This window comes from Anastrepha ludens, chromosome 5 (genome assembly GCF_028408465.1).
Source record: "Anastrepha ludens isolate Willacy chromosome 5, idAnaLude1.1, whole genome shotgun sequence".
Lineage (NCBI taxonomy): Eukaryota > Metazoa > Arthropoda > Insecta > Diptera > Tephritidae > Anastrepha > Anastrepha ludens.
This window is the reverse complement of record NC_071501.1, coordinates 109,803,644-109,875,732: the sequence shown is the minus strand read 5'-3', so window position 1 is coordinate 109,875,732 and position 72,089 is coordinate 109,803,644. Positions and strand designations below refer to the sequence as shown.

General features: G+C 37.7%; 2 protein-coding genes across 4 annotated transcripts; both read right to left on the bottom strand.

Annotated features, from left to right (window-relative positions):
• Positions 1-27,869: 27,869 nt before the first annotated feature.
• On the bottom strand, positions 27,870-28,891 carry LOC128864342 (uncharacterized). Its single transcript, XM_054103956.1, has 2 exons — positions 28,262-28,891; positions 27,870-28,198 (listed from the first exon to the last, which is right to left on the bottom strand). The coding sequence occupies exons 1-2, from the start codon at positions 28,677-28,679 to the stop codon at positions 27,933-27,935; spliced, it is 684 nt and encodes a 227-aa protein (XP_053959931.1). The 5' UTR covers positions 28,680-28,891; the 3' UTR covers positions 27,870-27,932.
• A 16,493-nt stretch (positions 28,892-45,384) lies between these two features.
• Positions 45,385-62,430, bottom strand: LOC128864403 (lipase 1). 3 transcript variants are annotated; one of them, XM_054104039.1, is made up of 7 exons: positions 62,207-62,430; positions 61,864-62,137; positions 56,260-56,437; positions 51,170-51,381; positions 50,941-51,084; positions 49,806-49,943; positions 45,385-46,036 (listed from the first exon to the last, which is right to left on the bottom strand). In XM_054104039.1, the coding sequence occupies exons 2-7, from the start codon at positions 62,065-62,067 to the stop codon at positions 45,578-45,580; spliced, it is 1,335 nt and encodes a 444-aa protein (XP_053960014.1). In that variant the 5' UTR covers positions 62,068-62,137; positions 62,207-62,430; the 3' UTR covers positions 45,385-45,577. The 3 variants fall into 3 exon arrangements, with proteins under 3 accessions (XP_053960014.1, XP_053960015.1, XP_053960013.1); XM_054104040.1 differs by having other exon boundaries at positions 61,864-62,129; XM_054104038.1 differs by having other exon boundaries at positions 61,864-62,430.
• Between the last annotated feature and the right edge of the window lie 9,659 nt (positions 62,431-72,089).

The window sequence follows — 72,089 nt, the reverse complement described above, 5'->3', positions numbered from 1 at the left end:
TGGTTTTGGTTTCGGATAATTTCCGACCGAGATACAGTGATCACTGCAAAAAGTTTTTTTTTCAAGACGTTCCGGGCCATGGTCTATCACCGGCTTATTTTTAAGTATTTCCCCATGAAAAAATTACAGAATATAGTTAAAGGCATGTTTAATAATGTACAAAAGGTTTTAATCAATTTGCTCAATCCGTATTTCAGAAAAAAAATTCCAAAAATAGTGTTTTTTTCCGCTGAAACCCTTACCCCCTCTCAAGCACGATCAGTTCTTGTTAAAAAGGGAATAGATGTGAGTATCAACACCATCGAACGTCGACTGACGGATACGAACATATCCTACCGTCCCATATTGTCACAACCGTTGATCTTTGAAGAACACATTGAGAAATAAATTAACAAGAATAAGGCGTCACAGTAAAGGACTTGCCTTTCCAGTCCCCAGACGCCAACCCCATTGAAAATGTGTGGGCAATTATGAAAACGCATCTTGCCAGAAAGCCATTCCACGATTTAAACCAACTCGTGCGTCAAGTTCGCAAAATCTAGTCCTCTTTGTCGACGGGCTACGCAGAAAAGCTGGTTCAAAGCATGCCGAGAAGATGCCAGGCTATACTCGACAACGATAGAGGTTACACGGTTCATTGAGCAATTGCGACTCGAAGTTTTGTACATATAGGGTTGTTCAATGGTGCGCTTCAACTTTTTGCCGATAGGTAGGGCGAACGACGCAATATTTTTTATTTTTCGCTTGTCATTTGTAAACTTCATTAGTATACATTTCATCATGGAGCGCTACACACTTGAGCAACGATTGCAAATCGTGCAAATTTTTTATGAAAATAATCGTGCAATTTTTTTATGAAAATTTATAAATTTTCCAAGAAATCATCTTCAGTGATGAAGCTCACTTTTGGCTCAATGGCTTTGTCAACAAGCAAAATATGCGTTACTGGGCAAAAAGCAATCCACACGTGATTCATGAGGCACCGTTGCATCCCGAAGAAATCACTGTTTGGTGCGGTTTACATGCCGGCGGCGTAATTGGCCCATATTTTTTCGTTGACGAGAACGATCGCCACGTTACTGTGAATGGAAATCGATATCGCGACATGATAAACGATTATTTTTGGCCGCAATTGAATGGTATGGACTTAGACGACATGTGGTTTCAACAGGACGGGGCCACAAGCCACACAGCACACGCTACAATTGATTTGTTGAAGAGTAAGTTCGATGAGCGCATTATTTCCAGAAATGGACCGGTCGAATGGCCGCCGCGCTCGTGTGATTTGACACCTTTAGACTATTTTCTTTGGGGTTATGTGAAGTCATTGGTCTACAGTAACAAGCCGGCGACGATTTGTGAGCTCAGAGCCAATATTGAACGCGAAATTTCTGGAATTTCGGCCGATTTATGCAAAAGAGTGGTCGAAAATTGGGTTCAACGATTGGATTTCGTAAAACGTGCACGCGGTGGGCATGCAAAAGAAATCGAATTTCATACTTAAATGTATATGTTCAAGCTCGATAATAAAAAAAAAATTAGTTAAAAAAGTCAAACCGTTTGTGTTTTATTCAAAAAAGTTTAAAAGTTGAAGCGCTCTTACTGAAAAACCCTATACTTTCATGTAAAAAATTTTTAAATATATATCTTTTATACTTCATGAATAATCGCGGTTCCTTTTTTCTGACACAGACTGTATAAAGCTTCATACTCATAATCCTAAACGCTCTAAATTTTCAGTAAAACTTATTAACTTTATATAAAATTAGAACTGTTGCAATACAACAGAAAAAGCCCTACCTTAGAAACCAGTTAAACTTTAATGAATGAAACTCTTGCATCAAACTATAGAAAAAGGCACTCATATGTCTCACTTCGTCAGAAGTCATAGTACCGAATCCGTAAGAAGACCACCACTTCGGCATCAGGGTGGCGTACTATAAATTAAGCTACATTTATTCACATTTCTGCAGCGTTGTCTGCTCACAGTTCGCGCGATTCCATTCCAAATTCCCACTTGAGCGATGATGGCAACGAAAAAAAAAATGCACAGCACGTACACTTTTGTACGCGTCTGATGAATTTTGCATGACATCCAAAGCCAACTCGAACATACGCACACAAACACATACAGCGCGCATGGCAGCGGCTTAACACAAATGCATGCACACTAATAGACACAAAAAAAGGAGGATTCTGGAATAAGGTTTCATGTACCTCGGTTGCATTTAAAATGCAATGCCTTGCAAGGAACTGCAACAACTGATACTTCTTCCTGGGGCAAGTGACAAAATAATTTAAAATTTAAGTGAGAATTTTTTTTTTTTTAATTTCAATAGAAATAATGTGCGGCGGATCGATTCACGCAATACAGCTGGTATTCTGTAATAAAAGTAGAAATTGCATGCGTGAAGCGGGATTGATTTGTATGTGTATGTGAATAAGCTTCCTCTGTTTATCTATATTTCCATTAAAATCAATTAATCAATCAAAAACTTCGCTCGTAACCCAAACTAATGCCGATATTCAGGCAGCAGCTAACAACGAAGGGCACAAATAACGCGGTGCTACAAAATAAAAAAAATCGAAAGAACTCTTGAAGTGAAAGAGTGCACGTCTTGGGTCAAGACCAGTACAACACAAAACTGTGTTTAGAAAATTTAAAACACCCTCAAATTTTCTATTTATTGTTAAAAACCGATTTATGGTGCTTTTGATGAAGTAAAAATACATAACTAACCCATTTTTCAGCTAATTTTTTATTTCAATATGGTCTTGGGAAGGGGAGTGTATGTGCGTTATGAATAATTCTAAGGTTGAACAATTCACGTTCAAAAGAAATTTTCAATAACAAGCTCTGATTTGTGCAATTTTTCCACGTTTTTTTCAATGTGATACAATTTTTGGCCACTATTCTCCAACGGGCACCACAAATACCAGGTCAGTCCATAAGTTCGTGCGTTTTTGAAAGGTGGTTTTAAAATTAACAATAAAAGATGTTTAAAGTATTTATTAATCAATAATATATTTTCCTTCATTCTTTACAATGTCTTCCCAACGTTGACGCAAATTTTTAATTCCCTCCTCAAAAAATTGTTTGTCCTTGGAGCCAAAATATGCTTCGATATGCCGTTTTATAGCTTCTTTTGAGGAGTAGTTCTTGTTACTCATAAGGGATTGAAGTCCACGGAAATGGTGATAATCACAAGGTGCAATATCCGGAGAGTATGATGGATGCGGCATTAGCTCCCATCCAAACTCGTTCGGCTTGCCTAATGTTTGCCCTGCGGTATGAGGTCTTGCGTTGTCGTGGTGAAACAAAACTTTGCGTCTATTCACTAAAGACGGTCGATTTTTGTTAAGTGCCTCCTTCAGGTTTGATAGCTGATGGGAATAATAATCAGCGGTTATTGTGTGGTTTGGTTCCAGAAGTTCATAATAAACAATAGTGGCCATATCCCACCAAACAGGCAGGAGAATCTTCTTGGGGTGACGGCCATCTCTAGGCGTCGGTTCTGGTGTTTCATCTTTATCTAACCATTGGCGTTTGCGAATAGGATTATTGTAAAGGACCCATTTTTCATCACCAGTAACGACACGGTTCAAAAAACTTTCATTTTCAAGCCATAGCAGCAGCTCAGAACACACATTGACTCTCTGCTGAAGGTTGGCGACGGAAAGTCTATGCGGAACCTATTTTCCCAGCTTTGAAACCTTTCCCAACTGAACCAGCTGCCTGTGAACTGTTCCATGCGATGAATTTAACCTCTGAGCTATCATATCGACTGTCAAATTTGGCTCAGCTTCCACGAGTTCAAGCAAGGCGTCGGAGTTAAAGACTTCAGGACGACCAGCGCGCGGGGCATCCTCCACGTCGCAGTTACCATTTTGGAATTTTGAAAACCAATTTTGCGCAGTCCTTACACTCACGGTATCCTCTCCGTGAATAGGTGAAATTATGGGTAAAATACGCACGAACTTATGAACTGAGCTGATATATACATATTTTTAAAGTCAAATAAAATGTGTTCGAAATAAGCTAATTTTAATCTTCATACATTGAAAACTGTAAAAGTAACGATTTTTTTTTTAAGTTTTTTCCACATTTTTAAAAATCCAGCTGAACTGAGACTGCAAGAGAACACCGCATGACCGATAATGGCTAAAAAGACAGCAATAAGTTTACATAACTATGAATACATCTAACATATGAAAACTCATTATAACCCAAGCTTACCTAATCCAAACTGACCAACGGAAGCTTGCATGACACAACAGAACCGTTTGCAATTTGCTGGTGAGCATACACAATTTCATGAGTGTGAAAAATCATCACTCTTGAATGATCAAGACCTATTAAAACTTAGCATAAGTGCATCTAACCTACCCTAACCTAACCTTATTTAAATGAAGCTAATATACACACAAACGTAAGACAATGAAATTAAGTGTGTTTCAGTGCCGAGCGAAAATGTGTAAATAAATTCACAGAGCTTGTAAATCTAGCCTATAGAAACCAAACAAAAGATAACCTAACCTAACCTATCCTAACCTAATAGAGCCTTACCCTGGCAACGGCTTCCCGAAGGCTGAGCGTTCGGCAAGCATTCGGAATGCATTTGGGGAGCATTCGGGCCGTTCGCAGAGATTTCTCAGATACACCCATACGAGCACGGCGGGTTACGTCGGTAAGGTCGGCACTTATTCACCTACGTTGATAAGTGCGATCAAATTCTTGGCTAGATCTACATTGCTCATCATGTCACTTTTAAAGTTCTGATTCACTGTAGCACCGTGTAGGAGAACGTAACTTCATCTGGCCGATTTTGCCAAATTTAAACTTAAGTAAAAACGATTTCAAGATACATCTAATTATCTTTAATTTTCAGCAAAAATTATTATTTTTAATCAAGCAAGTGAATATGCGTCTACTTTTTCTTCAATAAGGTGAAAAGATGACTGGAAATATTAATTGTGCTTTTGGTGCCGTTTCTATGATTTGAAAGCCAAAAATGCGCTATTCTCTGAAAGGCTCACAGTCAACAATTTCAATAAAAGTAAAGAAAAATCTTCAAGTCCGGCCCCGGCCATCATTAAAGCATTTTTTCAATTGTCCTAAAAAGTTGCATATAAGGCTATTTGAAACCATTTTGAAAAGGATACATACAGAAAAGAGTTCGATTTATGGGTTCCACACGAGTTAACGCAAAAAATCTTCATTGACCGAATTTCTATCTGCGAATTACAGTAAAATCTGCCCACTTCAGAGTTGTGATGAAAAGTAGATCACTTACGGCGACGCGGAGCAAACGGTAGCCAAGGCAGGATTTTTCCAATACGTATTTGAAAATGACACTTGCAGAGATTACTGAGTATATCTAGCCTCAGCTTTTGAGGAACAAAATAAGGAAAAAATCTGCGAAGGGGTATATCTAAAAAAAATACAAACAAAATTTTCAACAAAACATAAGAAAAGAATCTGAGAAGGACTATATTTAAAATCTTAAAAAAAAAAAATCGCGCGCAAATTTTCAACACAAAAATATAAATCTTTTCTTTAAAATTTGTTTTAATTGTATTTAGCATAGGAAAAGTAAAAATAAAAAAATTGTAAAAACGTAAAAATCAAACGTTGCCGTTTCACTTCAAACAATTTTGCACTACAATTTTCAACGTTGAATAAATTTCAAAATTATTACATTAAAAAAATATTCAGTTTATTTCTTACGTTTTTTAAATTTTTAGAAGAATTTATGTTATGTCCATACTGGAATTACTTTACAAGGCATCGCTCACCAGCATCTTGAGCGAATTCAGCAATAAAACGTTCTACGTGCAATAACAAAACAACGACAACAATAACGAAAAAAATTACAATATCAAAATTAAGTAGAATTTTTTGATTATGCTATACTTTCTATTCCTACTAATTGAATTTGTACGAGGGTCGTTTGAAAAGTCCGTGCTGAAATAAAAACTACATAGTTGCTTGGGATAAACCTTTTGTTTTTAATATTCGACGTAGTCTACTTTTAAGCTCATACCGTACATTTCGTCCAACGACGCTCTAGTCTGTTGATTCCTTTCAAGTTCAAGTCTTTTTCAAGTTTGTTCAAATTTGAGAAATAGCCATTCGTTTCGGCTATCACCTCCTAGTTTGAATAAAATCTTTTTTCCGCCAGCCGATTCTTCAAATTGGGGAACAAATGAGCCGCTCAGTGCACACAACGATTAACTCCATAAAACGAAAAGTTGAGAAACGCGATGATATAATGTATATTGTTTTTAAAAATTCCTCTGATAATATGAATTCAAATATATGATGTGGAATGCATAATTGCAGATATAGCTTTCATCTAACGGTACATAAAATTGATAAGAAAGAATAGCGAACAAACAATCGTCAGTAATGTTGCAGTTTTTATGTGACTGATGGAGTTAATCGATTAGGCAACTAAAAAAAGTACAATAATAAAGTTAAATTTAGTCTTTTCATTTTTAAGTTTTTGTTGCAGAAAAAGTTAGTTATTATACATTTTGATCACAACTTTTCCATAAAAATGAATGTTGGAAGTTCTGCTATAAAATAATTCTCCTAATTAATTTATAGCAGCTTTATGTTAGCGCACAGTGGGCCAGGAGACCCTTATAAGTGGCCAAAATTCATAATCCCAAAACACCAACAATTTATAACTTTTAATACCGCTATGTACAGGTTTTGGGGTCTCTGATTTCGAATATGAAGTCAGATTTCAACAATTCAAAATGGCGGATCCAATATGGCGGACATGAAATTTAAAAAATTGGATTTTTTTCCCCAAATTTGGTATTTAGGGGTTTTGATGGTCTCTGATTACGAATATGAAGTCAGATTTCAACAATTCAAAATGGCGGATCCAATAAGGTGGACATGAAATTTAAAAAATTGGATTTTTTTCACCAAATTTGGTATTTAGGGGTTTTGATGGTCTCTGATTACGAATATGAAGTCAGATTTCAACAATTCAAAATGGCGGATCCAATATGGCGGACATGAAATTTAAAAAATTGGATTTTTTTTCACCAAATTTGGTATTTAGGGGTTTTGATGGTCTCTGATTACGAATATGAAGTCAGATTTCAACAATTCAAAATGGCGGATCCAATATGGCGGACATACATTTTTTAAAATTAATTATTTTTTACCAAACTTTGTATTTAGGGGTTTTTGGGGGCGCTGATTACGAATCTGCTGCCAGATTTTAGAAATTAAAAATGTCGAATCCCTTATGCGGACCTTTTTTTTAAATTTTATCTGATTAATTTGAAATTTGTTACTCGGGCTTTTTTGTATCGCTGTTGACAAATCTGCAATTAGATTTAAACAATTGAAAATGGTGGATCCAATATGTCAGATAAAGCGACACGCCTGCAGTTAGCCTACATAATAAGTTGTAGTTTCCGGAATCTACCACGAGGAGGTTACAGTGCGACTTCAGACTCCTTCTTTTTTTTTTAATTTTTTGTTGTTTTAAATTTTTTTTAAGTTTTTAAATATTATTTTATTGGTTTTTATTTTTTTTATACATTTTTTTAAAAATAGGTAAATACTAATATAATTGCTTGCTCTACGAGGTCAAATATCGTCATTTACATCAGATTGTGAGTCTTCTTCCTCGGATAATTCTATGTCATCTAAATATAAGATTTTTTCTGTAAAATGAATTTCCTCAATTTCATATTCGTCTAGTTCTTCACTTACCTGTACGTAATTGGTACTTCCTGATTGATTAGAATCTACTTCAACCTCTTTCAATAAAAGTTGCACTTCTTTAGGAAGAGATAATTGAACTTTTTGTTGAAGGCGTTCTTTTAAACGTAAACTCGATAAAAGAGGATCAGAGGTGTCCATAGCTCTACAAAACAAGTCTTTTAAATTTGCCATCCTACTATGCTTTCTACTATGCTGGAGTCTAAATTTTTTGTAGTCCTTATTTCTCGCTTCAGATGCTTCTTCTTCGAGCATACCTACCGGTAAGATGCTGTTTTTTATTATTTCTCCGCTATGAATAAGAATTTTGTGAACCGTTTGAGACATTGGGTACCACGAATAGAGCGAGACATACAGTTTTGCAGTAGAGGTGCAAAATTCTTCAAATCGACTTGAATCGAGAGGAAGATGACAAGAGAGGCTAAATAAAATTACCTTAAAACGTTGAAGCAATTCGTGATTAAGACCAAGGCAATCAGACAAAAGTTTACTATCTTTAAATGCCCTGCGAGCTGTGTTTCCATCATTGCTGGTAAAACTTCCTCCAGGCTTTGGTTTATCCACTCTGAGTCCCATTTTTTCCCACAGAATTGATTGCACCTCTTGTTTTCTTAATGCTACCTGTTCTTTATTCTTAGCGCCTCTGTCATCCCATCTTTTGATAACCAATTTATAAGAAACATGTAAGCAAAATTCGAAAATTCTTATCCAGGCATGCAAAGGGCTGATTCCATGTAACAGTGACTCCTCATGAGGCATAAATTTCACACTCTTTATATTAGATAGATCGTTAAATTGTTTAGGAACAGCATGACAGATAGCACAAGTTTTCATTGATGGCGTGTTGGTGATCGTATTTAATACCTTACCGTCAATTAAAGTCATTAATAATGTCTATTGTACTTTAAGACGACAGCCTTCAATCAAAATTTCAAAGGCTTGTAATTTCAGAATTTGTTCTTCGATGGCCTTCTTTTGGGCAAGAATTACTTCTATTGATTCCTTTGCGTATCGAATTTGAATAGGGCGACAAAATCTTGGAGATGGAGATGTAACATTATTCCACAAAATTACATCCACTTCACTTGATAACCTTAAGGGGATAAGTGTAGTAACGAACAGATTTTCATCTGTAGGAGTCTGTTTCTCATTGACACTATCATAACCTTGTTTGTAAGGCGAATGCCCACTACTCCCATCACATCCCCAAGAACACATCAGAACAGTTTTGAGCTCAGTAATTTTATTTTTTTGAATAAGACAGTGTAAAACTTCTCTTTGTAGTTCTATTATTCTATTCACCGTGTGGTTTAAAAGTTCTTGAAGTGATACTTCAGCTAACGTTTCAGAAATTTTAATTGACTCTTTCGACGGTCTTAACTTTTCTTTGGCTTCTCTAATCGCATTATACGCAGGCCAAATGTCTGCTCCACTAGATTTGGTCGCTAATCGCATATTCTGATAGACTTGTTTAGACATAGAATTATCGAAAAGAAATGCTAAAGCCACTTCTGGGCTTTTCTTTTCTATTGTAGGAAAAGGTGTTGTCATTATTTTTCTAATTTTCTTAGCCTGTTCCTCGCTTTTTGAAAGTTCGTTAAGTACCGATCGCAAATCTGCTTCCCCTGAAACTCGTGCCGCATGACTAGTAGCCATTAATAGTTTCTGACGATCATTATCATGCTCTTCACTGATTTTAGACACTTCTCGTCTTTTCGATCTAGTAGATTTTTCTGCAAAATCGAGCGATGGACGACCTCTTTCAAGTATTTCAGTCTGACTTATTTTAGCTGTGAGGTCTAAGTCAGGAATAGTAAATTCAGAATCTAACCACTCTGAATTTTATGACTCAAAGACAGCTATTTTCCTACTGCAATGCTGATATTTTGCATTTCTTTTTGACTTTAAACTATTTAAAGCATTTTTCAAGCGTTCCAATCCTTTACAACCTACATCTGATTTATTAATACCAATTTTAGTTAGAATTGAATCAACGGTTATATTCATGTCATTATTACCTAACATAATTTGAAGAACCTCTTTTTTCTTCAATGAAGTCATTATGAATTAAATAAGTTAAAATTGTGTGACTCTTAATACTTGGTTAACTTTTTACACCCTATTGGCAAATGATTGATATACAGTCAACTCGCGCATAGATCAGTAAAACTTCATTTTTTTTTAAAAGAAAATGAAAAACCGCAGCAAACCGCACCTTTAGCTTGTTACACATGAACTACTGAAGACGTTAATGTAAAGAAATTGTTAATAGCTTCTGGAGTTTATCTTTTCAGCTATTGACTATTTTCACATACTACATGATTGCAACTAATGAGAAAATGCAATATAATTAATGACAAATACTACATTTCAGTAAAACAGTGACAGTTTAGAACAATAGCTATATGGTGATCATTTAAGCCTTACACTTATATTAACTTATTATACAAGCTTAAATATTTCATTAAAACTTATAACATTTACAAAATAACTACTTTCACTTATCTATATGATGATACTATATTGCATTTTGAAAAATCTTTCAATGACTTTTGGCCAAATTTTTTGGTCTTCTGGCCCACAGTGTAGCGGTATTATTCTTTGAGATGATTCAGCAATATTATAAATAATTTCTTCTTCATCAGCTGTATGCGAGGATTCGCTATTTCGATTTATTGACAAGTTCTTATAGTAATCGTGTTTAACAGGAGGAATGAATTTTAGTAGCTCCACCATGTCTCTCCATTTTTCCTTTATCACAGTTCTACCTTCAGGATATAATAAAGGCTTATCTATATTTTTCAAACTTTGGGGTCTACTTACTAAAGATTTTCTTTCTTCATTATAGTCACATTTGAATTGTATGAGATAGGGTTTGGACCTTTCTAACTTTATCCAGCGTATTTTAAGCCCATTTACGGGAAGCCCTGTGACGGTTACTTTTCTGTTTTAAAGGTTTTGTTGAAAAAAAAATCTTGGTGAGTCATTTGGATTAGATGAAACGGCGCTTTCTTTTTACATGCTTTGGTTATATGGTACCAATCATATGGTGAAAAAGTTTATGCTTTTGCAAATTTCCTATCCATTTAACAGGAGTACGACTTCTTTTTCTCCCAATCAATGTGTTTGTTGGGTTTGTACTATTGCAATCCGATGAATCCGAGGAAAACGATAAACGACTTCTTAGCCCAGAATTTCTGTTGATAAATCGTATTGAAGAATCATCACTGCTTTCCTGAGTCACATTATTAGTTTCACTCATCCTGATTACAACGGTATAATATTTATTTCTCAAAAAAAAAAAAATCTGGGAGTAATGTTGAAAATACTAAGAAGCACACAGTAACATTCAGCGTGCGATATCACTGCTATACTAACTACCGCTTGCATTGTTCTTCTTTTTTTCTGTTTACCGATGCGGTTTTGTTTCGAATATTATTGAGAGGGGGAGAGCATCTTCGGCCCTTTAAAAACAAATAAGCGTCGATGCACGGCCAGAACAGATACGGCGTTACTGTAACGATTTATATTACAGTATGGAGTTAATCGCAATGGCTTCTGAAATAAATTACTTATTGTTCAGTTGCCAAAAAAATATGCCTCTTAACGGTGCTAATATTTATTATTCAGGAAAGTTATTATAAATATAAAAAATTATGACTATAATGGCTTTGACACTTAAACTTAAGATTTTTCTAAAAGTGGAGTTAATCGATGTGTGCATTGAGTGGCTCAAATAGTAGTCCGATGGATTCGAGGGAGCCAAGCCTGGATAATGGATGTGTAGTGAAACGAGTGGGGATCTTATTTTCATAAATTTTGTGACCACAACTGCTGAGGAGTGAGCTGGTACATTGCCGTGATGGAGAAGGAAAATCACTCGACTTCCTCAATTCAAACGAATGCCAAATACAAAAAAATTGAGCGATCTGGCTGAAATTTGGTGTGTGATCTTCCAGGCGATGCTACTAACTAAATATAAACTGAATGACCGCCAGTAGTGCCATCTCCCTGACTTCGTAGGGATTGGATAAACGACGCTTGTATTTCACAGTAGCCTTTTGTGATATTGGAAGCTCATTGAACTATGCCAGAGTATTTCATTAGTCATCGGTTATAATTTGGCACTGCAAGCACCAACTTTCGTGTTAAGATTTGTTTAATTTTTTATTTAATTTTTTAATGCTTTTCCTGCAGAAATTTTAAAAAAATTCCTTTTTCTTATAACTGAGTTGTAATGCCATATTTATATAAATAAGTACTACATATTTTTTATTTCATCCTAAACGTAACCACCAGTCGTCGCCACCTTAACTGCTCAATTATTTCATAATTTTGCACTAAACAGCAATTATGCATAGAGGCGCACTAACTTCATATCCCTTGCATGACTCTGCAACATACAAAATACCCGCACTTTCCTGCCTTTAGACACTTCACCACACTACATACATACATACAGCCGTACATATAAACCAACCACAAAAAGCAATTAATCATTGCCAATTAATGAACAGAACCAATGAATTTTGCAAACATGAAAAGGCACAGCGTACAACAGAAACATAATTCATTTCAGTATGAAGCGAGAAGGCATTTATAGACACAATACAGACACATACATAAATACATTGCACTACTTTATGGCGTACACCCACCCATGCGCACACCCACATCGGCATATCAGTGTAAATCATCGGTATGAAGCATGAAATCGATAGGTTTGTCTTATCGTCCATTGCCTGTGTCTGAGCTAATCCATTGCATGGTTGGAGTTGTGGTTATTTATCTTGTTGTTGTTATTCGTACTGTTGTTCCTGCTGGTTGCATGCAAATGTTACAAAGTTAATTGCCGTTAGCGAAACGCGTGACGCGAAATGATCAACCCAACACAACACAGGCAGAAGCTAAACATAATAAACAGATATTCACTTCAAAAAGGACGAAGTATGGGCCAAGTCAAAGGCAAACGCAGACACACGCACTTATGTATGCAGGCGTACATATTTGTTTATGTGCATTGCATGAGCCTTTGTCAAAGAGGTGGAGTAAGCGTACATATGCTTATCTGGTTGTATTTACACCTTGCTTGTAGGTGTGGACCCACAAACTGCTGCGCGTTTAATCCAAAAGCAGTTAACGCTGGTCATTTCATTAGTAATCGAACGTTTTACATGGTCCTTTCAGTGAATGCTCCTCTCCCTCTCTTGCATACTCTTTGGCGCAGACCTCGTCGTTGGTTGTTAATGAACTTTGAGAGGTCAGCTTTTGTGTTTGCCTTTGGTGAAGAGGCGCTTTCATACATTTTGTTACACAGTGTATCGTTTGCTGATAGTCTATTGAGATGGAGTGGATAGAAAGCGGGAAGATTCGGGTGTTTGGTTGAAACCAAACGGAATTCGATTTCAAAGCATTTTTTTTCTTTCCTGCATGCGCATGTAAGTGTGTGTGTAAGTGCATGGATGTTGATTTAAAAATGATTGCCAGAGATGTCGAGATTAAAGCATCTGGTATTAGAATAGGAATAGCGGTGGAAAAGGGAGTAGGGTAGAAATGGGATAAGGAAGGAAAAAGGATTAAAATAGGAAAAGGAACAGAAGAAGGAAAAGGAGTAGAAATAATGATTGGAATAAGAGTAGAAAAAGGAATATGAATAAAAATAAGAGTAGAAAGAGAATTGCGAATAGGAATACAAATAGGAATAAGAATAGAAATAAGAATAGGAATAGGAACAACAATAGGAGTAGAAGCAGAAAAGAGGTCCGAATAAGAATAGGAATATAAATTGGAATAGGAATAAGAATAGAAATATTAGTAGAAATAGTATTGGGAATAGGAGTTGGAATATGAAGAGGGAAATGAATAGAAGGAAAAATAGGAGCAGAAGTAGTGATCAGAATAAGAAAAGGAATAGGAGTAGGGAGAGGAAGAGGAGTAGAAATAGAAAAAGTAATAAGAATATGAATAGGAAAAAGAATACGAGTAGCAATAGGAATAGGAGTAGAAATAGGAGTAGAAGGAGAAGTAGGGCTAGGAAAAAATGGGATTGGAAATAGGAATATGAATAGGAAAAGGAGTTGAAGTAGGAGTAAGAGTAAGAAAGGGAATGGGAGTAGGAAAAGTAGTAGAAATAGGGCCCGGAATAAGAATAGGACTATGAATTGGGATAAAAATAGGAATAGGAGTAAGAAAAGGAATAGGAGTAGGAAAAGGAATGTGTATAGGGATAGGAATAGGAGCAGAAATAGAATAGGTATGTGAATAAGAATCGGATTAATAATTAGGAAAAAATTGGAGTAGATATAAAAATGAATATAGGATTGGGAATAAGAATGGGAAGTAGAAATATGAGTAAAAAAAAAAAAGAATAGAAATAGGAATAGGCGTAGAAAAAGAAATAGGAGTAGGTATAGCAATAAAAAACAAGAATAGGAAGAGAAATAGGAACAGGAATGAAATGGGAGTGGAATAGTAGTAGGAATGGGAGTAAAAATATAAATAGGAGTAAGAATAGGCATACGAACTAAAGGGTGTTTTTTTAGAGGTTAGGTTTTCAAGTTGGCACTACTTTTTTCGTAGATGGTCTTTTTGACAGCTGTCACTTGATTTATACTCAGTTTGGTTTGCCATTTCATAATGAATAGACTTACACCTGAACAACGTTTGCAAATTGTGCAAATTTATTACGAAAATAATGGTTCGGTTCGCGCGACGCATCGCGCGCTGCGTTCAATATTCGGTCGACATAATCGTCCATCAGAGTCACTAATTCGATTAACCATGGATCGGTTTCGCACCACGTTTGCTCTAGTGGATAATACGCATCCTCAGAGACGTCGTACAGTGCGCACCGAACACGCTATTGCTGCTGTGGAGCAGAGTATCGAAGAAGACCCGAATGAGTCCATCCGCCATCGCGCGCAGCAATTGGAGATGTGCCCATCCACTTTATGGAAGATTTTGCGGAAGGATCTTGGTTTGCGGGCTTACAAAATCCAACTCGTGCAAGAATTGAAGCCGAACGACCATCAAGCGTGTCGCACGTTCGGTGAATGGGCCCAAAACGAGATGGTCACCGATCCCGATTTTCACAAGAAAATTTTGTTCAGCGATGAAGCTCACTTTTGGTTGAATGGGTATGTCAATAAGCAAAATTGTCGCATTTGGAGTGAACATAATCCACAAGCCATTGCTGAGACGCCGTTACATCCTCAAAAAGTCACTGTTTGGTGTGCTCTATGGGTAGAGGGAATCATTGGTCCATATTTCTTTAAAAATGAAGCCGGCCATAATGTTACAGTCAATGGAGAGCGCTATAGAGACATGATTAATGACTTTTTCGTGCCTGAATTGGACGATGTTGATGTGGGCGACCTTTGGTTCCAACAAGACGGCGCTACATGCCATACAGCCAACGCAACAATCGATTTATTGAAGGAAACTTTTGGTGAGCGCATTATCTCGCGCCGTGGACCTGTGGCGTGGCCTCCAAGATCGTGCGATATAACACCGCTGGACTATTTCTTGTGGGGCTATGTGAAGTCGCTTGTCTACGCAGATAAGTCCGAGACGATTGACGTCTTGGAAGAGAATATTCGGCGCGTTATTGCTGACATACGGCCCCAATTGCTGCAAAAAGTAGGGAGTACGAATGAGAATATAAACAGAAATATAAATTTTAACATTAATTGGACTAGGAGTAAGAGTAGGCGGCCGCCGTAGCCGAATGGGTTGGTGCGTGATTACCATTCGGAATTCACAGAGAGAACGTTGGTTCGAATCTAGGTGAAACATCAAAATTAGGATTATTTTTTTAATAGCGGTCACCCCTCGGCAGGCAATGGCAAACCTCCGAGTGTATTTCTGCCATGAAAAAGACACTCATAAAAATATCTGCCGTTCGGAGTCGGCTTGAAACTGTAGGCTCTTCATTGATATCAAAGGAACAAAAACTCCAGATGTACAAAACTAAAATAAGACCGGTTCTCTCCTATGGCTGTGAAACATGGGTCCGTAAAGTTAATGACGTGAATTTACTGATGCGATTTGAAAGAAAAAGTCTTAGAAGAATATTCGGCCCTATACGTTTAGAAGACGGTACATACCGTATAAGGTATAATCTCGAGCTCAGTGTTTTAATCGCGGAAGAAAATGCAAAGCGGTTTATAAAGTCCCAAAGATTACGGTGGTATGGACACGTTTTAAGAACGAGCAGCGACAAAAAAGTATTTGAAGCAAACCCTTAAGTAGCAAGAGGGAGAGGCCGGCCAAGGAGACGATGGCTAATATACAAAAGACAAGACTTTCAACATAGAGCGAAAGCGGACTGTCGAGAAGAACGGAGGCGGTATTGTAGAGGAGGCAATAGTTCACCCCGGACTGTAATGCCAATATGATGAAAACTAATTAATATAATATAAAAATACCTCGATATCCATTATTTAAATGGTGAAATAATATTTTGTCGGCTCTAGGTTAGGTTAGGTGAAGTTGTTGTCTTTCGACGCGCCTAGGCCAGTCAGAGGCCTTCTGTGATACCACCGCAGCTATTCTATTCTTACTCTACTTCTCTAAGCCATTGTATGGCCTTTAAGAAGCTGGTTATACTAGCTAGTTTGAGATTCGCAGCATCCGTAATGTTGTCCAGAAAAGCGAGGTCGAGCAATCTTCTACTCAAAGCCATGCACCCGCTCTCTTCCTTCAGCTTCTATAATAGTCATTAAGCGGTGTCCCTAACCAACTATCATTAGACAATGCCCAGATAGAACACCTACTACGATTCTTAGATCGCTCCTATTTAACTTAAGTAGACTCTTAGTGCGACTCTCATTTGTCTAGGGCAGGTGTTCATCTGTTTCCATTTGGAATTTTCAACAGTAATGGTGTGTCTGCCTATTAAAAATTTTCATATTGCCAGAGGTATAGGAACTTGTCCTGACTAATTTGGAGCCAGGAGCCCAATCTAGCTAACTTATCTGCTTTATAGTTACTTTTAATTTTACTGTGTCCTGGCACCCGGATTAAATTAATAGAGAAATACTGTGTTAGGTTAGGTTGAAGCGGTTGTCCTGTGGGACACACTTAGACTCATAGCCCATTGTGACGCCGAGTGGGGAGCTTGTAACTATCTCTCCTAAAACCAGTGAATGCTTTTCAGAAATTTTAAAATATCTCTGAATTCTGCAGAACTGAGATCTTCCAATTCATCAAAAAGATGTCTACCTGAAATAGTAAACCTACTTCTGGATAGAACAGGACAATGCCATAGAAGGTGCGAGATTGCCCCTTCCTCCTTCTCATCTAGACAACTTCTACAGAAGTCATGTGTTTGTATATCCATCCTTTGGGTGTGCCTACCTATTACGCAGTGCCCGGTTATGACTGAAATAAGTGTACTAAGCCTATGCCTATTTTGTGCTTCGCAGAGAAACTGTGCATTTAGCATTGAGAGTCGGCCACAGTTGTCGGGTGATTCTGCAGGTGGCTTCATTACTCCATCTTTCGTTCGCTGCTCTTAGGATTTCTTCAAGGAAAAGGAGCTGGCATGTTTGTAAGGGTATCCATATGCCATTGTTTATGTACTCATCGGTCAATTTCGTACCGAGTCTCGCTAGTTCATCGGCTCTACAGTTACCCGCAATGTCGCGATGGCCAGGAACCCAAGTTACCTTTAGGTGAAATGATTCAGCCATCTCGTTAAGAGATGTGTGGTATTTCATGGCTACCTTGGAGGTTGTCGACCGTTTTGTGACCAATTTTATCGTCGCTTGGCTATCAGAGAAAATGTAGACATCACTTCCGGATATTGCATCACACTGTGGATTGGATAGTACAAGGCCTATCTAGGTATGCATACACCGAGTCACAAAGTCAGTGGTATTAGGAATACCAGGAAACATCCCAATCAGGCGCGAGTGTCCCTGGTTGTTTGTCATAAACATCGCTGATTCCCTCAATCTTAGGCGGCTAGTTATTTGCAATATATAGTAGGTCAATTGGCAATAAATGCAGCATAACATTTAGAGCCGAAGTTGGTGTTATTTTGAGCGCCCCAGTAATACTGAGGCTTACCGCCCTTTGAATACTCTGTATCCCCTTGATTGATGTTTTCTTATCAAAGGCTTACCACCAGACCAGAACTCCGTAGGTTATAATTAGTCTTAGTAAGTATATAGCCTGTGAACAATTTTAGGGGCTAAGCCCCATTTTAAGCCTACAGCTTTTTTACATGAGTAGAGCGCCGTAGCAGCCTTCTTAACTCTTTCCTGAGTGTTCAGCTTCCGTGAAAGTTTCCTGTCAAGAGTTAAACCTAAGTAGCCTGGAAGCCGAAGGTCGGGAATTTTACATTTCCTTGTAAGCAACACTACTTCCGTCTTGCCCGCCTAGACCTAAACCGTAGGTAGAGGTATATATTGTACTTTAAGGTTCTTTGCATTACACTACAGAGAATTTTGGAAACTCTGCCCTCCGTAGTACAACTACATAGTCCGCGTAGGCCACAACTGGAATTCTCCTCTCCTCTAGGTGTAACAACAACTTGTTCATCGCTAGACTCCATACAAGAGGGGAAAGTACATCACCTTGCAGAGTACTTCTCCTGACAGATCTGCGCATCACCGAATCTCCTAACGTTAAATTCACGAGCCTGCTCGCTGAAATTCATAAGGGTTCCGGATATCCGCAGTTCTGAGCTCCTCCGTGTCTGTTATGAGCTCCTCCGAAGTATAAGAAGGATGCCAATTTATAATCTTTCATTCCGAGGGAACTTTCAATTGATGTGAGTTGTCAGCGCTAAAAAGTTTATAATTGACACTTAGGTCCCTTTATTGTTTAATTGGCCGAGCTCTTCCTTCTATTTGTGGTGTGCGTTTTGATAATTTCCATAAAATGGAGGGTCCTAAAGATCTTACGACCGAAAATTTGATATTTCATGGCCGCAGAATCGAACCTGGATGCTTCCAAACTGTAGTTACGCACCAACCCATTTGACTACAGAGGCATCGGTTCTTTGGTATCTAATTATAAACAGAACCGGTCTGTGGTAACGTTAGAATACTGAAATTCATCGTTCCAAAAAATGATTCCGAAAAATCGGTTTATCGATAAAGACATATTCTTGCAACACTAACAGTGCCTTCAGCACAAACAATCAAACATTCATATTGAGCTGTAAATCGACAACAAGCATCAATTAGATGCAATGAAATTCAGATGGTTGACCAAAAGCAGTTACCACAGTGGAAAATCGCTAGAAGCGGCTGCAAACAACTGAAAACCAACAGTAACAGTCAAAGTAAGTGCAAAAGTCCAACCAGAGAGGGAGAGAGAGTGAGAAAGAGAGAGAGAGAGCCACGAGCTGCGTATGAAAAAACGCAACGAAGTTATCGGTCAATGCGGCAACCTCAGACAGTCAGATTGGGCGGCAAGAGAAGGGTCGCTGCCTTTGAGACGCACAATGACATTGAGTTCGGAGTCAGCACTGAAGTTGTATTGTGACTAAAACTGAATGCAAATGCTCATAGATAACTGTATTAACGTGCACGAGTATAGACCAGCATAGGCATATAAACAGAAAAAAATCCAAAAAAAATCCAAAAAAAGGAGTGGGTGGGTAGTAGCTTTACAAACCAACTTCATTTCATTTCAATGGCAGAAAACCAGAAAAGAGGAAAATGGAGCATTATAGCCTTGCCAATGAATGCAATGAAAAGCATACCAGTCTCCACATCATTAACGCATTCATGCAAACAAATGCTTGTGTGTGTATGTGCTCATGCATATGGAGAGATGTGTACACATGCACAGATGTATGTGAGTGGCTGCATTTAGAAGCAACGGAAGGCAAAGTGTTACTATGGCATAAGCGGCAATGGACAGTAATTAAAATTTAATTATTTTGCATTAAGCTCAGTGCGGGAGTATTTGGAGTATTTACTAGGGTGTACATATGTACATATGTATATGATGTATTAGGGGGGTTGATTCCAATGGGCTTTTGCAAACAATCTTCTAGGCACAAATACGTGTCAGCGAGATGTGTGTGAGGGAATGCATGCATAGAGGAAATGAGAGGTAACAACATTTACATACTTTCAGATAGTCAGGCGGTTTTGAAAGCCCTTCTATCAACTCTAATCAGCTCAAAAATGCTAAATGATAATGTTAGGGAACTTCACCACAATATTATTAAGTTGGGTTCCTGAGCATGAGGAATATTGGGGAAATGAAATGGCTGATCATCAAGCTAAAAAACGGCAAACATGCCTCTAATTATAATTGGTCCTGAGCTTTTCTGTGACCTTACAAACGGCCATATTAATGAATTTCTCAGAAAGCGGAAGAAGAAGAAATTCGCCGGAATTCTATCGGTCAGCGACAAGCGACAGTTCATAACGACATTTCTGATAAAGTACTTTCGCTCAGCAGAGTATACTTAAAACTTTTAACTGGTTACTTTACATGCCACTGTAGCCTGAGATATCAATTCAACAAAATGTATCTCACTGAGACCATCATCTATCGATTTTGTGAACATCTTGCACTAGGCAGAAAAAGGTTAAACCTGCATTAATATAAATTGTGGAACTATAAACCCTAAAATGTGCTAACATTTTTAAAAAGCCTTAAAATATAGGGTACCTCAGCAGCTTTGCACAATAGATCTCTTTTGGTTGCAGTGTGCAGTAGTCTGATAATAATAATAATAATTAGGGATATCTTGTTGGATGGAATTTTTTCTGATTACATTTGTTCCATACAAAGTTCAGCATTTTGAATAACGCTTTAAAAAATCTGCTTCTTCCTTGCTTTTATCCCATTTCACTTGGGGTCAGCTCTCCTAGAACGTAATCTCCATATTCTTCGATCTTGGCTCGTCTTGATGTTTAAGTTTGCATATTTCATATCACTTTTTATTTGCTTCGTCCATGTATGTTGTGGTCCACCTGGGTTCCTCGGTACCGCAGCGATGTTTATCACGTTTTTTGTAATATCTGATTGAGGCTTCCTCTTCCTTAGACTTCTCATACCACCGAAGACGATTTTCTTGTATTGTTTTTGTTCAATCGGCGCGATCTTAATACTTCCACGAATGAATCGACTAAACATTTTGTCGAGCATTGTGGCCGAGGTTGATCATCTCAACATTTTCATCTCTGCCGTTTGAAGTTTTTTTCGTGTGACTTTTAATAGGCCAGAATTCGGTTCCATATAACCAAGTGGGATGCACGGCGATTTTATATTTATTGCCATTTAAGTGAAGTGCAGTATTTTGTTACATAGCACCCCGGTTAGAGTTTTCCATATCAGCGATGCTGAGTTAACCCTATACTGCATGTCTTTCTTAACTTCTACAGCATTTGCAATAACGGCGCCTAAGCACTTCAACATGGATATCTCATTTAGTAGGGTGCCGTCCAACAAAATTGGTTTTAAGCTGGTTGTTTTTGAGCTGGTGGAAAACTCGCAGCACATAACCTCTGTCTTTTTCTTTCTTATTTTCAGCCAATGCGCCTCGAGGTTGTTTTGCCAATGATTGAGTGTGGTTTGTATATTACAATATTTGCATCTTCGCTCACTATCGCAATATACGTGGACGATACAGGATGGCCCACGGGGCGTCGTGATGAACGCTGGTGGTTATGTAGATTGAATAGAAGAGGGCTTAATGTGGAACCTTGGTGTGCCTCCAAGGCAAACCCATCGCTTTGGCCAGCTATTGTAGTAATATTTGGGTACTTTTTGTGCTCTAAGAGCCTGCCATATAAGCTTGCGAGGTACTCTATCGAAAGCTTTTTCTAGGTCAATAAAATTAAAATAGAGCTATTTCTTATTTTTTACTTTTCCATTAGTATTCTTGTTGTGTGGATAGCATCTGTTGTAGATTTGCCTGCCATGAAGCCACACTGGTTCTTAGTGATCTGTATCAGCTCACGTAGCCGATTTGCGCTCGCAAATCTTTAAAGTATGACTCATCAACTTAATTGCTCTGAAGTTACTACAGTCTCCCAGGTCACCATTGTTCTTATAGCAAGGGACGATGTATCTTTTGCGCCAACTGCTTGCGATTTTCCCGTTTAGTATGTCATTGAATAAGGATTTAAGAAAGCTGATGGCCGTTGGACCTAAACTTTTCCATACCTTACATCGAAATGCAACAGTTTTTTTGTGCTTAAGTATCACCCTTCGACGATTCCTGTAGGACAAATATGATTGATTTGAATTTGAGTACTGAATACGAATCGGTTTGCTTTTGAGTACTAAATCACATTTAAAAAATATTGTTTACTTTATCGCTTGGGAAATTTTTGAAAACCTTTAGAGCTTAACCACAATTTTCTCATGCTCTTTAGAAATTAAAGTCTGGTTTTTGGTTTAAAAAATAGGTCAATGTTCGAAATTGTCGCTTGCTCCTCGTACACTTTCAAGTTTTCTTCCCCTGCTCGCTCACATCGGTCGGCACTGCGTATACGCAATCAAAGGAAAGGATGCTGCATTTAAAGCTTTTCTCACCAAAGAAATACAGTTTTAAACATCTAAAATCATACCAGACCTTGCTGAAGTAGAACTATAATTCGAGCTTAACTAAATGTCATATTAAAATTAATGGGACCGTTCTTAATAACTCACACAGACAGGATGCATTTTTTTGATTTTCTTGAATTTTTAAAAGTTGAAACTGCGAACACCTCTAACTTTTATCTAAACATACACACAAAGACAAGCACACTCATGCATGTAGGTAAATATGTGTCACTGAATTGTGCAAATATGAGAAATTAGACAGGCTACAACGTCCAGAGTTTAGCCCTTGCTACATTGCGTGCACTGGTTCTCAGTCGAAAAAGTGATTGCCAACGAAAGTAGACTACCTTGTGTTTTAGTTGGTTAGCTGGTGGGTGGCGTAATGTGATATCCTTATGAGCGTTAAGCTTTTATAAGATCATCAATGGTACGTTCCAGTAACTCGTTTCTGTTTAGAAAAAAAAATTTAATTATAGTAAATCCACTACTAAAATGGATAATATCTTTCGAGTGATTAAAGACAAGTTGATGTAAAGCAGAAATAATATTTTAGGTAGTTACAGAGCATACATTTAAATGTATTACAAATATTGACTTAAGAAAGGTATTGAAAAAATGGTGACAGCACAGAAATTCTACCAAGTTATATTAAAAGGTGCCAATTTGAAATTGGGGACAAAAAAGTCGGAGTAAACTACCAGGTTGTTCAATAAGTTTTGCGGCTCAATAAGGAGCTACTATCCTATCATCTGATGAAAAACGCTTTCCTCGCAAGGTTTTGTTTATGTTTGTAAGCAGATGGAAGTCGCTAGGGGCCAATTGTGGTCTACGAAGTGGATGCTCCAACAGTTCGAACTTTAATTCAGCGATTTTAGCCATTGCAAAAATACTCTTGTGACGCGACGCATTGTCCTGAAGAAAAAGATTTTTTTCTATGACAAACTGATGTGTTAGTTAACAGTATGTAATTAGTTTTCGGGTATTAGCAGAGAATGTTACAGTAACAGAACTTTAGCAGTGGCTTCCCTGTACAGCAACCAACGCATAGAAATAGAACGAACAGAACCGACACAGATCTTAAAAAAACGGTGTGCGTTGATTAGTGTGAAGAAAGGCGAGTGCACGGTAAAGAAAAATAAATTAACAGCGCTTGAGTTGTCTACGACTGCAGGTATGGTATTAAGGGGTCCCGATGGTCTAGAGCTCGAAAATGTAGTGTATTTTCAGGATTTTTTTACAATAAAATAATGAAAAACGATTTTTAAATTTTTAAGGCTTTTATTTAACTTCTTTTACATACAAAACTAAAAACAAAAGAAATTTAATTTTAATAATTTTAAGTATCGCGTTGAAGTTGACCCTCCCGCTCAATTGTACGTGGACGGTGTTGCCCATTTTGGCTGTTCTATTTATCTGAAACACAAAAACCAGAAAAAAGTTATCAATCAGTACGACTGTAGCTATGTCCTGTACTAGCGTAAAAAAACAAAAAATTTGACAAATTGACACCGTTTTGAGTTTGACAATCAAAAAATCGATTTTTTTCAGTTTTTAATCAAAACAATAAGAAATATTTGAAATAATAATATGATTCTAGTACGGGCAATAGCCATTAAGTTTGCGAACAACATGTTAAAATTTCAGACGATTACAACGCCAGGCCGAAAAAAGTCGTTTCGAGATCAATGAGATTAAAGTTGAGGTACAGGCGCGCGCAGAGCGCTCTCTACCTGGTTAATTGACTGTAGAAGCTATAATATTGGGAATTTCTTCATGAAAATTTCACAGTATATTTTTAAGATACTCTTCTTTCGAAATATCGAAAAATCAAAAAATCGATTTTTTGAGGAAGTTGCTTGTTTTTATAGGAAGTTGAGTAAGCAGCATGAATAGGAATTAATTCCTGCGTTTTGATTCGGTTGCTACGAATACTTTATTTTCACATACAGTTATACCTATGTACTCATATAGCTATGATGCGCTGCAGGTGCAGTTTTTATGATTTCATGTAATGAAAATATGTGTTTGAGCACATTTTTATTTAGATGCAAATACTTTTTAACATAGAAATTATATCCTTTAATAAATCTAAAACTGTAAGAAGGTGAATCCGAACTTTTTTGTTTTTCAGATATGCAAATTTTGCTCTTTAATCGAAGAATTTTAATTAATTTAATTCTTAGTTAATTTTAATTTTTTAAAAAAAATTTTCGCTCGGTAAATTTGTTCTATAATTCTCTTTTATTTGGTTGATTGGTGGGTTGAAGTGGTAATTCATGCGGACCATTTTGTTCCCACATCGTCGTTACCACATTGTTTAATGGTTATTTGCAGCATAAATATCCAGTCTGTGGAGTTTACGAACTTTAGTAGGTTGTTGACATCTAAGCCAGACAGTTGCTCGAGACTCTCGAGCACCCGTTGGATACAAATGTTATTTGGTAATTTAAGTTTAAGTATTTGTGGGCAGTTCTATTAATTACTACTTTTTTCATATTGGCTTAAAAGCGTTTAAAACCTTCTAAAATATAAGACCCAAAATCTAGGTACTCAAGAAAATCCTTTCTATTCCAAGCTCCTTCCCTAGTATATTTGCCATGTTTATTATTTAAAAACTTCAAAGCAAAACAGCACTCTATACGTGCAACTACACTGGCCATATACAGCAGTGGTAAGACCTATCATGACATACAGCATTTTAGTTTGTAAAACGCTTAGAAAGTATTCAAACGTGTGCTAGGCTAGTCTCTGCATAAGCGTGGCACTGAAAACTACGCCCACGGCAGCGTTGAATGTCATGCTGCTCTTATTACCGATAGGCCTCAATCGCAGCTGACGGCGAAATCGGCACTTAGGTTGAGAGAATCTTTTAACTTAACCACTAACAGAAGAGGACACGCAAGAATACTAGATGAATACTCCTTCTTACATCAAACGACAGACTTTTGTAACTCTGTAGAGCTGAATGTAAACACATCCTTTACCACAACTTTCCCAACGAGAAAGGGGGTAATGGCCAATAGAAATGAAATCAGTATACATATATACTGATGGTTCCAAGCTAAGTGAACAAGTAGGCGGAGGCCTTCACTCTTGGGAAATGAGTGCAGAACATTTCATTTCAGCTACCGGATCGCTGTACTGTATTTCAAGCTAAGGTCAGGGAAGACCTGTTAGCCGTAAAGAAAAGTGTTCTCATCACAAGAGAAATAAATATATTGCGTTGGGGAAAAAATAATGTCGTATTTTGTCAATTGAGCGCGACATTTAAACATATCTTGCGTTGTACTTATTGCATCGGGACACACTAAACGGTGATTTGAAGACGACAATCTGTACTACAAGTTGCCTTCTAAATGGCAACAAGTTTGCGAACAAAACGGGGCATATTTGACTTGAATCGGATAATTCTAAGTAAATGAAATAAAGCGTCAAATTTCGATCACAAATACGACATTTCTTTTTCCCCAACCAATATATTCAGATAGCCAATCGGCCCTGAAAACACTACAATCACCGAAAATAACTCGAATACAGTAAAATAATGTATTGACGTTTCCACAGAACTATCACAGTACTTCACAATAAACCTGATCTAGGTGCCGGGTCACAGCGACATAGCAGGCAACTGCAAAGCAAATGAAGTAGTGAGATTGAGTACCACATTATCGATCCAACCAGACAAAACTAACATACCTATACCTTTAGTAACTTGTAAGATGCTTATAGACAAATACACTATCAGAGCTGCCAACGGGCTATGGACTCAGACCTGTGCAACAAGTAGAATGACGTGGCCAGAATGAAACATGGGCCGCACAAACCGACTGTTGAAACTAAACAGGGAAAGCATGAGAAATCTTCTCGGAGTCCTAACAGGGCATTGTCTGATTGGAACGCATGCCAGTAGATTGGGACTACTCTATAACGTCTATTGCAGAAGCTGTAACGACAATGAAGAAGAAGAGACTATAGAACACTTTCTATGCGCGTGCAAGGCTTTGCGTCCATTACGAGAAGCACATGGAGTATATCGCATCAGATATAACAGCAAGTTAGAGGAATTCCTGCAAGGTGAAAACGCTTTGTGGTTTGCCAAATCCCAGCGAATCCGTTGGCTAGGGCACGTTTGCAGAATGCAAGATGAAGGAATACCTCGCAAAGTTCTAGCTGCGCGAATGCTTCGTGAAAAGCGAAGTGGACGGCCGCGGACACGGTAGTTAGGCGACATTGACGACGATCTCAGAAGTATAGGAGTGACCAATTATCGTAGTCTGACTATGGACCGAGATACATGGAGAAGAATTGTGAAGGAAGCTAAGGCTCAAAACAATATAGTTACATGATCACCCTATATACGTATATACCTATTCCTATATTATACCTACTCTTAATTCTAACTTAATCTTACTCTTATATTTAATTACTTATGCTAACTCTAATGTAAACCAACAACTGCTTTACATACTTTCTCACACTCTACACCCACACGCTTACTCACGCACTCAACATACACACAACATGCATTCCTACATTCATTGCTAGTTTTACTTTCTCCCATTCTCATTAAATGTTAAATATTAGTAAGCTTTAAGCTAAGAAGAGTCTTTGTAAAAATTGGAGTTCAATAAAGTTCTTTGACACAAGAAGACGTTTGACATCTTTTCTATATGCTTTTGAAGTATTTCTAGACATTAGTGGTGCATTCAACAATGTGTCGAGAGAAGCCATTTTAAGGGGCTTAAACACAACAAATGCAAAACCCGCTGTTTATTCATGGATAAAGAACCTGTTAGGTTGTAGAGTAATAAGAGCGAAATGGAGCTAAACTCACTAAAGTAGCATGCAAGGGTGGTGTTCTATCGCCACTTCTCTGGGTAGTCGCAGCTAATGAGTTACTAAAGAATCTTGAAGGTACGGCATCGAAACTAGTAGCATATGCAGATGATGGCTATCATAGTAGTGACAGGCGAATAATTAACCACCGTGAGTGACATAATGAATAATACACTCGCAGCAGTGCACGAATGGGCAAAACCGGCAAGCCTGGGGATAAATGCTGATAAAACGAATATGATACTTTTTACTAGAAGGCACAAAACCCCCTATTGGCAAACCCCGAAGCTAAACGACGTGGAACAAAATCTTAGAAACCACACAAAGTACCTTAGAGTAATTTTGTTTTGTAAACTGTGATGGAAGTGCAATCTATTAGAGAGGAAAAAAAGCCAGTAACCATAGGTGGGCACTTTGCAGTAACAGTAAGAATGCAGTAAATATAATATTTTACTGATATTGCAATTTAATTTTCATTACCAGTAAACTTTTACTGATTACTGAAAAAAATTTGCATTACCAGTACACTTTTACTGATTACTGAAAAAAATTTGCATTACCAGTACACTTTTACTGATTACTGAAAAAAATTGCAGTAAAAATATTTTTTTACTGATTACTGAAAAAAATTGCAGTAAAAATATTTTTTTACTGATTACTGAAAAAAATTTGCAGTAAAAATATTTTTTTACTGATTACTGAAAAAATTGCAGTAAAAATATTTTTTTACTGATTACTGAAAAAAATTTGCAGTAAAAATATTTTTTTACTGATTACTGAAAAAATTGCAGTAAAATTACTGTTAATATAATTTTATTTGCTATTAGCTATTAGCCTTTCTTAACACAAGCATTTCAAAATTTGCATCGCTGAGTTTTTGCCTTCTAGACTGATTTACAATTCCAGCGAATGAAAACAACCGTTCTACAGGTGCAGATGACGGTAATGGGGTATTATATTTTAAAAATACGTTTTTAATAGCCTGATATTTATTTAGGCAACTTGTTGTTTCTTCTCGTTCGGCCAGGTATAATAGCGTTTCTTGCAGATAATTTTCCGAGTCAGTGGAACCACATTGTATGCTAATATCTATTTAAGTAAATATATGCATAAAACAAATATTTAATTGAAAACCAAGTGTAAACAGTTTACCATTACTTTCATCCCCGAAGTCAAAAAATGTTTTTTGAGGTGGTTGAGGTAGAATACGAGTTTTGGCACAGGCTACTTTTCCATACTTGACCACATAAGTGTTGAACATTTTTTTAACTTCCTCTTCTGTTTGCGTTTTAGCTGTTTCTAAAAGAGCTTTCACAAATCGCAACTTAATGTCAGGGACAGAAATAGCGGCAATAACAGCATCCCAAGCGTCAGGCTGAATCAGGAAGTACTTTTCAAATCTTTTAAGCAAAGCTTCATGCATTTTTTTGCTACTTTCGGTTAAATACTTCAAACTTTTAGGCTCCAAACGACGCATTTTTATACTTAAGGACACTATAGTGGGTATGAAATAACCAAAATACATGGTCTTTTCACCCTGAAGGAAATCGATTGCTTCTGTTTTATTCATTGATTGCGCACATGGAAAATATTACAAAAGACTTTATAGTCTAGCGAACCTGACTTGTTGATACCCTGCAAAATATTTGCAAATTATTCATTCTTCTTAATTTAAAGAGTACTTATTATTATATTGAAGTAAACTTGATTTGACAAACGAAAGAACGTAGGTTAATCGATTCTGACAAAGAATCTGATAATTTATGTAAAAATAATATATCTTTAACCTCTACTCTTTCTATGTTGTATAGATATGTGTAGGGTGCAATGAATATTTATTGGCCTATTTTTTTCAGTGTATCTTCATCCAATTCTTTTGTTTGGATTGTACGACAGTTACAGTTATGGGGTTATTATTTTGTTATTTAGGAAAATAAGAGAAACCAAAAAAAAAGAAAGAATTATTGAGTACATAAATGATTGAATCTCGTGATGAGAGTGTATTACATTTTGACTTCCCATAAACAGTAAATATTATACTGATAATGCAAATCAAATTATATTATCAGTAATTTTACTGCAATTTTTTCAGTAATCAGTAAAAAAATATTTGTACTGCAATTTTTTCAGTAATCAGTAAAAAAATATTTTTACTGCAAATTTTTTTCAGTAATCAGTAAAAAAATATTTTTACTGCAAATTTTTTTCAGTAATCAGTAAAAAAATATTTTTACTGCAATTTTTTCAGTAATCAGTAAAAAAATATTTTTACTGCAAATTTTTTTCAGTAATCAGTAAAAAAATATTTTTACTGCAATTTTTTTCAGTAATCAGTAAAAAAATATTTTTACTGCAATTTTTTTTCAGTAATCAGTAAAAAAATATTTTTACTGCAATTTTTTTCAGTAATCAGTAAAAGTGTACTGGTAATGCAAATTTTTTTCAGTAACCAGTAAAATTTTACTGCTTACTGCTATTTGTAATGCAGTAAATTTATAATGCAGTGTGCCCACCTATGCCAGTAACGCACTATATGCATGTAAAAGATGCTGAGAATTAAATGGGGTCTATCTCCTGCTATAATGTATTGGTGCTGCTCAGCTAGAATAAAGCCAATATTACTATACGTTGCTCTGGTGTGGTGGACTGCGCTGAGAAAACCGACATATAAAATAGAAAGTATTCATCGTCTTGATGCACCCTGCACAACAGGTGCATTGAGAACTACTCCAATGGCAGCGCTTGAAAAAATACTCAACTTGTCATCGATTGATATTGCGGCGGAATGTCTAGCAGCTAAATCCGCCGAAGACTCAGCGCGACAGGCAAATTTACCTGCAAAACATTCGGACATAGCTCAATGGGCATGAGTTACAGGGTCCAAACGGATTATATGACTACGAAATGTAATTGGGTGAAGAAATTCCGAACAACAATAGAAGCAGAGGGATGGAAAAGGGGAATGAAACCCAGCCCAAATACTCTTAATATATTTACTGATGGCTCGAAAATGTTAAACGGAGTAGGGGCAGTGATTTATTGCGCAGAGCTATGCATCAGACAGTTATTTAAGCTTCCTGACCATTGCAGTATCTTTCAAGCAGAAGTCTTTGCTGTAGGTAAGACTGCGGAAATAGCATTCGCAAAGACATCAAGCAACTCCAAAATAAATATATACGTTGACAGCCAAGCGCGATGAAAGCAATAAACTCATATGAAATTTTATCTAAAACTGTTCTAAAAAGCAAGGAAGCCATAGAGAGACTAGCTGCAGACAGACGGTTACACATCTATTGGATACCCGGACATAAGGGCATTGCAGGAAACGAAATTGTATACGAGATTGCCAAAAGCGCTGTCTACAGACAATTCGAACAAGAAAACGACATACTTAAACCTTTAAAAACGGTATACAAAGACATCGCTGCGGGCATGAAAATACGGATAGACATAATCTAGCCACTTGCAAAACCGTGAAAATCATGTGTACACAGAATGCAGATAAATACGCCCGATTCGAACCAGCTCTGTCTAGAAAAGAAAGCAGAACTATCGTGGGTATGCTGACAGGCCACAATTTGCTAGCGGCGCACGCATACAAGATGGGAATTACAAACAACGATAGCTGCGGATTTTGCAATGAACTGGAAGAGAGGGAAACACTAGAACAACTTCTATGTTCTTGTCCTGCTTTGGCTAGAACCAGATTAAAATGCTTAGGAGCTTTACAATATGAGAAGTCAGAATGCGTTTCCGGGATAGGGCTTCAAAGTTTACTCAGATTCGACTTAGAAGACGCAGGCGTATTAGAAGATGTCTACTACAAAAAAACGTAAAGGTCTAGCTCCATCTGGTGACACTAAGGATCAATAGGTCTATGTGATGGCTTTCAGCCAGCCAGGTCAACCTAACCTAACTTAAGGCTCACAACGAGCTGTAATGCTATGAACGATGATGATGTATGTGTAAGTCTTGGCTATAAAATAGTCGAGTACTGGATGAAAGTATGTATTTTGTATCTCGCGTTTTGTACTAGAACTTGAATCCCTCTAGGGAATTCTTATCACTTTAAATTCACTTTAAATGCATTATCCCTCAACTACTTGTCACTCACACTTCGACACGTTTACTAGCTTTCAACCGATTACCTTCGCATGGGTTTGTGTTCAAAAAGCCAGGTTGTTTTATAATTTTTTATTACAACATACAAAATTGGAAAAATACTCTTTAATAAAAATTAATTGTTTTCGAAATACAGTTACTATGAATCGATTATGATTAAAATAAATACAATATAATTTCTTAATTATTTGGTTTTTTAAGCGTTATTTTATTTGCAAACTCTACTTTTAAGTAAACTTTTTCCTTCTGATTGCGCCCGGCATGATTTCTGCATGACTTTGAAGCCAACTACAGCAGAAGTCAATTGTAATGAGAAGGCTAAAACTAAGTTATTTTACTACTCAACTACTTCTCGACAGGAATGTATGTCTGTACTACTTTATGTACTTGCATTTGCATATGTAGAGTCAAGTGAAGTGAATAGCAGCGAAGACTGGCGGGTGCTGTAATCCTTGCCGTCAAACTTGCATCTGAGTTCGCTCGCATTTGTATGCATATAATAGCAAAAGCCCAAAAAAATCATGAGCTGCAAGTTGTGAGTGAGCAAAATAATGTTTGGCGAGAAGCGGCAGTCATGTCTAGTGGCATAACATACACAGAAACAATTTTTGACTCGTGCAAGTTGTAATAAAAACTTGTAGAAAAAGAAAACAGCAAACTATGTTAAGTAAATGCAAAAGTTTAAGTAGTGAAAAGAAATAAAAAAGAGAGAACAAAAAAACGACAGAAAAACCCGGTGCAACGTGCAAAGAAGCTGTACTTGCATTCGGTAGAATTGAAAACAAAACAAAAGTAAAAAAAAATAAAAATATAAAAGCAAAAAAGCCACAAATAAAATGAGGAATGTAATAAATGTACTCTTCACTGTTGGAAAACGTTGTCGGGCGTTAGGCGAAGCAAAAATTAAGTCAACAGGCAGTGAGCGAAGTGCATTGAAGCACACATATATGTATGTATGTATGTGTATGTGTGCCTGCATGCTCATATATTCCAGTAAATTTAGTCTCCTTCTCAGCAATCTTCGCTGTCTACTACATTTGTTGCCCGAGTGCTTGGAAAAAAAGACGCGAATATGGTCTCCGCTACACAGTAAAATGCTGCTCGCGCACTTCCGCTTCATATGGCTTGTTTATCGTGTAATTGCTGTGTTTTCTTTTTCCCACTGCGGGTTCTTTCGAAATCAGCAACAAACACTCGCATGTACTTAGGACGCATGCCAGTATGTGTGTGTGTGTGACGCGAATGTAGGATGTTTCTTGTTGTGGTTGATGCCGTTACTGCTGTTACTGCCTTTGCTGCTCATAAATAATTGATACTTTATCTGCAACACTGTGGTTTGCTGAACGTGTTGCATGTTGCAAGGTGGAATCAAAGCTTTTTTCATTGGCATTGAATTTAAGCGATGTGATTTTTTCTATTGCCTTAAGAGATTGAAATTTAAAATGAGATTCGAAGAATGGAATGCATTTAAATATTACGACAGTTGTTAGTTAAGTTTTAAAGTAGAGTTGTAAAAATGCATATTTAACATACAAGCGAAAATGGTTTTATTCTCTTTCATGAACTTGTGAAAAGATCGATCGAGCACTTTTACTGCCCCGATTCAGGTTAGGTTAGGATAAATGGCTGTCTTTGCCTTTGTCCGTTGAGATACCACACTTCCCCCTGAGAAGAGGAAAAGGAGAAGGGAAAGGAACCAGACCGGTGCAAAAAAAGAAAAAGGGGCTTTGGATTAGAGGATGACGACCAACAGTGGCGATTTACGTTCGTATTAACCGCTTCAAGCTAATGATGGATTTCACCAGATGTGTGAGCGCCCAGATGTCTAAACCTTTGCCCGACGAGAGCAAAGTAGCTGAGAAGAAGGTGGTGAGATGATTCTTCCTCGTCCTTCACACAGCTTTTGCAGAAGGATTTCAAGCAATCCTAAGTCTTACCGCATGGACCGCTAACGGGCAATGTCCGGTAAGGATACCTACCAAGTTCGAGAGCTGCGGCTTAGAAGTTCACTCGAGCGGCTTTGATGTGCCCGTGACCAGAAGGATATCGCGTCTTCGCACGTTTGTGCAATGGTGGTTTGTACGCCTGTTAGCCCAGTGCTCGCTGTGTCTTCAGGGTCCCCTGTCCAGGCAGCTCATCAGCTGAGCAGTTTCCATGTATGCCGCTGTAACAAGGAACTGAAATGAGTCTAATATCGAAGTATTTGGATGCAATCGGGAGAGAAATCAGGCATTTCGATTAATTTCAACTAAATTCGAACGCACAAACGATGAGCACTCAAACGACAGCCGCTTGGCTGTCAGAGTAGATATTTACCTCCTTTACTGTAGTTACAGAAGCGAGCAGCCAAACTACAGCTTCCTTAATTGTGGCTACTTCCGCTTGGAAAAGTCTACAGTGGTCCGGAAGCTGAATACTTTCCCACAAACTCTCCCCACCAACTCTTGCGTTCAACTACGTGCTAAACGCAAACATGTTTGCCAAGCCCTGCCTCCAAATATTACACCTCGCCCACTCTTCCCTTGAGGAATATGAATGGATAAAGCTCGGCTCGGATCTAGCGACAGCGTACAATGATCCAGCACCATGGGAATGAAGGTTTTAAGTATACTACAGTGTCCACAGCTTCTTAACTCATGCCATCCTTTCCAGCGAGTTCCACCAGCCACGGGCTCCGTACAATAAAATTGACTTTGCGAGGGGCAAAGCGACTGTTACCTTCCTAATTCTCTCCTCAATGGTAGGCTTTCACGTTAGCCCTCTTCTCCTAAGCCGCTCCGATTTAGGTAACTTAAGAAAAATGTTATTTTAATGAATCAAACGGTTCTAAAGGCATCATATTATATTGACCTCGTATTCTATATTTGATTTTTGAGAATAAGAAAAAATCTTTGAGTATAAATCAGCCCTGTACGGTGTGTGATCTACCAATTCGATCCTTTTAATGCTCAAAAATCCATTTCTTTGAACCGAAATGGGAGACCTTGCATTGTCTAGGTGAAGAATGATTCGTTTTCTGCGATTACTTTTCCTTATTTTTTCCGAACACTTCTGGCAAGCAAATGGTCGTGTACCATTCAGAATGATTCACTCATGTGGGTATTCTGGGTATTAAAATTTTGTATTAAAAATTATTTTGAATCATAATTCTGAATTTTTTAAAGTACTGTAATGAAAAGCTCGATGTTTTCTTTTCAATGAAAAAAGTTGTTTTTTCGTTTTTTAACTCCCGACAGTCGGTTCTACGTTACCGGAACAACCGGTATTTACTATATGCATATCACGCCAAAGACTGTCACTTCACTTAAAATACAGTCACATATTTTACATTGCAATTAAATGGCACTCACAATTTTTAATACAAGCTTTTGCAGTACAAAATTTTGAAATACATCATATTGTGATAAGAAATTTTAGCAAGTAAAAGTACTATACAGAGTTTTAACAGTCAGAATTTTTGATATAATACCGTACACAAAGCAAAAACATTGTCGAAAGAATCTGGAAGTTGCTGCAAATGGCTGCTTAAGGGGTTAGGGGTAGTCAGAATTTTCAAAAAATCGATTTCTTTTTTTGCATTTTCTTAAAGTACAATGTTTTAAAAATATTGTGTAAAAATTTGAAGTGAATCCGACAAATACTTTTCAAGTTATTCAACAATTAACAAAAATTTCGATTTTTTTTTAACAATTAACTGTTGGTTTTTTTTTCTAAAATCTGGAAAAAATTTTCTGAGGCCGCCATTTTGTTCATTTTGAAAAAAAAAAAAAGCTTCGATCCGGCTCGAGATTATCTATCAATAAAAATAATTTTTCTCATCCGATTGGTTTTAGATGAATCTGCAAGGACTTGTGATGTTCACCGCAAGGGACTTCTGGAGAAATGGGCTTCACACAAACAGCGATAACTTTTGCAATTATTAATTTTTTTTTTTGAAATTTTGGTGAAGTCAAGTTAAAACATGATGTTTTTATGCTATGTTTTTATTTTTGTTAAATAAATTAATTAAGTAGCAAAAAAAAATTCGTGAAAATCATCATTTTTTCGGGCCTCTGACTACCCCTAACCCCTTAAAAGTGAAAGAGTGTTCGTGGTTGTCTAACAACATTTGGATCTTACTTTTACGATCTGAATTTATAACATCGCTTCGCTTGTAATTTTTCTTTCACACTATTGTATATTATTAATTATGACTAGAAAGGCAACTTTACGACACTTTGAGTGAAATTTTCTCAAAACTGACATGAATGAACATTTTTGAGACAGAATATCAATTTGAATCTTCATAGCTATCAGATGCGGCGAACCACTTCTCAAAGATATAAAAAATATTTGTGGTATACTGTAATAAATATTTATACAATTGTATGCCAAGTAGATAAAAATTAATTGAAATATATTTTAGTGCTATTTTGTAATTATTAAATACTAGCAAGCCCGGCCCGCTTCGCTGGGCACACTAAAATAGAATAGATATGGTTTAGAACAGAAAAGATATGGTTTTCATATTATTTATTTCTTTATTCTCATACTATTTATTTATTTATTCAATACCACGTTTTGGTCTCTATCTCGAGACCCTAGTCACGGAGCGGCATGAAAAATACTCTGTACTAAAGCATTCACCAACAGCTTCCATTTGATATCCATATTGTACAAACACCTTCTAGGCTCCACGTTTTGGTCTCTATCTCGAGACCCTAGTCACGGAGCGGCATGAAAACTACTCTGTACTAAAGCTTTCACCAACAGCTTCCATTTGATACCCATATTGTATATACACATCCGAAGGTTACCCGGGCCCACGTTTTGACCTATATCTCGAGACCCCAGTCTCGGAGCGGCATGAAAAATTCTCTGTACTAAAGCTATCACCAACAGCTTTCAATTGATATCCATATTGTACAAACACATTCTAGGGTCCACGTGTTGGTCTCTATCTCGGGACCCTAGTCACGGAGCGGCATGAGAAATACTCTGAACTAAAGCATTCACCAACAGCTTCCATTTGATACCCATATTGTATATACACATCCGAAGGTTACCCGGGTCCACGTTTTGACCTATATCTCGAGAGCCCAGTCACGGAGCGGCATGAGAAATACTCTGTACTAAAGCATTCACCAACAGCTTCCAATTGATATCCATTTTGTACAAACACATTCTAGGGTCCACGTGTTGGTCTCTATCTCGGGACCCTAGTCACGGAGCGGCATGAGAAATACTCTGAACTAAAGCATTCACCAACAGCTTCCATTTGATACCCATATTGTATATACACATCCGAAGGTTACCCGGGCCCACGTTTTGACCTTTATCTCGAGACCCCAGTCTCGGAGCGGCATGAAAAATACTCTGTACTAAAGCATTCACCAACAGCTTCAATTTGATATTCATATTGTACAAACACATTCTAGGGTCCACGTTTTGGTCTCTATCTCGAGACCCTAGTCACGGAGCGGCATGAAAAATACTCTGAACTAAAGCATTCACCAACAGCTTTCATTTGATACCCATATTGTATATACACATCCGAAGGTTACCCGGGTCCACGTTTTGACCATTTTCCCGGCAATTATTCGAATTTTTCTCACCTTTTAAACCTTCCCTAGACCTCCACGAATAATTCAAGACCAAGATAGGATAAATCCGTTCAGCCATTCTCGAGTTATAAGCGAACATAGGGACAGATTTTCACATTTATATAATATATATACATAGATGAATTAAAAAGAATGTGACTTATGCTCGGTTTGACCAATGAATTATAAAATTTCTTCTGCTGTTAAAATTTAAAGTTGTACAGTTCAATACGAAACTCTGTTATTTGAGTCTGCTTAGTTTTTAGTCGGCGCTATAGCTGAATGGTTAGATAAAAAAATCGTTTTCTAACAGCAGTCACCACTTGGCCGGTAGTAGTAAACCTCAGAGTATTTCTGCCATGAAAAAGCTCCTTATAAAAAATATATCTGCCGTTCAGAGTCGACTTAAAACTGTAGGTCGCTTCACTTGTGGACTTCAAGACACACGCCACAAAGATTCTCACAGGAGACGAGACTTCAAGGCTAAGCTTCAAGCATCATCTGGCAGCAGTTAATTGTAAAGCAGCGGCTGTCAATGGCGCACTAGCGAGAATTCTGCCTAACTTAGGTGGCCCGCAAGGAGAGAGGAGACGTCTCATATCGGATGGATCTGTGATGGACTCTATCGTATTATATGCGGCGCCGATATGGGCTGAGGCTAAACATAGCCATATGCGTGAGGTAGTTCGCACCCAAAGACGCAGCGTACGTACGTGCTGCATGCGCTTATAGCTTAAAGAACGGTATCAGACCACGCAATATGCGTTATTGCTAGAAAGATACCAATGGATATTCATGCAATGGAGTTGTATCGCTTCTATGGAGTAAAAGGGGTGAAACCGACAATAACAGAAAAGGCGGTAGAAAGAACGCGATCGATGGTCGAATGGCAAAGAAGATGGGATGAGTCCACCAAAGGCCGGTGGACTTACAAACTCATACCGAAGGCTGAATGAATAGGAAGCATGGCGATATTGACTACTACCTAACTCAGATACTCACCGGACACGGCTGCTTCCTTGAATATCTACACCGTTTCCAGCTGGCCAACAGCCCTTTTTGGGAATAGCAAACAACCTTATAAATATAAAGCCTATTCGTGGAATACAAAGTTTTTGGTACCTTTGCTAGCAGGTGGTCAGTGGAGATAAACTGTTTTAGACAAACTGACGACAGACACAGACGCTTGAGCCAAACACTCACAACAGTACCGAACTGAAGACAAGACAATAGTTTGTGAGTATCTGACTATTGCATATTCACCGATGTTTCACTCCCCGTAAAACCGCTTTCGAAGCCAGTGGGAGGAGCGAATACTATCGATGGCGTAAAATCTCCATACGCCCACAGGAGCGCGGCTCTGCCTTGAAGAAATGCTAACGCGGTTCCAGGGTGGAAATCAGCCGAGGAGGAGGAATGTTATAGTGTTAGTGGAAGCATGCCCCACATACCATTGGTGTGACACTGTGATGTTTCCGACATTTTGATTTACACCTCCTGACTAAAAAAAAAAAAAAAACAAAAGGCCACAAATAGGAGGAGAAGCTCGGTCAAACACCTAACAGAAGTGTATGCGCCAATTATTTATTTATTGTATAAACTTTTAGTCTGATAAATTATCCTAATATGTATATGTACCTACCTTTGCTTTACCTTATTAAAATAAAATTAGATTTTTCAAATAATTTTTTTAATTTTTTGATATTTTTTATGCAACTGAAAATATTTCATTCGGTTCGGTTTCGCCCCTAAAAAAGTAAGTTTTAGTTGCTCTCTACCTGTAAGCGTATTTGATTTGGCAGTAGGCTGACAAATGCACAACCCACATTTTTAGTAGAACTTCATATGTATGTACATTCATCGATTCAAGTATTCACATCAGTATTTAATCCGTATCAAGTATTTATATATTCCATATTTGCAGTGCTTAGTTGTTACATTTAAAATTGCGTTAGTGGTTAAATTCAAAGAAATGCTACTGTACATACATATAATAGTTTGCGTGCCATACCCAAACACGGAAAACCACACATACAAACATAAGAACATAGGTACATACAAGCACATCTACATGTTTACATCCATCTAAATTTTGTTGTTAGAATGCGTAAATATTCGAATGACATCCATTCGCACTCACTAGTTGACACACAGTTGGTGTACACCGGCAAAGGCACAACTTCCATGCATACATACATGCATATACATACGAGTATACATACATACATTAGCACATTATTACGTTAGCGCAAGAAAGTGCAAATGAAGAATAGTAAATACGTACAGTGGTAAGTTTTCAGCATTCAAAGTAAGAAAAAGAGAGAATTTAATTATTTTGTTAAAAGAAAAAAAATCAGAAGGATGTTTTATTAAGGATATTTTCACCGACTTCGTTACCTTGATGGTGCGAATTCACTTGCGAAATATGTAGCTTCATTTCAAATATCAGATTTCTGACTTTAAAAATTTCTCACTTACTTTTTGTTTTTCGCTTTTGGATATTTTAATATTAAACTTTATGGCTGGCCATCTAATGCCAATGGCCAAACCACCAATCAAATTGCCAAGCTTGCCACCGCCACGATTCGTTAGGCATTTTCGTTGGACTAACACAAAAAAAAATAAAATAAATTCTGTCAAAAACTACCGAGAGTCAGCCAACAAAATGGAAAATATGTATTTATTATTCATGGACCGAATTTAAACTTGCGAATCAGAAGAGCTTTTAATATGACTGACAGAGAATCATTTACTATAAATTACGCTCCTACGCCCAAACTCTTAATTCGCGCCTATGCTCCCCACAATTGATCCGTCTTAAGGAAATAATCATCCAGCATGAAATTATTTCCCATTCGAGCAGATTATGAACAATACTAAATCCTACAGGTAATGAACCAATTGGATCTTATCAGTTTGGGTGTAGATCTAGTAAGTCGAGCATATGAAATGAAATGTCTGTATGTCTCTGGTAACAGTCGCTAAATTTCTTCAAGTCGTTTGATACCAAATGATTTTTCAGTCAGATCGACTGCTCTTCAAAGCTTGAGCTGTAGAACTAAATCATTTGGACGACTTATTTTACAATACTGTCTAATATTTGGCATACCCCGACGATAACCAAACCCTCCGTTCTAACAGCAATGCTGCAAATTCTGTCCTTTCTAAACTGGATAAACGAGAAAAGGGCTAGAGATGAACGAAGAGAAGACAAGCTGTGGTATTTGCTGTACTTATTTGAATATAACTGTCAAAATTCTTCAAATCAAAGCTGTTTAAAAGACCTTGCAAAATAGTGATGTATAAAACATTAGTCCGATCAGAGTCGAAGATATTAAGTGAAAAGGGCAAAGCCAAACTCCAAACATTTTAAGGAAATATTTTGAGAAAAATCAACTACAACAATGGTGAATGACGCATAGGATGGAACAATGAACTGGGCCTAGTAATAAAAGGCAAGAATGTTGTGTACTTCTTCAAAGCCCCAAGAGTCAGATGGCTAGGTCATGCCACGAGAATGGACCCAAACAGCTCAACGAAAAATAATTAGTGATAAAAAAATATATGAAAAAAGCAAAAGGCATACAAAGATCTAGAGAATCTAAAAAACAAATTTTCCCAGTGCACTACTCAAAATTTCAATGCTATTTAAAAGAATTTAACTGTTTGAACAAGTTCTTATATAGAAATTACATCTTGAATTTTGAAAACAATATTATTTCGGATTCGAAGGCCTTTTGGCAATTCATCAAATCAAAAAAGTCTTGTTCAATGGTGCCAAACAATGTTTTTTATAATGGTAAATATGCAAATTCTGCCATAGAATCTGCCAATTTATTTGCCGACTTTTTTGCTCTAATTTTGAATCCGACTTAGACTTCGATTCTAGTTTGCCCTCTAATAGTTTCTCACCTCTTAATTTTGGGACATTGTGCCTATCTGTTACTGATGTCGTCAAGGGTATTATGAAGTTCAAGCTTACAACGAAAACTGACTCGCATGGCCTTTCGGCCATTTTGCTGAAGAACTGCTTGTGTCTCGCTGAGCCTCTTACAATTATATTTAATAAATCGTTGCCCTCTGGTATCAGGAAATTTACTTCCGTTTCGCCTATATTTAAGAGTGGAAATAAAAACGATGTTAGCAATTACAGACCGATTTCGAAGCTTTCGTCTGTCTCAAAATTTTTTGAGATATCAGTGAATGATAAGTTATATTTTGCTGTTAAAGGCCTAATATCAACCAACCAGCATGGTTTCGTTGCAAGTCGCTCCACTGTCACTAATTTGTCTATTTTCAATAATTATTGCATTTCAGCCTTCCAGAACAGATCTAAAGTTGATACAATTTATACATACTTCTCTAAAGCGTTTGAAAAAGGATCGCACCAAATACTCTTATCGAAGCTTGCATCATTGGGTATACACTCCACGTTTTTGTCGTGGATCAAATCATATTTGTTCAACAGACACTGCGTTGTAGCCGTTGATAATACGACATCCCGTGCATTTATTGCGTCCTCTGGTGTCCCACAGGGAAGTATTCTAGGACCCCTTCTCTTTATACTCTTTATTAACGATATTGGTTCTTGCTTTTCTTTTGCTGAACACTTGTTGTATGCTGATGATCTTAAAATATTTGCGGTGATTAAGAGTGTTAGTGACTCTGAAAAGTTGCAAACCGACTTGCACAATGTCCGGAACTGTTGCTATTTAAACCGTTTGTCACTAAATATAAGCAAATGCTTTCACGTAAAATATGTTAAATCAAACAATACTTTGCATACTTCGAATAGTATTGCTAGCTTACCTTTGCAATCCGTTGAGGAAATTAAAGACTTGGGCGTTATTTTCGACTCTAAGCTGTATTTCACCAGCCATGTTAACCACGTCATAAGACGATCATAAGCGATGCTAGCATTCGAACGCCGAAATTGTTCTGCATTTACCAACCCACACACTCTCAAAACATTGTATTGTGCTTTTGTTAGATCAAGATTAGAATATGCCGCTATTATTTGGAGATCGTACCAAATAGGTCTGTCTAATCGGATTGAGAGAGTTAAAAGTCTTTCTTCGTTTTGCGCGCCGATCTTTAAACTTTTCTGAACCTGTACCATCGTACCGCTCTCGATGTTTATTGACTTAAAACCACTTGATAGCAGACGATCTATTCTATCGTGCTCATTTATTATTCGTATCGTTTCTAGATCTATTGATTGTCCTTCCCTTTTAAGTAAAATTCAATTTATAATACCCAATATGAGGCTCCGACAGTATGAAACCTTTAAAATTGGCTTTAAATGTGTTTTTCAATTCTTCTGGTGCTGATTTTACATGGCCGTATGGCATCTTAGTCAATCATCTTAAATCGTTCTTTTCTTAGTAACTACTAAACTATTGTACATTAGCTTAATATAGTCTGTAAGAATGTATCCATTCAAAGACAATAAATAAACAAATAAAAGATCAAAATGGATTGACGAACTGGAGGATGACATGAGGAAACTCGAAGTAAGCAACTGGAAGGAATCAACCAAAAATCGAGTCAAATGGAGACATTTTGTTCAGCAGGACAAAGCTCAAGTAGAGTTGTAGGGCCAAACCATGATGATTTTAATATAACACGAAGTTTTGTGAGAGCCCCATTAAGAAACTTGCAGGGATTACTGAGCTTAAAAAAAATAATTAACGCGTTCACTTCTGTTAGATATTTGACCGGGCTCCATCTTCTGTTTGTGGTGTGCATTTTAATGTTGTTCCGCAAATGAAGGGACCTACAGTTTTAAGGCGACTCGGGACGACAAATGGTTTTTATGAGAAGCTTTTTCATGGTAGAAATACATTCCGAGGTTTACCATTGCCTGCCAAGGGACGACAACTATTAGAAAAAAACTTTTTTGATGTTCATGCCCGGAGAATCGAAGCTACGCACTTCCGAATGATAGTCACGTACGAACTCAGTCGGCTAAGGCGTCTACTGAGCATAGCTTCTGCTATTAATAACAAAAAAAAAAAGATTAGTGAAAATCTGAAGGAAATGCCCTTCTAAAATGACAAAAAAACAGAACTTGTTTGGAAGTTTTTTTTTTTTCAAAAAACATATTTCATAAAAAAAAAGAAAAATAAGGAAGTTCTTTAAAAATGACAAAAGAATTTTTTTGGAAAAAGTTTTGGAAAATTTTAGAAAAAAAATTTTCACAAAACATGTTTTATCCAAAAAAAGAAATAAGAAAAATTGTTAAAAATTGAATGTTAAAAACATCAAAATAACGATTTTTTTTCTAATTTTTGTCGTTTTCTTCTTATTTTACTCAAGTTTACAAATAAACCAATTTTTGGAAGTATTGACGACATTGTCTAAAATACTTGGATGACTTGTCAAGAAATTCTTCATTATAAGTTATATGAGTCTTGTCTTTTCTACCTTACTCAACCTCCGGCAACCAGTTCCTGGAGTCCCTAGAGACTACAACACATCTTCTACTTAAATGTGATGCCTTAGCGCGATGAAAGTTGAGATATCACGGCCAGATGTAGGCAGAGGAAAGGCAAATACGCTCAGCTCAACACAGCTCTATTTGGAGTGTATTAAGAGAACTGTGTTTGGGCGAGGTACTGTGATGACTAGAGAGCACAAAAGGCCATGAGGCCGAAGTGCAAGGCTCAAATTTTATTCATTCCTCCATTCAACCTCTGCCTTTGGCGGTTGCCGTAGCCGAATGGTTGGAGCGTGACTACCATTCGGGAGTGCCTGGGTTCGAATCTCCGGACATGAATATCAAATAATAGAAACAGTCTTTTCTAGCGTATTCCTGCCATGAGAAAGCTCCTTATAAAAACCATTTACCGTTCGGAGTCGGCTTAAGGTCGTAGGCCTCTTCATTTGTCGAACAACATCAAGACACACACAACAAATAGGAGGAGAAGCTCGGCCAAACACCTGAGAGAAGTGTACGCGCCAGTTATTTATCTTTGTTTTTATTCATCCAACGCCAATTGTCAATTATCTTAGCATAATAATTTTTGCTCAAAATTTTATGTCGAATTATTCAACGATTCACTGTGCTGCAAAGCGAACTGCGGTCAACACTCCAAAGCTAATGGTGATGTGCTTGGGCTTGCCTGTGGGGAGGTCGTAGATGTAGGAAGGTTGTTGCATATTTGCGTTGTTGCTGCATTTGAAATGGAATTGTTTAGCATGCAACTTGCAAATGACATTTGAGTGCAACGTTGTGTTAGAGCCAAAATAATAGAATCGGAAGGAATAGAAGACGGCAGCGCATAGCAAAAGCGAAAAAAAAACAGTTCAGGCAGCTGCTACTACTTTGAATATTATGCCTTCGCCGAGTTGCAGGCAGCGATGTTGTTGGTGTTTTTGCTGTTTCACATTGCTTTTGCTGTTTCTATCTAAGACACTGCAACAGTGCGCACACTGTTGGCCCCACCGGAGTCAATGCTTCAGTTACACTATTTTGCTCCGTTGTTTAGTTGTTGTTGCGATTGTTATGGTTTTGCTATATTCAAATGTGAATAAACATCTTCATTTCCCATGGCAGCGGTGGGGTGACCTACCAAATTTGAATTTGTATATTTTTTTCGCATACATTTGAAATGAAAATGTGTGCGTAAGTGTGTCAGTGCATTTGTTTGTTTGTGCCTGTGTGCTTGAGTGAGTGTCGAGTGGCGAATGACAATGGGGATACACGAATACTTAGCGACATCGCAATGGTTGTGCGCTAAATAAACAACAGCAACAAAGTAAGTGAAAATATGCAAACTACAAGCAGCGTATCCTGCATAACCGACGAAGCAACAAACTAGAAGCGAAGAAATCACAAATTCAATAGAGGATCGGCCAAGTTGGAATTTAAAATGTGAAAGTATTATAGGACAATGTTGCAAGCTGTTGCGGGATGGGATGTGGAGGGTGTCGGAAATAGATTTTACTTACCATTGCTTATTAGAATAGCCTAAAACAATTTTGTTCTTGATGCTACCTGTGAAATTCATTCCAAAAATTAGATATTAAAAAAAATTGTATATATTTTTTATTTAATGTTTTTTAAATTCAATACATTGTGCTGCAAAATTCAACTATTCTTGTCACACTAGAGGAAGGCGATGTACGCTCAAAGTAAGAGCTGAAATCTAGTAAATTTGCGTTTTTGAGTTTTTTTTCACAAAAAGTCTGACATTTTTATTACACAAAAAAGGCTATTCAAGGATTATCATTTGAAAGGACATTTTTCAGTCATTTTATCACAGAATGACTACGAAAATAGTTCCTTCCTTCATCTGGCACCCATATTTTTGTACCTTATGACCTTTTCTTTGATGCCACTATCGGTCGCCGTAGCCGAATGGGTTGGTGCCTGACTACCATTCGGAAATGTTCGGGTTCGAAACTCCAGGCTTGAAACACCAAAAGATGGAAAAAGTGTTGGGCTGCCCCTCGGTAGGCAAAGGCAAACCTCTGAGTGTGTTTTTGCCATAAAGAAACTCCTCATAAAAAAAACCATTCTTTAAATTTTTTGTTTTAATTTTTTACGCTTTATATTTGCGACTAAAATTGACCTACAAATCACTTAAGGTTAAAGAAATGAATGCATAAATAAATACGGAATGAAAAGTATCCTACAAAGACATTACATACATGAAATGCAAAATTTACTAGTACTACATCTACCACTACAACTAAAACTTAAGTCTCAATCAACATCAGTTAACGAGAAAAATCCACTTGCTCTGCTCTCCGGCATTCATCATCTTCTTCGTCGCCCCTTTCCTTGTTTTACCTTATTTGTGCTCACACCACTGGCTGCGCTGTTTCCCCTTTTTTGGTCCTTGATCTTCCCCAACACCCGCAACATGCGCGCATAGACGAATTTTCGCACATTCATTGCCCACAGGAAATCCATGTGATTGAACTCTTTCACTGGTATCAAATATTTACCAATGGGATTACCGAGATCCTTGTACATGGCCTCAACATCACTGGGATGACAGAGCAAATCATTGCTTGAGTAATAGACATAGGTGGGCACTGTGACCAGCGAGAGATTGTAACGCGGCGGTATGTGTTCTTTGTAGAGTGCCAAGTTTTTGTTGCTACTGTAGCTGTAGGGGGCGAAACGTCCAGTTTTGATGATTTGTATGAAGTGCTTGACTTGCTTAGCTGCCACACCGGCGGGGTAGTGCCCCAAAATGACGGGAAACATTTTCTGTAAGAAACGGAAATATATATAGGAGAATTATTGAAAATTTTGTAAATCGTACGGCTCGCGGTTGAATAGGGTTTTGCTACGCGGAAATGAGTTAGATTGTAACTCAATTTTTGGGCTTTAAATAGTGACTGCTGTTACTCCATTTATGAAGTATTTACGAGTACTTCATTCAATTTACGCACATTTCTTTGCATGCACGCGGATTGGATCGAGTGACTGTCTGCTGAAGCAGCCTAAGCGAGTGACAGAAGAAGTAGGACACTGCTTCTATAATAGGCTCAAAAGGTTGCCTGGCGGCGGACATTGGGCTAGAAAGCTCTTCTATGAAATTTTTTCTGGTTTTAGAGAATCATTTGATAGTGTTAAAGTGTGATATCCTTGAAAGTGTCAATTAATGGCAAATAAGTGAGTTGCATTTCTCAACTACGCCTGTGTTTACAATAACAGCAGCGCGACATGTGAAAAAAAAGATCCATCACCCAGCACACCCGTTAAAATTTACACGGACGGATCTAAAATGGACACCGGTGTAGGATCAGGATTATATTGCGAACAGCTTTCTGTCAGTGAATCCTTTAAACTATTCATTTAAACGCTGTTCATGACGCCTTAAAATGGTTAGAGATAAACAGAATATCATCAACAGACATCTGCATTCTATCAGACAGCCAAGCTGTCCTACAGGCCTTGGATGCACTCCAAATAACATCAAGCAGTGTCTTACATTGTCGCCAATCTCTTATGAGATGGCCAAACAATATCGAGTAATCTTATGCTGGATTCCAGGCCACAGAGTCATACCAGGGAACTGTAGGGCTGACCAACTTGCAAGAGAAGGTACCTGCTTGTATGCCAAACATAAGTAATTTTATGGAGGTACCTCTCGCAACTTTTAAGCTTCTTATTGAGGACGCACTAATCAGTTCGGTAAATCAAAGATGGATTAGTGCCATCACCTGGGAAATTGCTAGGCAAACATGGCCAAAGCTAAACTTACGTCAATCTAAAAATATTATAAAATTGAGTAGACTTCAAATTAGGACCTTAGTAGGGGCCCTCATAGAACATTGTCTCATAGGAAATCACGCAAGGAGATTAGGCGTTTACATGCATGATTTCTGTCGGAGCTGCAGGAATGAGGAGGAGTTGAAAACAATTCAATACCTTTTTTACACATGCCCGGCTCTAGCCAGAAGCAGGAACCGATATCTAAGATCCTACTTCTTAATGAATATAGATAATCTATACACTTTAAGTGTTAACACCTTTTTACGCTTCATAAAAAGCTCAGGATGGTTCAATATGGAAAGGGAAATGTAGCTCAGCCCCTGCGGCTCACAACAGAACCATTTCGTGGTCTAAATGGCATCGCTGTCTCCATGTGCGATGCGGCTGCCAAACCTAACATGTGACAAATATTGACTTATTTATTTATTTTTTATTTAATTTTTTTGACAAAAACCATGTAACTTAAAGTTTTAAGTTTTATATACAGTTTTAAAAATTTAAAAAATAAAATCGTCAAAATTTAAGTTAAGAAGTTTTAAAAACATTTCGCATATGCAGTTTTATAGCCCATTGAATTTTGGTAGTGAATTTGAAGTAGTTAAAAATCGCGTTCATTTTTTTTTGCTGGTGTCCATTGGTATATGGAAAAAATGCGTAATACAGTTTACGAAAATGATTGTCAAAAATCAATACGAATTTGAAGCCGCTTCAAATCAATGAAAAGAAAAAAAAATTAATAGCTATGAAACTGCATATCCAGAAATTTTCTAAAACTTCTGTCTAAAAAGTTTGAGATTTTGATGTTGTGGTTTTGGTTGTAGTATTTGAGAATATTTTCATAAAAACAATACTTATGAAAACAAATAAATAGTCAGACTTTTTAAGGCCGGCGGGCCAATTAAAAGGTCAAAAAAATCGATTTTTTTTTTTCCTGAAATCAATAGCTTAGATATTCAAGAACATGAGACACAAATTTTCTGAGTTAAATTCCAAGTATTTGCAGAGCTACAGAGTCGAGCGTAGTGCGGCGTCGAGCAACCGTGCGCTTATTGTTGTAGTTTGAAGCGCGTTTTCTCGGCTTTTCATTTTCACGATTTTACCTAATTTAGGTACACGATTGCAAAAAAACTAAACGTGCTATCCATTTCATTCAAAAGGCGTTATCTTCAGTATTGTTTTCTCTTCTATGTGAACTAAAAAAACATCCAAAAACTTTTTTTAAGCGACTTTTTTACCCAGTTGAAGAGTTTTTTTTTTCCTTGAAAAACCACTTTTTTTTTCTATCTTCCCCAAAAATTCGAATTTTACGTGTTTCTCCCAATTTTCTTAGTTCACATCGAAGATAATTACATCAAAATTAATAATCTTTTTTTTTTTTGTTTTCAGATGAAAATTGCAAGTTGTATCATGTACAGAAGTTGGATACTTCAGTGGCAAGGCGCTCTGGGAATCTATTGATAACTCGGCTTACAATATATTGTTGGAGATTGTACAAATTTTTTTTTTTAGTTCAAATATATATTAAACTATCCCCAAAACTTCATTTGGATAATTGTTTTTTTTTTTCTCCTCCTACAACGCTTCGCGAAATCTACTGAATTTAGGACATCTAATTGGCCCGCCGGCCTTAATCAGAATCTTTAAAAACCTTTCGGATATGCAGTTTTATATCTCATTGAATTTTGGTAGTAAAATGTAAATTTCAAGTGGCTAGAAAATTGCGTGAATTTTTTATATTTTTTTGCGTAATAGAGTTTACGAAAATGATTCTCAAAAAACCAATACGAGTTGTGAGTCAGTTTAAAATTTAAAATTAGAACGTCACAAGGCGAATCTATTAAAGGTGGTGTTGGTAAATCAGCTGAGTTGTTTTTTTCTTTCGCCGTGTCCATGCGGCTGTCAGCTCTGAATGAAACAAGGCGAATTAATTATTTGTTTTCTAGTTTCTCAATACTTTGCTTTGACAATCAAACGTACAGCAGAGTGTTGTTGGTCTAGTGCCATCACCTTTAACGAATGCGCCTTGGAACATCATAAAAAACAAAAATTGCGTGGGTTACGAAACTGCGTGCTCAGCAATTTCCTAAAAATTCTGACTAAAAATTTTGAAATTTGGTTGAACAGTTTTTTCAATTTGACATATATCCTTTCAGTAGAATTATTATAACTCGCTCAGCTTTGCCCTGATTGGGCTGAAATTTCGGCACGTAATTGTGGAAGCGTGGTTTTATTGTAAAGAGTTTTCAATAAGGGCGGGTAGATGTTGAAATGAAATAAAATGGCGTTTGCTGTGTGGCACGTAGCGCCGTCCTGCTGGAACCACATGTCGTCAGGGCCCATATGGTTCAATATGGGCCATAAGAAATTGGAAGGGCCACCACGTCTACCGAAAAATGAGCGCAATGCGCGCAACGTTTGCGTTAATGAACACTCATTTTGATAATAAAGTTTTATCATTTGAACGCGCTGTTCAATCGTGTAACTTGCCATAATGATTTGGCATAAGCAACTGAATAATAAACAAAAGATTTGACAGATGTCACCAAAACAAAATGGCTGCTACAGGGCGCCAAAATCGACCCGCGCCAATTGAAAAACCCTTTAGTATGACAGAATATTTTTAGAAAAAAAAGTACTTAAGAAAACAAATAAATAGTCAATAGTTTGCACAAATGCGCTTCCGCTGTTATGCGATGACTTTTTGTCTCCTTCCTTAGGCACCATATTCATTTTCAAAAGCAAAATTTCAGTTACTTACCCTATTAAATTCGTCCCAATTTCGTCCAACTATTCCAAATACAGCCTCAATGCAAAGTCGCTCCGTTTCTTCGGTCATGCGGCAGAGAAAACGAAACTCGCCATTAAACATTTCCGTGACCGAACTACCCACCAAACTCTGGAAATATTTATCAATGGTATGGAGTGTCTAAATTAAGAATAATCTCATATATGTACATAAGTAAGTAAATTGGAAAATTTGTTTGTAATTTATAAACTCCTGAACGCTTTAGCCGATTGTGATCTAGTGGATGTAAAGGGTGATCAAACTGGAGGCACTTTTTCCAATAGGGTTGTTTTGAGAGATCACGCATGACTACTGTCAAACTAAATACACAAGAAAGGTTTACGCCTCAAAATTTTTACAAATCGCTCAATTGTAACTATTACGAAAATGGAAGCTCTGCGAAAAGTGTCGCACGCTTAGACCAACTTATGGTGTTCAGTATTGGGCTGAAGAGCAACCCGAAACCATGCAAGAACAGCCATTACATCTATTGAAAACAACCGCTGGGTACGGCCTATGGGCTACAAGAATCATCGGCCCATATTTTTCAAAGATAGATGGCTTTTTGATGCTGCATATTGAAACGCTACTTACTATACAGCCCGTGAAACAATGGGCTCTCTTCTCTGAGACGAGAGTGGATTGGCCACCAAGACCATGTGATATCACACCTTTTGACTTTGCTTTGTGGGGGTATGTAAAGTCTAAGTGCTTTGTAGATAAACCAGCTTCGATTGAGACATTGGAAGCCAACATTACTAAAGTTATTGACGAGATACCGACTGAAGTTCTCCCGCGAGTCATTCAAAATTGGTTTTTACGGATAACCGAATTACGGCGCAGTTGTGCCCAAATATGTGAAAGGAATATTTTATCATACTCAGCAGAAATAAATGAGTTGCTAGGATGGGAATTCATTCTGTTTAGGGAAGGACATATAGGGACATTTTTTGGCTCTCATTTATTATGCCAACTAAGTAAGAACACTTTGCGGGTGTAGCCCAAGGCAAAATCAACTAGTAAATATTAGTCGATTTCCTACTAAATCGTGAAAATTTCAAACTATAAATTCTAAACTTAATTGCATTTACATTACATAGCCACTCACTCGAAAGTATAAATTAATTGCCCGGATGTATGGATGTTCCTCTGTCTCTGAGGCATAAACCGCTGGTGCCATGGCATGCATCATTATCACTTTCTTGTTGTACTCTAGTCGCCGGGAACACATCACAAAAAATGCCGTGCAGCCCTGCAGTTGGAAAATGATTTTCTTAATTAAATTTTTCGGAAGTTTATTTGAAATATCAATCGTTTTAAAAGTATTTTCAGCTCACCTGCGAGTGTCCAGCGTACTGAATTTTCTTGAAACCCGTTGTCTTCAGCACATAATCGATCATCGCTGGCAGATCGTACATACCGATTTCGTGCCAACTGAAGTCCCAAAATTTCGAACCATCCGGATCGAATTTGGTATGATTGCGCGAATAACGATTGCCACGTGCATTGCCGAGCCAGACGTCGTACTTAAAATCGGCAAGGAGATAGGCTGGAATTTCGAAGCGCTTTTAGTCTACAGAAGTTAATAATAAGGGTCTAAAGGTACATCCACACGATCGACTGGTAGTATTCAACATTGCTCTTTTTTAAGGATTTGATTTTAGAGGGATTTTGATATTGGTACATGCATTTTTGATTTTGAATAATGTAAGCAGTAGTTAAAATCTTTAACTTAATTAAAATTAAAGATCATTCAACATGTGTCTATCAGGTGAATGCGGCTGAAGACTTAAGAGTAAGTATTAGGAAGGTGGACTGGTTTAGCGATTCATCTGAAGGGCCAGTCTAAGCGGCCGCCAAGGCCGTTGGGTTGGTGCGTGACTAGCATTCGGGAGTGCGTAGGTGCGAATCAAATAATTAATATAAACAGTTTTTTCTAATAGCGGTCCCCCTTGGCAGGCAATGGGAAACCTCCGAGTGTATTTCTGCCATGAAAAAGCTGCGCATAAAGAAACATTTACTGTTCGGAGGCGGCGTAAAACTGTAGGCCCCTCTATTTGTAGAACAACATCGAGACACACACCTCAAATAGGTGGAGGAGCTCCGCCAAAAACGTAACAGAAATGTACGCGCAAATTATTTATTTATTTATTTTAATAGTTTCACGTAGGGGAAATGCTGAAATGGTTATCATGGGTCACAACGTTGGTCAAAGTACCAAACCGATACATCCGTGGAAGCCTTAAAACCGCGCCGATTGGGAAAGAAATACTAGAGAGCCCTCTTCGTTGGTACTAGCACGCCCAGAGAATACCTGAATCCGAGAAAGCCAGGGCGATCTCAACATACATAGACGAAGCAGATCAAAAGCGACATCAGACGTGTGAATTTAAAGACTGTGATGAGCCAAGATTCTGAGCAAGACTTTTGGACCTTTGCACGTGGGCAACGGCGGATATCGCAGGCGATGTAAAAGGCGAGCAAAAAATACTTGAGGGCCGTCTTCGTTGGTACGGTCAAGTCCAGAGAAAGCCTGAATCCGAGGGAGCCAGGGCGACCATAGATGAAGCAAACGTGTGAATTTAAACACTGTGACGAGCTAAGATTCTGCGAAACGGCGAATATCGCAGGCGATATAACGATGAGCTGTATGAGCACTACGACGACATAAACATAGCGCAGCGAATAAAGATCCAGCGGCTACGCTGGCTGGGTCATGTCGTCCAAATGGATACAAACGCTTTGGCTCTGAAAGTATTCGATGCGGTACCAGCTGGTAGTAGCAGAGGAAGAGAAAGGCCTCCTCTGCGTTGGAAAGATCAGGTGGAGAAGGACTTGGCTTCACTTAGTGTGTCCAACTGGCGCCGGTTAGCACGAGAAAGAAACTACTGGTGCGCTTTGTTAAACTCTGCCAAAATCGCGTAAGCGGTTATCGCACCAATTAAGAAGGAGATGAGCGATGGTTGAAAAATTGGGCGACTGCGAACTATTAAAGATCCCTGTTTAGAATGAATACCTGTTGGTCTATAAAACTGAACTGATCTCACTCCTAAATCCTCTAATTGGCTATGATATTGAGTAGGTCTGCATCTAAAGTAGGTTTAAAATTGTGGGCCCATCTATATGTAAGACAACATTAAGGCGCATACCAAAAATTGGTGCAGAAACTATGCCAAACAACTAGTAAACTATCATTCATCTGTTGGTAGGTGTTTGAAATACAATTCTTGTAAGTGTGTATGTATCTATGCTTCCATATGTGCATATTATAGGTTAGTAATCATGCCCTGTGATTCCATAATTACATAGACTTCACTCTGTAATCACTTTGCTAGAAGTTACCAACTCGTGTGGCAACGCAACCCATTGTCAGTAGCGCATATTTACATACTTGTAAATTCGCTGTATGTAACACACCTGTGTTCCCAATAATAGCAGCGCCGCAAACGGCAAAGTTTTGAATACTTACTTATTTTTTATTTGATTTGTTTGTTATGTCATAAAAATATATAATTAATATAAAAAACCATACAACTTTCAGTTTCAAACTTTGCATAAACTTTTAAAAAATTCAAAACAATTTTATCAAAATTTTTAACTTTTTAATCAGAATTTTTATAAGAATTTCGAGCATGCAGTTCTATAGCCCACTGAGTCTTAGTTGTCTCTGGAGGCAGGATTGTTTCAAGAAAGGTATTATTAGGCGCCTTCGATTCGCCACTTCTCTGCTCGCTGCCTCTGGGTTCTGCTCACTTGACAAAAAATTCCTTGTGATAGCAACAAAAAAGTTTAGTTTTGTTGTTTTATAACCGAGGCTTACCTGTATATAATCTTGTGTCAAAGTTCAAGTCAATCAGAGCAAAATTGAGTGTGCTATAGCACTTTTTCTGAGAAAAAAAGGTTTGTTGTTTTACAACCTTTTTTATAATTTTGGTATATTTAGAAAGGCTAAGGCTTATACAAGTATAATAATTGTGTGAAGACTTCAGGCGAATGAGAGCAAAATGGAGGAAGACTCGCCGCTTCAATTTCGGCAGTTGCTAACGCTTGGCGACACGAAGAGGTTATTTTCATTTCCATGTTTCATTGACATGTTCCAGTATTGCAATCCCTATCGTGATTAAGAACTTAGTCTGTCTACAAAAGAGTTCCACAAGTCACGGTTCCTTGCCACATATTTTAGTTTGTTGAATGATTTGAAGGTTGTTTTATTAATAATGGTTTGTTGATTGAAGTGGCGATTCACCCGGAATCCAATTAGTGCTTCTGCACCATTTTGTTTCCACATCCTCGCTACCAACAAGCTGTACGGGCTATTCCTTCACGACTATATTCAGCCTGTGCGATTGAGAAACCCTATAAGCTTGTTTACATCTATACCGGCCAACTCTTCGATGTTTCCCCGGTTAAAGGATACCCATTTTGGCTGCATGCTCTCTTGTGGACCAGACGCCAGTTATCACTTCGTAACTCCAGGCATCCCTTCGTTTCATCTTTGCCGATATTGATGCTTGTTTGAGGTTGTAGGTGAGCCATAACTTTTTATCTACAATCCGCGATTCGGAGAAATTTTAAAGAAATTATATTCTTGACCTCACCCAATGGAGTGAATATCGATGCTGCAAGAGCGTTATTCATGACAGATACCCCTCTTGCCAGTTAGCCCCCTTTTTCATTTCCTTCAATGTTTCGATGTCCCGCGACACTGATTAAGGTAACATTTTACGCTCAAGGTGGTAAGGCTATTTCTGCTTTGTTCCACCAGCTTAGAGGTTGTTGTAGTCGAATCCAGTGACTGGATTGCAGTTTTTGTATTCGAATATAATAGCAATATTGCCCTTAAAAGAGACGCCTGTGAATAGTAGCCTGCAAAACACTCGAAGGAACTTCCGCCTGGAAGACACTGCCAGTAATGGGCCTCATCGCCATAAGTTGGCCTGAGCGAACGATGAACACTTTCCCAGAGCATCGATTTTTGTAATACAATTGTACGATTTGTAAACGTTATTGAGGCGTAAATCTTTCCATAACGAAATGTCAATCGAATACTGAAAACATTATGTATTTAGTTTGACAGTAGTCGTGGAAAAAGTACCTCTAATCCGATCACCCTTTACATAGCCCTGTTAGAACTCCTGTGATGATTCTAAAATTATTCTTATTTAATTCCATAGAATCTGTAAATCGGCTTAGGATAAAGTTGCCTATCATTGATTTTGATTGCAATAAACCCGGTTGATAGTATGATCTGCTTTTTCTTTCCTCTATTTCCTGAATAAGAGAGGAGCCATTACCGTTTCCTAGGCCACAAAATAATTCTGGGCCTATAAATGGGGAGCTCACCCCTTTACTGGCTAATTTTTCTGCCATTTAGTTTCATCTGAAACTTTGTTGAATTCTTAAAAATTAGAATTTTTTTTAATTTTGTACAAAGCCTGAAACTTTGTTTTAAGTAGTTCGCGTTGTTCTATTAACTATATTTTTATTTAAAAAAAAATGTAAAATTAAATAAAAATAAAATAAAAAAATAATGAAGTAGTCAAAACTTTGCCGTATGTCGCGCGGCTATTATTGTGAACGCAGGTGTATGTAAGTATAGAGTTAGTGAGTTTGGGTAAATAGATGTACTTGGGTGCAGAATATGTCGGCGAGTGCCAAATCAAATAAAATCTTCCCAAGTGTGTACGAGATTAATGCAATCATTTCCATTTAATTAATTGCACTATGTCGGCAATTACTCAGCATTGTCTTACATACATACATACCTATATACATACATACATACATACATGTACCTACAAGCAAGTCCAAGAGAAATGCGCACAGCCTCAACCGCACATGCATAGACAAAGGACAAATTGGATTGGAGTGATCAGTGCATCTGTGGCTGCAGCTTAGCAAAGGATTATGATTTTGCCATAACTTACATATGTATGTGTGCGTGTATGTATGTACTTATAAGTTTAACAACACGAAACCACGGATGAAGTGGCGTACCGCAAAACAACGCTGGCTAAACATCAACAGCAACAACAAAACCAAAACAAAAACATCAACAATAGATGAGTTAGTAGACAAATAGGGCAACAGCTGGTTTAATAACAACAATAACAATAAGAACAATAATAGCAAGAACAGCATTGACATTAGCATATCAGCCGATGCACTTGAAGCTGCTCAACAGCAACTACTATGAACACTCATCCACACATACATTCACCCATACACAAATACACACACATCCATACGCCCATGCGAGCATAACAACAAAAGGCTGTAATGGCAGCCTCATTGTGTAGTTAAGCTTGCGCTTTGTGGTGTATGTGTTTGTGTGTGTGTGTGCACATTGAACGCATAAATACACACCGACCTATACACACGTACATATTTACTTACATGGGGCATGGTGTTGCAAAAAGTCACTTACCCAAACTGACATTCGGCCCCATTATAACATAGCCGGCCGAGCTGTCGACGAGTCCATGCTGCAAGAAGAATGGCTGAGCGCCTTGCCGTCGGATGCGGTGCATAGTTAGTATGTAACCATCTTCTGTGGTGACATGATGCACTTCCGCCGGATAGCCATATTTAGCAATTAATTTATCCTGGTTGATGGACAAGCGGGCAGATATGTAGATAAGCCAGCAGAGAATTAGCGAGACATGAGCGCGTAGCACAGCAGATGGGGCGAGTACGAGTAGTTTGAGATATTTCGAATAGTATTTGGCATAGTTGTTTTTGTCGAGGATATGAGCGCAGTTGTTGATTCCACAAGAGGCATGCGAAGATAGGTGGCAGATGCGGAATGGGTGTTTGGAGGCACGGCGGAAGTTAGCACGCGTCGCATTTGCAAACATGTAAAGGAAAGATTGACTGTGATTATTTTAATTCTGCACAAACATACATACATATATCTACTTATACATATGTAGGCATCTAGTTATAAAGGGTGTCTGAAAGTAATGCGATGAAAAGTGATGTGTGATGATGCTGTTAGTTAAACAAACTTTCAACGGAATACGTTTGAGATATGCACATACATACATACACACATACATACATATGTATGCACTTATACTTGTATATGTATGTGTTCGAGCACTGTTCAGGCATGAGAAGAAGTGAGGTTTATTTGCATGATATTTAAGCGATATTAGTTTTCAGTTCTAGATTCTGCTGCAGAAGTTTGCTTATTTGAGCTCTGCGCTTTAGTCGAGAGGAGTGCAAAACTATGCTCTCCCTGACAAGCCTAGTAATTATGGTTTTTATGCGTACTTTAAGAAAAAGTTCGATGCGACTATTAATTACATTTTTTTCCTCCAGCAAATTTTGTACTCGCCTGTATTTTTTAGAGATAAGTAATTCCTACTTTATTCTTGAAATTTTCTATTTTGCAGCAAAATTGACACTGGTAACTTGTCAATGTCGACAATTTATGTTTTTTTTGTGTTTTAATCTCTAGAAAGTAAATGACTTAATATATGGATTTTGCGAGCTTCTATATACCTCAGAGTATTGAAATGTATCAGAACTGGATATGAGATACTGCTGAAGGGATGTGACATATAAACCAGTTAGCAAGTACCAGCAAATATTGTTTGAAATGACATTTAGAAACTAGTTTAAAACACAGATAGGTCCTTGAAACAACATTCCCGAAGCTGCAATTAGCGGTGTCGTAGCCATAATACCATAGCCGTGACCACAACCATAGTTGCAGCATTACAGCATTTGTCGAATAGTCATGCCGTAACCATGAACAGCTGAGATTGAAGCAGAATTAATGACAATATTTGCATTTTGTCGTAAAAACACGGATCATTTTCCACCAAGTCAATTAATTATTCGTTGTTCATTTCTAATATTCATATTTTATCGCAAATATCAAAACGAATGTCCAGTATTTCACAGCTGCTTATACTTGCGGGAAAAAGTAAAAAATTAAGAACAGCTGATTGCTATGGGTACGGTTATGGCTAAGGTACGGCACCTCCAATTGCAGCTTTAACTGGGTAAGACCCAGACCATTTTAGCTGTCTCACAGTAGGATGTCTTCATGTAAAAGTTGACAAAAAACAACGAGTGGTAACAGTTGATTTCTCAAATCCTATTGACTTTTTAAATGTCTTAGTTTTTCAAAAACTTGCATTTATACTACAATTTGTTTGCCATTTTGTCGAAAGAAGATGCAGAATAAGAAATTGTGAACTCTTATTTAATTCTTGCGAATGAACAAAATCCATAAACAATAAAAACACTAAAGAAATTTATCTAACACAATTATGTACCAATAATTTTGTCACCACACCTACTTTTCTATATTATATAAATTAACTTTCTCTCCGACCAGTATTTTAAGCTAGAATGAAAATGTACCAATGTAAAACTTGCTCTTTAACAAAAAAATTCTCTTTTTTTCCTAGAGCGAGACTCACTATCCTGGTGCAAAACTTGCTTTTTGAGTGTTGAATTACCTTTCTAACAATAAACCTAGCTTTGCTGGTATAAAAGAAATATTCCAGTGTAAATTTATTCCGTTGGAAAAGAAGAGTGACGATGTAAGACAAGGTAAGCTCATCCGTGTGATAACTTAAGGCTCTACAGTATGGTAGGCGAAGGTCTATATCGCATTCCGAACATCTGCGGATCTCCTCTCGTTTTCCCGACTACTGCAGTGTCTCACAGGCTGAACAGGTATTTGGTAATGGTATTAATAAAAATCGGGAATATCTATTCGATCTAGAGATGATATCTACATACATTATCACTGATAGCCAGGTGACTATAAAATCTTTCAGAAATCAGTCGACAACTTCTTATGTACCCGTACATTCGCTAACAAGATGAGTGAGTCAATTCTAACGGGCTTGACAAATCATCCGAAAATTGTGGCCGACTCCCATTGCTTAGCGGAAAGAATGTCTGCTGAACCAAAATAAGCCGAAATAATGCAGTAACTCTGGTACAGCGAGCAGACAAGGCAAAGACGCGAACGCCAATAAAGCGTGTAAGCCAACGCCCAGAGTCAGTTCTAAAATTTTTGAAAAGTTCACACTTGCTTCAGAAGGGATAAAGACAACTTTCCCATGCGGCATCACAATGGGCTATGAGCCTGAGTGTGTTCCACAGTGGACAACCGCTACAACCTCATCTAACTTAGTGCAAAACTCATTTTGCTAGTGCAACAATAATTTTTTAACCAAAAATGTTTTCTCCTCTTCAGGTACAAAACTAATTTTGCTGTGGAAAAACTAACTTTTCTAATGCAAACAAATTTTGTTGTTGCAAAACTAATTTTCTAACAAATCATGTCTCCTTTTTTTCCGGTTAAAAATTAAGTTTTCTTGTGCAAAACTCAATTTTCTGGTGCAAAACTAATTTTCTAACCAGAAAAAAGAGTTCTTGTCTTGTACACAACGGTCACGCGTCAGTTTTACTATCTGTGGAACACTTGCAAGACGCTTCGAAAACTGAATATCTGGTACCCAAGATAGATCTGAACAAAGACTATAAAATACGAACACCGGACAGAAAGGATTGGCAGACCAGAGTCATATCAGATGAAAGTGGTCATCATATTTATACTGACATCTCAAAGATGGGCAATGGCATTGGATCGGAAGTGTACTCGAAACAATTGTGCATTTAGACACCCAAAACGGTGGAGCGTCTTCCAAGCTGAGATCTACATTATAGAGGAACAGCAAAAATGATAAGATTCATGGATTTACCTCCAGAAAACCTTACCATTTTTGTTTGTAGTCAAGCAGCGAACAAGGTACTGGCCTTAGCACGCGTCAATTAAAGATATGTTAAAGAATGCAGGACGTCGTTCTCGCTTATCCAAAAACATAACACCACACTTTGTCGGCTATCCGGCCACTCTGGAGTGGAGGGAAATGCAAGAGTGGATGAGTGTGCCAGGAAAGGCTCTGAGCTTGACCTTCAGCAAGTGGTATAGGATATCAGCATTCTCCTTTATACTGCGACAGGCTCGAACGTTATCGCAGAAACCAATACAAGGTTATATCTGAATACTAACTGCAGGGTCTCCAAAGTGCTCTGGCCAAAACTGAATTTTAAAAGGCCAAAGCTGGTAGAATGGGTGTATTCACAATGACTTCTGCAGGAGTTCTGGAGATGAAGAAAAAATTGAGTCAGTACAGAATGTCCTGCACTTCAAAGAAGCTATGCCAAATATCTTGGTAATTATTTCTTTGAAGACCTGGGAAAGTTGCAAAATGTCTCAGTGGAGAGACTAGTTGCCTTCTTAAAAATATCTAAGTGGCTTCAGCAACTTAGTTAGGGGATGGAAATCAAATGCAGGTATTACATAAGCTTTAAGGTATGGATTTTAGGCCCCCGAGTGTCTTGTCTTAGACAAGCAACCTGGCTTATCTAACCTCACCTAATGCAAACCTCATTTTTGTGGTGTAACACGAACTTTTAACAATAAATTTCTTAGTTCTTTTCAGTCTAAAATTAATTTTGCTAGTGTAAAACTACATTTCTGTCGAGAAAATGTGTCTTTATTTTCCATGAAAGAACTAATTTTACTAGAGTAAAACTAATTTTTCTAATTTTAAAACACTTTTTCCAAAAAAAGAGGAACTACTCGCGTTTCTGGTGCATAATAATCTCCTCCAGTGCGTACTTTGCTAGAGCAAATCTAATTTTGTGTTAAAAAAGCATATTTCTATTTTAGAGCAAAACTCGGCTCTTGCAAAAAAATTTTGCTAGTACAAAATTAATTTTCGAACAAAAAATGTCTGCCTCCATTCTAGTTTAAAACTAACTTTTTTAAAACAAAACTAACTTTTCTAGTGCAAAACTAGCTTTCTAACAAAACTATTAATCTGTTTTCTCATACAAAAATGACTTTGCTGTTCCGAAATTAACTTTTCGACTGCAAAGTGCCTTTCCAAATTGATTGCAAGATAATTCTTCGAAACTGAAAATTTCGAATTGACTAAGGAATTGAAATCAACTATCCAAAATACTCTTCGCGAGTTTACTCCGGAAGGCAAAATGCGTTAAAAAGTATTTGCCTTGTCATGCCTGACTGAACCGAATTTCATCAAAAGATTACCTAAGTGCAGAAAATTTAAGTAACATTAGAAATAATATAAATTTTAAAGATCTATTTTCTTTCCTCTTGAAACTTTATTAAAAAGACTATTTAATTTTTTTTTGAATCTTAATTTTTTGTTTTAAAGAACATTCCATTTTTCTTTCTTTTCCATACCTCCAATTGACTACCTAAAAATATATAAGTGAGTGGTGGTAGTGTCATTTTTAAGGAAAATGAAAGCCTTTCAATCATAAGTTCAAAACGGTAGAAAACTAAGAATGGATGCAAATAAACGAAGAGAAAGTTTTTATTTAAAATTCTGCGAAATTCTAAAATTCCTCAATATTTATTGGGCATTCAATTGCTTCCGCGCGGAGAGAAAATTTTTGCAGAAGAAAATATCTATAAATAATTTGATTGCCATTATAATTGGAGGAAACAACTCAACAACATTTTTTTGGAAATTCAGTATATTTTATTTCATCCGCGTCTAATAGGTTCATGGAAAACTGTTATCGTGGTTTCACAATGGATCGGTAATGGTCTAAGTGAATTGGTTTAAAGACCGACTGGTTTAAAGACTGACTGCCACTTCGGCCTACATTTAAGCTCATGTCAGCTTGACTTGACTCTCACATAATATGTATACTACTTTTTACTTTCTATTCTTCTTATACGTTTCATTCTCAAGCTCACTTAACAAGGGTCCGAGATCCTACATACGAGAAGAAGTCTTAAGCTCTTTTCGCAGTGTTGAAGGTGGAAGTTGGTTGGCTTTGGGTTGAAGTTGGTTTTTGACGATTGGGAAAAGTAAAAGTGAAAAACCAAACTTCATGGGAGTTCTAGCGAAAAGAAATTTAATGCTATTAGTGCGTAAATTAATAGTTGAACGAATGAGAATTTTTTTGTGCTTCATGACAAATATAATCAATTTCAGGCTATTAGCCGCTACTAACATACCACAGTCAGATTGGAGTCCTCTTCGATGCTCTTGCGTGTGGCTCTCTCTTCGGGCGTTTCATCCTCGACACTTTCGTCCTCCTCATCATCTGGATCGGTTTCTAAGTCATCAATAAACTGAGCGCGACTGCGACAAATACTCTGGCATACTATGAGGAGCAAAAGCAGCAGCAGAATACTGTGGACTCCTCTGAATGGACGCATGGGTTCGGCGTGGCAAGATGCTTGTGCGGTGAGCAGGGTTATAAATTGCGTGAGCAAACAAACTGCAAAACTATTTTACTATTCTAGCATTCACTATTTAATGGTAGATTAAAATTATTTATTACTTTTTGTATACGACCTTTTAACACTTTTTAAAATCAATCGAATCACAGTTCAAAAATTGCATTTCACTTTATTTAATAAGCCACAAATTTTCACCGAGCCAACGTCGAAATCGAAAGTGAAATTACGACACACATTCACCGTTACGATATCAGCTGAGCGCCTCAGCGCGTTAATTCGATTATACTCAGCAATGGCAAAAAAAAGACGTTGTTGACGCGAGACGTGCGTACGCGTTGCTTTATGGTTTTTGAATGCGCCTCCACACAACCAACAAAGTCGAGCAGAGCGCGAGCGGTTGGGAAAAAATAAAATTGAAATGAAAACAAAATGGAATAAAAAGCGAAAAAAATTATGAAAAATTTAAAGCAATCGGAAGAGTAATCAAAATAAAATGGGTAAAAGCCCAGCAGTGCCATAGCCGCCGACTAACGGCGAGCCACTTTTGACGCGTTGCCAAAAATATCGGCTAGCAGCTGTCAGTTTTTGACTCATTTTGGCTGGCTTTGCGGTCGGTCGGTCGTCAAGCCAAGGGCGTACCAGCAGAGTGCACCTACAGCGTTGGTGGTGGCTTGGTGCGTTGGTATTTAAATTAATTTATGCAAATTAATTTTTTCCACACTTGGCATTTTTAATTTTTTGCAAACGAATAATTTGAAGTGAAGCGAATCTGTGCGTGCGCACATATAAAACATAAGTGTTTGGGGAATTTCTCAAAATTTAATAGTTTGTTTATGCCGAATTTAATTGAATTCGAGCTTTCTCAACTTTCTGTTTATTTGTTTATTTGTTTTTTTTTTTTTGCTTATTTGTTTAGCTCATTTTGTTCTTTTGCGGCTACTGAGGAATCTTTGTGGAATGAGTCGGGAAAAACATAATGATTTTTTGCTTGAGGTGCACTGGGTAAGTAACTAAAGTAATTTGTTAAGTACACTCGCACCCACACAACTGAGATGGAAGGCATTGAGAGTGCAAAGAAAGTAAATATGAAATGCATATCTGACGCCATTTAAGCAGCTTTAAATGATTTCACTGATTTGTTCAAACAACTTTGATTCCTCTCAAGCCGTGTAGTTGGCTATCAGCCACTTGCTTGCAGTTAACCTTATAAGGCAAGAAAGGCCTTGTTGAGCTTTGAGTAACATTTTGATTTTTTCCAAGAGCCTTACAGAAAATTCTAGACCACAATTCAAAAAAAAAAAAAAAAAAAACAAGACCACTATCGCAAAAGATAGATCCAAACGACTTCACCTTGAGTTCTTTATGAATTTTGACTGCTGAATTATGGAAGCATAACTACTTGGGTCCTTTTTTCAGCTTTAAGGGCGATTTTTATATTCCAGATTTTATAGGAAATATTCAAGTGGAGTTTAGATCCAAAAATAGAGTTAGTTTTCACAGAAATTTGTATGGCTTGATAAGCAATTTGTGGCCCTATGCTATTCATTCGTTCAATAATAACATTTAATTTATTTTCTATGGAACTCACTTGGTGATTAGTATTTTTACTTGTATTTTTCCCAATCGTCAAAAACCAGCTTCTACCTAAAGCCAACCAATTCTACTAGGAATTGATGAAGAAGAAATTTTTAGCTTCTGTAAAAAGCATTTCAGCTGTGGCAACTGGACCGATTAAAACTGTAAAGGAGTTCTTTCGGCATTCATAAGACGACTTCAGGTCTCTACTTTTCTCTGGCTTGATTTGACTTCTTGTTACTGTAGCAAATCGTCAGTTGAGTAGAATGAGAAGAACAACAATGTATTTATGCCCAGATACCCAACTAGAAATGCCGTGGGACACGTGGACGATGTAGCGCCGGCCATATCAGCGCAAGACACCGAGGACACCAGGTGGCAGCTGAACCAAGTCATGTTAAGGACCAAATATGGGTTGAGGAGCATGACTTGGAACTCGCCAAACATAAGACTAAAGTTATTCTGCAGACACGAGCTCGCATGCCACTCGAGGTCACTTGAGTCCCTAGTAACTTGAAAAGCAGTGGAATTTCGAGGCATTCAACTTGATCGCAGGTTTACGTTATGGACCCAGATACGGTACGCGGTTACCAAAGCAGCGAAAATCACGGGAATGCTAAGCAGAGCAAAAGAAGGCTGATCATGGAACCGAATACTTGTGTACGGCAGCGAATTATGGGGAGATGCGTTAAACTGCAAAACCAAGCACTGGCTATACAACGATTAGTGGCACTCTGAATTGCCTCAGCCTACCGCATTGCCTCTGGCGTGGAAGTTTTTATAATCAGCGGGGAGGTACCTGCCGACCTCATGTCATGGAAATGAATGGATGCGTGGGATTTCACGAATAAACGCGCCACCACTAGCGCCGCATACCAGGTAACGGTAGCAAAGCCGATGGGCCACTGAAACGAGTGGCAGACGGATGGCGAAACTTGTTCAGATCAAGTGGGCGCTCAAAGGAACTTTTTGGAAGTGAACTATTTCTCAACTCACTCACACTCGGATCACGGATACTTTCGGAAATACCTATACCCCATGGGTAAGGTAAGCGACCCCTGGTGCATATATTGCGAAGCACCGAGCGATGACGTCGAACACACGTTTATTAGTTGCCATCAGTCGCAGTTCGTAGATGGAGATGCTCGGAGGCAGCAAATTGCCGACATCACGCCGAGTAACGTAATCAGAAAAATGCTTGAACGCGCACATAGGTGGAAGGTGGCTTAGAGATACATTGAAGACGTACTACGGGGAAAAGATAGACCCAGACGCAGCCATTCTCTGGTACAACAAAGTGAAGTTTCACAGACAGAGACACAAGAAGATGAGCTTATAGCATGAATGCTGGATATAAAAATGATGGACCCAAACGTGGGTGAATGGAACTAAACGTCGTTCTGAGCCCTTCCGAAGTAATGCAGAAAGTAGTTCCGGGAAGGTAGTCTCCTCAGAAGAGGAGGAGGGATGGTTTTAGTAGTTACACCTCTCGACGCAATAGACGACGGTCGCTGTAAGTGCGAAGGTATTTTGAACTCTAACTCGCCCTCACCAAAAAAAAAATGCGCAGATACCCAAATCTTTGGCATAAAATAACGAGTGAAAGATAATTTTAAAAGCTTCGTCGACTCCAAACATATTTGTGAGTGAATGAGGGTCAACTTAACTCCACGATGGAAAGAATTTTTGAAGAATTTGCTGAAAATAAACGGCGAGTCTAAATTAAATTATATTTTGTTTTATTTCCATGCGACCAAATGCCTTTGTTTGGTTCATTCTGATTTCAATTTAATTTGTTTTCAATAAAAACATGTTTTTTCTTGTCTTATTATTAATTTTTGTAAAGAAGAATGAGAGGATTTTATGCAATTAGTAGATGTAAGATGCTGGTGAAAAGCGTTCTGAAGGGCGGAGAATAACTTTCTGATACCGCAAAGAAATAAAAAAAAATGATATCACCAAGAAAAAAAATTACTGAAGATCCTGCTAAATTGAGACAGCTATAGCTTTTTTAACGACAGAACTATTAAGGCAGTTAGTAAATCTACACTCTCTTCACCAACTAAAGTAAAAAATGACTACATACCTGATACGATAAAAAAGAAACTAAATCAAAAGAGAAAGCTAAGGAAGAAATGGCAGATAACAAGATTTCCAAACGACAAGAAAAAGCTAAACAAATTGGGAAAAGATATAAGAGACCTACTTCAAAAGGAAAAAGACAAACAACTTAGCAATTATCTCAAAAATATTGACGCAACAAAATCCTCAAACTACACACTTTGGAAGGCGACGAAAAAAGTGGTGGGCGCCACAATACATTTACCACCAATAAAAACAACAACTCGTCAGATAAAGCAACGGTCTTAGCTCAACATTTTAAAGATACTTTTGAAAATAATAATAACGACATACATCTTACTTATGCAGCAAACGAGAATAAGCAGCAAATTAAAAAAATCACACTTACGGAGATAAAACAATTAATAAAAACTCTAAAGAACAATAAATCGCCTGGATACGATCAAATTTCGGGAACAATTATGAAGCATATGCCTGACAAGGCAATAATTTATCTAAGAATTATTTTCAACGCTGCTATAAGTCTCAAATATTTCCCTAGTACCTGGAAAGTAGCTGAAATTATAGCGATCCCGAAGCCTAACAAAAACGCTACACTAGCGACATCATATCGACCAATTAGCCTACTACCGACAATATCAAAAATTTTCGAGAAAATATTATTTGACCAGATAAATCCTATTATAAAAAGCATGAATCTGATACCCCAACACCAATTTGGATTTAGGAAAAACCATTCAACAATCCAACAGATTCATAGAGTAGTTCACAAAATTAATGACGACCTGAATAAAAAAAGAGTGTGCATGTCCATATACCTCGACGTAGCTAAAGCTTTTGACAAAGTGTGGCACCCTGGGTTACTCCATAAATTAAAAATACAACTACCTAATGACTTTTACCTTATGCTTAAGAGTTACATACAAGGCAGGAAATTATATGTTAAATATAACGACGCATGTTCAGACATTCAACCTATGAACGCAGGCATTCCCCAAGGCAGTGTCTTAGGACCAACATTGTATCTATTGTACACGGCTGATCTACCGGAACCGAAGTCAGAAAACAGCATGATTGCAACATTTGCAGATGACACAGTCCTCATGGTATCTCATAAAGATACAAAAGTCGCAAAACAAAATTTACAAAACGAATTAAATGTGACATTAAACTGGTTCAAAAAAAGGAACATCGAAATTAACGCTGACAAAACAATACAAGTAAACTACATAAACCGAAGGACAACCATTGAATCAGTTAGCGTTGGTAATTCTGACGTGAATATTGACACCAAAGCGAAATACCTGGGTATTAGTACTGGTATAAAGTACTTATTTATCGGGCGATAATTGCTCCAATCTGGAAATATGGAATTGAGATTTGGGGCACTGCTGCAAAAAGTAATCTAAGTATACTTCAACGAGTCCAGTCTAAAATACTTAGGACCTTAACTAATGCACCTTGGTACATACCTAACGCAGATATTCATCGCGACCTTGACATCGATACTATTGATGAAACATTACAAAGCGCTAGCAGAAGACACATAAATAGATTATTAACGCACACAAATCCTATGATGAGAAGACTACCAAATAAAGAAAAATCTACCCAAAGTCGGCTTAACCGTCAAACACCAACAGATCTTGCAAAATCCATGTAATCAATTGTCAACTAATCGTATATGTCATTGTTAACCACTTGTTTTTAAATAATATGTATATATTTCTTCTAAATGAGCTTGGGGGCATTGGCCCTTCAATATCACTCTCATTCCATCATTTTGTAAATCAAATTACTTATTGTCTAACGACAGGTGTAATATTTTATGGAAGAAATAATAAAAAAAAAGATTTACCAAGAAACTTTAATTACTTATAAAATCCTATTAATTATTAAATATTTAAACACTTTTTTAAATACTTTAATTTTTATTGATTTCAAGTTTATTTGTAATTCATCACCTTTTTCAAAAGCTTTTCGTATTACTTCGCGCATTAAATTAATTTCACGCAAGCCTTATAATGCTTTTATACCGCAGAAAAAATGTTCTTATAATTCTTCAAAGTGGCTTTCTACCGCCGACTTCATTTCACTCTGATCTGAATATCCTCATCTCTCTAGGTTACGATGGCTGTCACCCTCCATGAAGATGTAGAGCGGACCAATAAGACCTGAAAGCTCGTCTCTCTAACGTCTTTTTAAATTTGAATAAAAGAAAAAATCACAGAGAGCCATGTGCAACAATCTGAATCGAAGAATGCCGCGAAAAGTTTTCAAGATCTTGCTGGAAGAAGCTGATATAGTATAATTAGATATAGCGAAAGCCGTATCGATCGATCTCTGAAAACCTTAAGTTGATGCAGATACCCGCTAAGTTTTTGGTATTTCCGAGAATGCATAAAATTGGAGTGTAGAAGATTAAAAATAAAAGAAAATAATTGGTGCGCAAACTTCTGTTAGTTGTTTGGCCGAGCTCCTCCTCCTATTTGTGACGTGCGTCTTGGTGTTGTTCCGTAAAAGGAGAGACTTACAGTTTTACGACGACTTCAAACGGCAAATGGTTTTTTTATAAGATTGGGAGCAAACAAATTTATTACTAGAAGTATGAATCGAAATTTTTGAGTTTGATTTGATATGATACTTTTGATGTCTCAGGCCTGAGTTTTCCGATGAATCCATCTTTTCAGATGCTGTCGCTAAATTTCTAGTCTGTTTGTTGCAGATCCTATGAAAAATTTTATTAAATTTGCTTTGTGAAAAAAAAAGAAACTTTATGATATGAAGCGTAACTTACTCAAAGGGGACGGCTGACTTCATTTGGCACTACTCCTCAGGACGTACACTTACGAGTGTTAGAAATCCGGCATTGCCCACAAATGGTTTAATGTTTCTGTTATTTATGGTATATCTTTGTGAAGGACTCACCACTATGGAATACAGAAATACAAGCGACGTACCTTTTTGAAGACCCAAAACAAAAAACACTAACCCCTTTAGAGTGTTTTGGAAATTCACCACTCCTTAACCCAGATGAAAGCATTTTCAAGATGGGCGTTGTTTTTTTTTATTTTTTTTTTTGATGAAGGAGGAGCTGCAACCAGCAGCCGCTACAAGTAACAAACCGGCGACCAACAAAGCAATTGAAAGTAATTCAGCTTCCTTGGCAGCGAGCCAACTACGACCCAACAAAGTGGCAGCGCACACAAGCCCCATTCTTGAGTGGATCTCAGGTACCCCAACTCCCTGAACTTCCAGCGAGTGATGGACAGCCACCAAAGATCTAAAACCAATCCAGAATCGATAGCACACGAAGGAGCAACATCGCCTGACGCCAAGAAAATAAGGTCAAAATCGCCGCAGAAACCGACATCCTCTGCGACCGCAGAAAAATGACAGATGGTCCAGAGGAGAAAGAAGCCAACAAAGGCTAAAAAAACCACGGGTCGCTCCGACCTAGATCTGACGCGATTATACTCCACAGAAAGGTGAAAGGCACAACTAACGCGGACATGGTACGCGCAGTGAAGTCCAGCGTAGAATTGAAAGATCTCAGTGAGAGGGACCAAACAATGCGGACAACACAAAAAGGTGGGCTCTAATTGAGTTAAAAAAGGGAAGAAAGTGACTCTACTCATTACCAGAAACCCCTCGAAAAGGCGCTGGAAGGCCTTGCAACGGTTAAATTGAAAATCCACACTGTAACATTACTATGCAAAGGTCTCGTGTCCGACTTAAACACAACTGAGAAGCTACTCGAAGCGAACACAGAGCAGGCGCAAGTAAGAAAGCCAGGTAAAAAAAGCCATCGAAAGTGACCGGACTTCATTTGGAGCCACTCAGTCTGTCTACCTTGCACTCCAGGCTGAATATGCTAAGAAGGTACTAGCGCTTAGATCTCTCAAGGTGGGCTGGATGCGGTCTCGGGTAACCGAGGTTATACCACCAAAAAGGTGTTTTAAATGTTGTTAGTTTGCGAGAACATGCAACACCTCAATAACAGCACTGTTAGTTCTGCCTTTGCTAAGCTTGATAAAGAAGCAAGGCGAATGGGTCTGATGGTGCATAAATAAGCCGAGAATAAGACGAAGTACCTCTTGAGATTAAACAAACACCCTCGCACTCGCGTATCGGCACCCACGTAACTGTTGACAGTTATGATTTTGAAATAGTAAAAGGTTTTGTTTATTTGGAAATTAGCATTAGCACTTTATTATATATTATATATTTCTTTAACATTATTTCCCAGTCTTCCCAGAAGAGGAGGGTTTGTTTTAGTGGTCATATCACACGACGTAGGCAGAATTGCCGCTGCACGTACCGCAGTCAGACTGAGGGGTTCGGACTAAATCTCACATATGGGCACTCAAGCATCCTTTGAGTGCATCCCCCCCGTCGACGGATCAGTGTGTACTCTCGCTTAGTCCAAGCGGAACTTTCTCTCCCCCTATTTCACCTGAGGACAGGGCCTGGTTAACCTGTTCACGGATGGCTCGAAGATAGACGGTAGGGTTGAAGGAGGAGTATTTTGCAAAGAGTTCCCCATCAAACTCAAATTTAGGTTACCGGATCACTGCAGTGTGTTCCAAGCAGAGGTGACCGCAATCAAAGAAGCAGCTGACTGGCTACTTACTTGCGTAATAACTGTTAAGAAGGTAAATATTTACTCTATTATGGTGCACTCGAAACTGGTCAGGGAATGCCTCCTGGTCTCACTTTCGCTTGCAACAGAATTCTTCGACATAAGGATAATCTGGGTACTTGGTCATAGTGACATTGCTGGAAACTGCGAAGCCGACGAGCTAGCCAGACAAAGGACATGTGAGGTAGTATGCCAGCGAAAGGAGAGAATCGGGATGCCCTTGACAACCTACGCTCTACTCCTCGAAGGAAGCTCAGCGAGCGCTAGGCAAGCGCACAAAATTCTTCTGGGCACGTTTGGATCGGAGGCGTTCGAGGGATATTCTGAGGATGACAAAATCTCAGCTCTTAAATTTTGTGGGCATCCTCACGTGGCACTATCCGCGAGACTCCGAATTACTTCGAGTCCTTTTTGCGTCAGCTGTATGAAGGATGCGTTGGAATCATCTCAGCACCTGCTTCTTAGCTGCTCCGTTCTTGGATGGCTAAGATTTAAGCATCTTGATTCTCACTTCTTTTCTGCGCCTGCTGCAAGTCTTGATATCAAAAATTTGATGAACTTCATCAGCAGCATAAAGTGGCTAACACAGCCGTAAATTAGTCACCGTTTATAGTCCACAAATACTTAGCCCTTTCCTTTTCGTCCTATCGCTTTCTTTCACCTCTTTTTTCCCTTGCAATGGTGTCATAAAAGATTAGCAAAACTTCTTTCGTCCAAATGGGCTCACTTTCTGGGAAACTTAACCCTACCTATATCACACGACGTAGTAGACGATGGTCGCTCTAAGTGCGAAAGCATTTTGATCTCTAAAAAAAAAAAACTCGTAAGATTTATCCAATTTGGTTCATCGATAGTGTTCAGAACTTGTACAATTTCAGATTGGACTGAAAGTGTTTGCCAAAAGCTGCGTGTAGATAAAATTTTAATATGGGGCATATTTCTAGAAAATGCTGTATTGTTCCAATGCCATTTAAGTTACAGATGGATTAGTTTTTCTTATACAGCCTAATGCACCCAAGGGATCAAGGAATTAAATCGTCCCTAAATATTTACTGTTACTTTACATTTATCAAATTTATCAACTATTAATACAGTCTTTTTCCGAAAATAAGACACTGTCTTACTTTCTTTTTTGGTCCAAAATATGCGCTACGGCTTATTTTCGGGAGAGGGCGAAAATAAAAGTATATTTCTGTATTTTTATTTAAATTTTTTTTCAGTCATGTCATCTTCTTCTGGAGCATCGCCTGAATTTTATTCTGATGTTCTTCTAAATCCATTTCCTGGTGAATCATTGGTCCGAATCTCTCTGGTCTTGTGATATAGCTATCGTTAAATGAATACTTCTTGTCTAAGTGGCCTGTTCGTAGCGCATTGGAAACATCTTCCTCTTCTTCTTAATTGGCGTTATAACCGCTTACTCGATTTTGGCCGAGTTTAACAAAGCACGCCAGTCGTGCTAACCGACGCCAATTGGACACAAAAAGTGAAGCCAAGTCCTTTTCTACCTGATCTTTCCAACGCAGAGGAGGCCTTCCTCTTCCTCTACTACCACCAGCTGGTACCGCACCAAATACTTTCAGAGCCGAAGCGTTTGTATCCATTCGGACGACATAACCCAGCCAACGTAGCCGCTGGATCTTTATTCGCTGCGCTATGTCTATGTCGTCGTAAAGCTCATACAGCTCATCGTTCCATC

What these genes read in the sequence shown, in the direction of transcription:
- LOC128864342 (XM_054103956.1), bottom strand. Translation starts at nt 28,679, where the DNA reads ATGAATAAAACAGAAGCAATCGATTTCCTTCAGGGTGAAAAGACCATG. An exon ending in CTTCGGGGATGAAAGTAATG is followed by an intron (nt 28,199 to 28,261) that starts GTAAACTGTTTA and finishes TTACTTAAATAG; the next exon opens with ATATTAGCATACAATGTGGT.
- LOC128864403 (XM_054104038.1), bottom strand. Translation starts at nt 62,067, where the DNA reads ATGCGTCCATTCAGAGGAGTCCACAGTATTCTGCTGCTGCTTTTGCTC. An exon ending in AGTACGCTGGACACTCGCAG is followed by an intron (nt 51,085 to 51,169) that starts GTGAGCTGAAAA and finishes TTCCAACTGCAG; the next exon opens with GGCTGCACGGCATTTTTTGT. An exon ending in CAATTAATTTATACTTTCGA is followed by an intron (nt 49,944 to 50,940) that starts GTGAGTGGCTAT and finishes AAATATTTCCAG; the next exon opens with AGTTTGGTGGGTAGTTCGGT.